At 48.8% G+C, this 70,797-nt stretch overlaps 1 protein-coding gene and 1 long non-coding RNA gene across 4 annotated transcripts; both read right to left on the reverse strand.

Annotated features, from left to right (window-relative positions):
• Positions 1–443: 443 nt before the first annotated feature.
• Positions 444–23,829, reverse strand: SLCO4A1 (solute carrier organic anion transporter family member 4A1). Of its 2 annotated transcripts, none has more exons than XM_060178290.1 (12): positions 23,724–23,829; positions 15,998–16,913; positions 15,417–15,507; positions 13,703–13,824; positions 13,148–13,259; positions 10,085–10,239; positions 8,830–9,025; positions 5,115–5,280; positions 4,840–5,012; positions 4,507–4,571; positions 3,956–4,104; positions 444–1,598 (listed from the first exon to the last, which is right to left on the reverse strand). In XM_060178290.1, the coding sequence occupies exons 2-12, from the start codon at positions 16,809–16,811 to the stop codon at positions 1,455–1,457; spliced, it is 2,187 nt and encodes a 728-aa protein (XP_060034273.1). In that variant the 5' UTR covers positions 16,812–16,913; positions 23,724–23,829; the 3' UTR covers positions 444–1,454. The 2 variants fall into 2 exon arrangements, with proteins under 2 accessions (XP_060034273.1, XP_007520433.2); XM_007520371.3 differs by lacking the exon at positions 23,724–23,829 and adding an exon at positions 17,354–17,475.
• Positions 23,830–26,984: 3,155 nt separating this feature from the next.
• Positions 26,985–39,752, reverse strand: LOC132541788 (uncharacterized). 2 transcript variants are annotated; one of them, XR_009552871.1, is made up of 3 exons: positions 39,642–39,752; positions 28,987–29,047; positions 26,985–27,300 (listed from the first exon to the last, which is right to left on the reverse strand). It is a non-coding gene; the product is annotated as an uncharacterized LOC132541788 (long non-coding RNA). The 2 variants fall into 2 exon arrangements; XR_009552872.1 differs by having other exon boundaries at positions 28,987–29,051; positions 39,642–39,671.
• Between the last annotated feature and the right edge of the window lie 31,045 nt (positions 39,753–70,797).

Consider the following 70,797-nt stretch of genomic DNA (forward strand, 5'->3'; position numbering starts at 1 on the left):
GGTTTGGGTGTTAACAGGAGTGACAGTGCCAGGCCTGCTTTTAGCTATTTATCACACATGTGCACATACACACACATGCACATGCACACGTGCATACACACACACACACACACACACACACACACACACAGCCATGACCAGCCATCTACCCCAAATCCCAGGGTCCTGCAGCAGAGCCCACTTTTCATGGAAGAAGTGAGGGGGGGGGCTATGGTTAAGGACCCAGACCCACCAGGTGCTATGCCTAGAAAAAGCAGACTCCTGGGTGTCATGGGGTCACTACAGGTATGGGGGAGCCCCACTGAAAGGTTTGGGGTCAAGCAAGTGCTCACCCTAGGCAGCTGACAGCTGCTTTTGGGGGAGAGACTCAGAGAGATTCACTTGGAGAATATGCAAGCCCATCCAACTTTTAGATTCATAGCAATTAAACTGACCAGGGTAAATGACTTTAAATATTAAAATATATTTACATATACAACTTTATGGATGCCCATGGAAGCTGTGACCTGCCCAGCCTAGCAGAACCCACGTGACTGCTGAGTCTTTCTGCAGGCTGCATGTAACAGCAGACGCTATAAATAAGTGTCAAGAAAACCCAGGCTGAAAGTGCCAGCTTATCTTCTTTGCCGCTGTCTTCTTCACAGCCCCCGTCCACTCTGCTGTGGGCTCCAAGTCCAGGGCATGCCAGAAGATTTTAGGAAGATGTCAAGCAGCAGGTTCCAGAGCATGGGACCTGGGGCTGCCTCTGACAGCTCCCTTACTAGGATCCACTGGACGTGGGGCCCGAGTGGCAGGCAGGATGCTAAACAGTCATGGGCACTCTGACCCATGCAGGGCTGGCTCTCCACTGCACAGTCTGGGGCACAGCCACCTGCATCCATCGCAGGCTCTGATGGCGCACCTCTAGTCTCCCGGGGGTAGGTGTTCAACTAGCCCAGGCCTCCTTCCCAGCACCTCTGTTTCAAATGAGTGGGAGCAGAATCAAGGCCTTGCCCCAGGCACCTGCGTTCCATTATTACACTGGAGTTCAGGTCTTCTTTAAAAGCATCACTCTGTCTGGCTTCCTAAGCCCCAGCAGAGTATGTTCACCCCCAGTGGTTGGGAATAAATTGTAGAGTGTGGAGGAGGCAGAGAAGGGAGGGGGAGATGGTGGCAGCTTATCTGCTGAATGCCTCTGGGCACCTTTGCTGTCTCCTTCTGAGCCATAAAGATGGCCACCTGCTCCCTTTGGGAAATTCTAGGCTGGGCCAGGAGAGAGGGGAACAGGCTCCTTGAAGTCTTGTTTCTTGCTGCTTTTGAGGCTCTGACAAACACACCCAATGGCTCAGAATCAGCAGGAAGTTTGGGAAAGGGTCATCTGGGCTGGACTCACTCAGTGAGGTCAGCCCTTAGGGGAGCAGTTAACGTCCCAGGGGGACAGGTGCTTGACTCTGCCTCTGGGTGATGGGTAGTCATCAGACGTCACTCTGGGGCTGGAGGTCCATGTTGTTGTCAGAGGATGAGGACTGGCTGGGCAGAGAAGTGTCTAGGCCATTCGAAGATCTCAACGGTCGTTTGTACAGGAAGCAGGCAGCGGCAAAGAAGATGAAGCCCAGGACCTGGAGAGAGAAGGAACTTTCCAGAGTGGCCCACCCAGAGGTCCAAGACTCAAAGCCTGAGCTCCCAGTCAGGCCTGGATGCCCATTTTCTTTTTTTAAAAATTTTTTAAATTATCTTTATTTATTTATTGGATAGAGACAGTCAGAAACTGAGAGGGAACTAGAGAGGGTGAGAGGCAGAGAGACACCTGCAGCACTGTTTCATCATTTGTGAAGCTTTCCCCCTGCAGGTGGGGCTGGGGGCTCGAACCCAGGTCCTTGAACATTGTAACATGTGCGCTCAACTAGGTGCGCCACCACCCGGCCCCCGGATCCCCATTTTCTGCAGTGTCAGTCCTGAGCATGGACCCCAGTATTTTGAGTGAGGAAATGAAAAATGCTATTTGACTGGAAACACAGGTACCAGATGAGGTAGGGAGCTTGTCTTGGACTGAACTGTGCACTCCCACCCCCAAAGAAATGTCTAAGTCCTAACCCCCAAAACCTGTGAGTGGGACCTTGATCTGGAAATAAGGTAATTGCAGATGTAAGTCAGGAACTTGTGATGTGGTCAGTCTAGTTAGGGAGGGTCCCCAAATCAAGCAACCAGGGTGCCTACATAAAAGGGGAGTAATTTGACAGGGATAAGCAGAGGGGAGGCTGAGCCACCAGGAAGAAGGAACCTGCCACGTCTTGACCTAAGACTTCCTACCCCCAAAGTGAGAGAAGACTTCTGTTCTCTCAACCCAGTGTGCGGTCTTTGTTCTGGCTGCACCAGGCTCCTCACTGAGCTGGCCAGTACTGAGGGTCACCATACCCAAGTGGCACTGACCACCTGTGTGGTGGCAGGACTAGGTGCCCACAAAGATGACAGGGAGGAGAAAGGCCCATCTCCGTGCATGTATCTAGACTACTGTGGAGATACTTGTCTGGCAGAAGCACCTGTTTCCTGAGCATCACTGGTGCTATAGGCCTGAGGCCACACCACAAGTCAGGCTGTTTCCATGGTGGCTCCGTGGTCTAGAGAGAGACCAAACAGGAGTCTCCAGAGACTGAGTCTGCTGCCATTTGAAAGGGTGTGGAGCCAGTCCTAACCACTGTGCTGTGCAGTATGTGTGTGTGTGGTGGGAGTAGGGGTAGGGGGTAGGGAGGGGCTTTATCTGGGTGGGCAGATGTCCCTACTCAGCTTCTGGGCATAGACTACACAGAACAAAGAGGAACCCAGGGCCACTTCCAGAACACCTCAGAGTCTTTAATACTGGCTCCCAGAAGCTCCCCCAGAGGATTGTAGATCCCTGCTCTTAGTGGGCTATTTTTTTTAAAGCTAATCCATGGGGAGATAAACTCTGAGACTTTCAGTTCCTTCCTGAAAATCTCCTGCCAGGAGAGTAACCTGTCTTTGCCACCGAGCTGGTATCAAGGGAGGACCAAAGAACAGCCCCAGTATTTTGTTGGCTTTGAAGGTTTTGTGCCTTTTCCTCCAAGGGGGGGGGGTGCGGGTGGGAGATTCTAAATAGAAATATGCGCCTCTTCACAGGGAGCTGATTCTAGGAATAAGCAGGAAATTTCTCTTAGAAGCCCAGAAAAAGGGGGATGGGTGAAAGCACAGAGTAGAACATTAAGTGCCTTGACCCCCCCTCAAACCCACAGACCCTGAAGTGGCTTCTGCCACCATTTTCAGGTCTTTACAATTTAGCTAACCAAGCATGGGGCAAATAGCCAGACTCATGGGAGGACTGGAGGGCAGGGGATGACAGCCACTGCAGGGATGGGGACTGAAGCTGAAAGTCCTCAAGGCCCCATGGTCTACCTTCCACTGTCCCCACTATTGTTCTCACCTTCTCAGAAGCTCTAAGTATGGACTTGGGCTGCAGGAAAGATGCCTATGGCCATGGGGACGCTAAGCAGCTAGAGCTCTCAGTGGGGTGTGTGGACCCCTCACTGGCTGGAGAAGACCTCTGAGTCTCTCATACACAGGGCTTTATTTCTTTTCTTTTCTTTCTTTCTTTCTTTCTTTCTTTCTTTCTTTCTTTCTTTCTTTTTTTGACACCAGTGTTATCACTGGGGCTCGGTGCCTACACAACAAATCCCCTGCTCCCAGCAGCCATTTTTCCTTTTTATTTATTTTTTATTACCATAGAGACAGAAATAGGGCAAGAAAGGGAGGGGGGGAGAGAAAGAGAGACACCTGTATTCTGCTTCACTGCTCATGAGGCTTCACCCCTGTAGGTGGGGGCCAGAGGCTCGAACATGGATCCTTGTGCATTGTAGCTTGTGTGCTTTACCTGTCACATCACTACTCAGCCCCCACCCAGGACCTTTTAAAAGTCTCAGAGCCCTTCCTCCAGTGCAGTTTAAGCAGATGCAGCCCCACTCACCTTGTAGGCCAGCCCAGCCACCAGCATGTATTGGCTCATAGCCGTGTTCTGGTACAGCAGGCAGGAGCCCTGCTGGCCACACTGCACCTGCCAGAGCTGGCATGCCTTGTCGATGATCCAGCCAAAGGCGATAGGTCCAGGGATGGCCCCTGCAGAGAGAAGCACACTCAGACCTCATGTGCCCTCTACAGACAGGGCAGGGAGGAGAGAGAACATCTAGGTTTCCAGAAAGCTGACATTGGCTAGTGTTAATCTCAGAGGGTGCAAAGGAGACTTAACTCTTCTTTACTCTGGGGGAACCTAGCATCAGGCTGGAATTTCCCTTTGAACTCCACTAGGTGGAGCCTCTGTGTTAGTGAGGAAAAGGCACTCTTTGGGCAGATAAGGGACCATGGTTCCTCTAGTGGGTGGCTAGGGGACAGTGCCTTTTCCAAGGGGGATGGGCATGGTGACAGGATGTACTTAAACTGGGAAAGAAGCCCCCTCCCAGGAACACTTGTGCAGTCAACACACTGCACAACTGTACATGACTTCCTCGCACTGCACAGTACCTAGCGTCCTAACCACGATCCACTGGATTCCTAGGGCAAAGGATCTCTGCTGGTCATCGACGCACCTGCAATAGGAAACTGCAGCATTGGTGTTGAGAAGTGTGTCTACTCACCACATCACACCCCCACACCAGTGGCCGAGTCCCAGTCGAGGCCCAGACTGTGCTGCCACTTCTCCCAGGTGGCAAGCACCTGACAGAAGCAGTTATGCCTTTCCTGCCACGGCTTTTCAGAGGGCCCAGCAAGTTCCCCTCAGGGATCCGCAGAGCTCCACCTTAGTGTGCTGTAAGGGAAGTTTCTGGACAAGAGCAAAACCCAGACCCGTTGGCTTACCGTAAAGTGGCTGTGAGTGCAGGAATGCTGCTGAGGAAGGTAAAGATAATTACAACGAATATGAAAACCAGAAGGAGGGGCTTTCTTTGACAAGTTGAAGTGCATTTCCCTGCAGTAGCATGGCCATAACCAGAGGAAAAATTCTGAGTGATACAGCTACAGTTTCGGTACACCTGGGGAGCGCAACAACAGCGCTGATTACAGGAGGAAGGAACAGACACCCCTTCCCAGGCTCCAGGCCAGTGTGGGGTCAGAGCACAGCAGCCCCCACTCACCTTCTGGCTGTCAGAGCCGGTGAACGCTGCCTCCAGGCAGCCCGCATGGCAGGGTGAGAAGTACATGAGGCCGTTGGAGCCGCACACCGGGTTGTAGTGTTCAGGCTGGCAGCCGCAGGCAATGTTGCAAGTAGCCGTCAGCGCCCGCTGGCCCTCAGGCAGAAGGCTGCAGGGGGGAGGGGAGGGGAGCAGGACTGAGGTCAGTGCTGGGAGGAGTGTCTGGTACACAGGAACAGCCTGGGCCTCAGCCTCTCTGGCTCTGCTGTATCTCTGTGGTGCACAAGGGACTGGGCTCCTCTTCTCCCCACGGTTGGGCCCTGTTCAGTGCCCTTAGCTGCTCGTCCTGTACTAAGGCACATCCCCTAATAGCTTGGAGCTTGGAGAGGCCATGCTCTCACTTACAATGTGAAAAATTACAAAAGGGAGACCAGGTACAGAACCTCTGGTGGTGCCAGCTCTATCTATGTGCAGGCCACATATCCACACGCTCCAGTGACCACACCCCTCTCCCCGTTTTGACTGAAATCACACGTACTGAGTGCATGCATGCTTCTGTTGCTTCCCCACCCTATCCACCCCCGCCCCGACCTTTTTGGTGGCCAACACTGAATCTTAAAGATGCCCCCATCTCCTTCCTATTCCCACTCCCAGCAGAAGGCAGAGCCCTTTGCTGAAGCACATTGTGCCACTTAGTGGAGCAACTTAGAAAGCCCCAGCTCAGGTGCTCCCACCTCTGCCCTCTGACTTTGTTGCAGTAGCAGCCTGGAGTGACTCCATCATCCCTGTGAGGGGTTCCTGCTAGAGAAGCCACCAGGATTCCCATGGCAGGTGGCCTGATCTACACTAGACACACCCTGACAGCTGCTTCCCATTTACTGGGTCACACAGAGGCTGGTCCTTGGTCATATAGCACATGTAAAGAAGCTGGGCTGCCATTGTCCTTGTTTTTTTTTTTTTTTTTTTACAAATGAGAAGACTGAGACTCCAAGCTGGACTGAACCAGGAGCTTCTCAACATAGAAATTCTGACAACTATACACCAGGCAAAGGACAATTGCTGTCCTTAAGATACCTTTATTTAACTATCAAGCTAACACTAAAAATCTTGAGGTTGGGAGTCGGTAGTGCAGTGGGTTAAGCGCAGGTGGTGCAAAGTGCAAGGACCGGCATAAGGATCCCGGTTTGAGCCCCCGGCTCCCCACCTGCAGGGGAGTTACTTCACAGGTGGTGAAGCTTGTCTGCAGGTGTTTGTCTTTCTCTGCTCCTCTCTGTCTTCCCCTCCTCTCTCCATTTCTCTCTGTCCTACCTAACAACGATGACATCAATAACAGCAAGAATAAAATGACAAGGGCAACAAAAAGAATAAATAAATATTTTTTAAAAAAATCTTGAGGTTAACATAGACTTTTGATAACTCAACTGTTTCTTTCTTAACTTAAGGCTAGACTCCATAAATACACTAGCTTAGACTTAAGTCCAGCAGAATATGTAATGGCCATCCAGTTATTGTATAATAAATGGCCTTCAAGACCTTAACAATCGGGAGAAAGTTAAAACTTATCAGATAGAGAATGAGAAACTGGATGGTGACAAGAGACAGGCTTACCTAGTCTGGCTGTTTTTGCTAGTGACAAGCCACCTCATCACCTGGAATCCTAGTCATAGATATAGGTCAATATCTACAAGAGATCTCTCTGTCTGCCATCACTGGTCACTTCCATAGGGAGTGTCTCTCTGCCCTATCATGGGCCTCTCAGAACTTTGTCCTCACTGCAAAGTAACATTGGTAATGACTGCCCCACTCTCCGACTGGAGGCTGGGTCATTCTACTCTGTCACATGAGGAAAGATGGCATGCAACTTACAGACATGGCCCCAGCTGTGACCACAGCTTGAACTGACAGCAACCTGCAGGTCATACAGGCTCCTTGTTAAATATCAATAGACATGGACCCCAGGTCAGATTGATTTGGTGTAGTTAATTATATACGTATAAATACATCTTTTATTTCAATATGGGAGCCATTCTCGTGCTCTCTTTGGCAGCACATATACTAAAATTAGAAGCCATTCTCTGCCTTAATCCAGTTCTCAGATCCCACACTCTACTCTAATGCCATCCTCCCAGATAGTTCTCAAGTCTGCCTTTATAGTAACAGCTCAATCAAAGTTTGTTAGAGTCCTACTCCTAGGAATGTTTATACCTAAATAGGCACCCTAGCTTCCTCTCATCCTGAGTTTCTTTCTTTTATTTATTTTTTTAATATTTATTTATTTTCCCTTTTGCTACCCTTGTTGTTTTTTTTTTAACTGTTGTTGTAGTTATTACTGTTGTTCTTATTGATGTCGTCATTGGAAGGGAAGACAGAGGTGGGGAGAGAAAGATAAGACATCTGGGAGTCAGGGGGTGGCGCAGCGGGTTAAGCACACGTGGCACAGTGAGTTAAGTGCACATGGCGCAAAGCGCAAGGACCGGTGGAAGGATCCTGGTTCAAGTCCCTGGCACCCCACCTGTAGGGGAATCGCTTCACAGGTGGTGAAGCAGGTCTGCAGGTGTCTAGCTTTCTCTCCCCCTCTCTGTCTTCCCGTCTTCTCTCCATTTCTCTCTGTCCTATCCAACAGTGACATTAGTAACAACAAGAAATACAACAATAAAACAACAAGGGCAACAAAAGGGAATAAATAAATAAATATTAAAAAAAAAAAAGATAGACCCCTACAGGTGGAGAGCCAGGGGCTTGAACCAGGATCCTTATTCAGGTCCTTGTGCTTCATACCATGTGCACTTAATCTGCTATGCTATCGCCCGACTCCCTATCCTGAGTTTCTTAACTGTCATCAGCTCTAATCCTATACTTTGGCCCTCCATTTATTAAACATTTGCATACTTTGCCACCTTTCAGCCATCAAGTCCCAGATGCTGCCATGACCCCACCCTGACCTCCCTGCACAGATGACCACATGGTGAAGTATCCAGAAACCTCATCTCTCCGGAGCCCTGCCCTACCAGGGAAAGATTAGGGACAGAACAGGTCTGTCTAGGAGTATGAATCGACCAGGCTACAGTCCATGCCTCAGCAGGAAGCAGTTACAGAAGCTCAAAACTTTGTCCTTCAGCACCTCAAAAAGAACTTTAGGTCCATACTTTTAGAGGGGGAAATGTTGAGAGACAGGAAGTAACTGGAGAGGACACAAACAATGCTGCACCACACAGGAACACATATACTCCAGGCACACCTGTGTGCCTGGGGAAAGGAAACTACTGCTCAGGAAATGGGAGTGGTGACAGGTGTGACTTGGAAAGGTGAAGGCGGGGCTTGGGTGTTATAAGCTTGACCTGTGGGCATGGCTTCTCCCTCTGTTTAGGTGAGTGCCCAGTCTAGATGTGAGTAAGAGTTCTGAGGGGTCTCTCTCTCTCTCTCTCTCGCTCTCTCTCTTTCTCTTTTTCTTTCTCTCTCATCCTCTCTCTCTTGGCCTAACACGTGAACGTTCTCAATTTTCTTGAAAAAATTTAAAATTCCTGGAAAAAAAAATTCAACATAGTGTTGTTGATAGTGAACTTTCTGAGGGGTCATCCTCATCAGTGTCTTGATGTTAGGACACCCCCCCCCCCCAGATAGGGACTGCTTCCCTCTCTCCCACAGCTCAGGAACCCAGGGCCCTGATAGCTATGCTGGAGGTCTCTCTCCTTTCCCTCCAGGCACGGCTTGGCCTCACCTTCCACTGTAGCTGGCTGTCACCCCTGCCATGGGCACATTGGGGCAGTGCATGAAGAAGACAAAGGTGGCCAGCAGGCTGGTCAGCGTGCAGAACAGGCAGAACTTGATGATGCCTGAGCCTCGGAGCTTGAACTTGTTCACGAAGAAGCCACCTAGGAGGGTGCCACCACCACCTGCTGGCACCACCAGGTACCCTGTAGGAGAGGAAGTGGTAGGGGTGTTAGGGTTGGGCTCCCCTTTATAGATGGGAAAACTGAGGTACAAGGTCATCAATCCCTGTTCAAATGGCTGCACTGGAATCTGCACTCAATACGCTAGGCTCTGCCAGCTTCTAGCCACTGCACAGGCCGGCAGAGCTCCTTGGGGGAGGCTTCCTGGCCTTCTGGGGCTTAGGAGAACAGAAGAGACAGGGGGCAAGGCCTGACACTTAATGAGAAGCCAGGACTAGCTGGCATGTGGCTCCCAGGCTCTCCCAGAGTAGGAGGCAATAAGAAGGAAATAAGGCTCTGTGGACTCAACCCCAACAATGACTGAAATGGGGATACAGGAGGGGGGGATCTGAGAGGATGTGGCTATCTAGGAGGGGGTGTCAACATGAGGAAAGGGCTGCTGGGGGTAAGTTGCTGGGGGGATATCTGGGCATGTGAGGTTGGCCAAGAGACCAGGCAAAGAGAGGAAACCAGTCAAGAAAGGGAGTGGGCCATGCGGGTGACTCATGTGCTATTCAAGTGCACCCCATTTCCCCTGCCTGGTGCCACCCCTCACAGGCAGGAGCAGCCCCACATCTAGTGACAACCCCCTCCCCCATGATTTGAAGTCACCATGGCTGGCCAGCACAGAGTGACAGGGGACAGTGGCAGGAATAGTCTGAGGTTCCATCTCTCCTCTGGCTACTCTCAGCCTCTGGCTACTACTGCCTCTAGGCTGACTCCGGGGCTCCAGCTTCATGGTCCCCTAAGGCCATGGGACATGGGCTGTCCAGTTCCTGGAGATGGCTAGATCCCCCTAACCAGAGTAGGGTCCTAGCAGGAGGGTGGCCAAGGTTCCTTGGGGTCTGTGGAGTGAGCATTTGCATGTGGCACACACCTCAGTCAGCACAGGCCAGACCCCCAGGTCAAGATTCAATGACAGCCAAGCAGCCTATATACAGTGTGGGGCTGTCTAGGTCTTTCTAGAAGATACTCTCAAACATTGTCACTTGTTGAGTGCTAGCAAAATGTAGGGCACTTGCAAGAGTCAGGGAATTTTCTTACCAAACAAGGTGGCAGCTTTCGAGGCACTCAGGTTGAGTTGTGACTCGAGAAACTTGGGACCAAATGTGGACATTCCTGTGACGAGCGTCGCCTCGGTGGCTCCAGCCAGGCAGAGCAGGATGAATGTGGGGTTCTTCAGGAGGAGCCAGATGGAACTGGATACAGGGAGTGATGGAGCCCAGAGAGAAGACAAAGGGTCTGAGTGAGCCAAGTGGGCCATGAGGAAGCCAAGGATTCTGGGGTCATCTCCCCTTCCACCAGATCAGAGAACCTGGTTTGGGGAGAGGACTGGATGGGGTGCAGGAGCCAAAGGATACATGTAATCCAGAGAGACCAAGAGGAGGTTCAAGGCATGGCTCTGGCAGGCAGAGAGGTGCCAGGGTTCTAAGCCAGAGGCTGGCAAGAAGCCTGCTGAGGTGGGTAAGGAAGAACCTCCTCACCCCATGGCCAGAGCTCTCCCCCTGTGTAGGGAGTGGTCCTGAGTGGTCATGACACAGATGAACCACCTCTGGGGACAGCTGTGAGCATCCACTGAGGCAACTGAGCAGTGGGAAATGGGCTTCTTGGGGTAGATTGTTTCTACCACCCAGAGAGAAGGGGGCAGAAAAACCTACAGGTTTGGATGAGAGGCCTCTCCTAGGAATCTTGGCTGAGCTAGGGTGGCTCCCCAACTTCCCTTAGTGTGCACGTGGAGAGGCCACTGGGGCGTGGTCACCTAAGGGATTACTCCTCCTTCCTCTGGCTTGGCCTACTGTAGGCAGACAGCCTGGGGCTACTGCAAAGGGGAGAAGTCAGCAGCACCAGGTGGGCCAGTCACATGCTCGTCTGCTCTGAATGAGCACAAAGGCTTTAGAGGTTGCAAGATAATGGAACTCTGCACTCTGCTAGGGAGAGAGGGCCAAAAGCAGATGCCCAGGTACACTGCTTAAACATGTAAGATGCCAAACAGCTGTCAAGGTATCACAAGGGGAGCACGACTCACCTTCCTTGCTAATGGGGGGCAGAGCACAGAGCAGGAAGGACACATCATCATAGCGGGGGGGGGGGGGGGGAGGGCTGGAATATGAGATTCACACCCCTCCTGGGGAGACAGGTTCCTATGCTAAGTTTACTTCCCAGGCTGGCTTCTGGGAGCTGCTGCCCTCTGAGAAGAGTAGGCACTGGGGTACCCTATAATTGTGAATGGTGGCAAGTGGCTGCAGATGCTTTTGGAAGTCCTGGTCATACACAAGGGCCAGGCTCCCATGGGTGACAGAGCAAATCCTTGCAAGAACAACCACTATCTCACTATGGCCAGGTCCGGTGTCCTATTCCCATGCACCCTGTCTATAGTCTCAGCTGAGAACACACTGGCTCCAGACCACTCTGTTGGCCTCACCTGTAGCTGGGAGTCCCACACCCTACCCTGATCTCCCAGTACTGGCCTCCCTGAAGCAGACTGGGCCTTTCTCTGTATCCATCAGTGGTACCTCCAATATGACTCTCAAATTTTCTTCATTTTCAGGACACAGACCAAAACCAAATTGGTTCTGGGAAGCAGAATGTATAGCATGGCCCAAATTAGCTATCAGGGTGGACAGGGAGCAGGAGTGGGAAGTCAGCTGAGGGAGGAAACCTAGAAGCATCGAGGCTAGAACCTCATCCTCACTCCCACTGCCTTCAAACCTTACTTTCAGACTGGAGGGTTAGGAAGACTTCATTTTGGCCAACCTGTGGGGCCAGGCCTTGGAGAGAACTCAACTTAGTGGCACCTTGGGATGAGACCCAGAAATTCAGGGCCTCAGTCACACCCAGTATTCTCCTCGGCCAGCTGACCACATGAAGGGGGACACCCCATGTGTGCCTGTACTTCCTGGCCTTGCTCAAATGCCCAGGCTTGGGGACAGTTGACTTGGCTCAGAGGGAACAGCTCTCCACCAGCATGTCTCAATTTCATTTCCTTCCCTGGTCTGTAGACCATTCTCTGGTTGGGTTTACTCAGAGAATTTGTCATGAACTGAAAGTGGATACATGTCCCAGGATTTATTTTATTGCCAGCAATTGGTTTGGGGGAAGTGAGCCTGGGCATACTCCTCCAAGGTGGCCCAGAATGCCCAAGGTCACAGGGGCCAGGCTGTGGGTGTGCTTTATCCCCACATTGTGGAGGACCAGCTGGGGGTCCCTGATGTGGTGTTGGGGATGGGGTGTCCCTGCAGCATGATGTTCCTGCTCCTCTGATCAGTTAGGCCAGTCTTGGGGACCCCTGCTTCTGGGTAGTCTAGTGGGAGTGGGATATGGGAGAACAGAGCCCTGTAGGAAGGCCCCCTTTTTCTGTGGGGGAATCCCTGAGGAAGGCAGCAGTGTTCTCGCTCTTTCCCTAGCAGCCCCTACTTCCCATGTGGCTGGTTTGATGTAGCCATTCATGGGCTCTAGGATGCTGGAGAGGCAGTGGGTGCTTAGTGAAGCTGAGGACACAGGTGGTGGCCAGCTGGAGGCCCCTTTTTCTACCAGCCTCAGGAGGTCCCATGCCAGGTCTGGCAGGGTGGGGAGGGGGCTGTGCTGGGCTGTAGGAGCCCCAGGATGTACTTGATACTCCAGCAGCCCAGTTCTCTGCCCCCATAGTTCATGATAAGCAGTACCATGCCAGGAAAGGGGATGTAGAGGGGCCCAAAAGCCATGAATGTGTCTGAGAAGAGGGGAAGCACAGGGCATCCAGGGAGCTCCCACTCCTCTATGACGTTTGGAGCCCCCGAGGAAGGGCAGAAAGAAACAGCTGGACCCCCTGGGAGCCCCTCATGGGTGCTACTAATGAAAATATCAGTAACAACAGCAAATGGTGGGAAAAGGCTACAGTCCTGGCCTTGAGTTGGGGCTCCATGATTATAGACCCAGGAGACTGTATCTGTTGTTCTCTAAGCTCTGGGCTTAAGTTTTGGGCAGGGCCTGAAGACAGCACTAGGAGGAGGACCAGGAACTGTCACCAACATACGGCCCTGGGAGTCCCATGCACTCTATCTGGGCGTGCAGTGGGCAGCCTCCCCCAGCCCCCCTCATGTCTCCCACCTCTTCCCCTCTGGCTCTTACAGAGGCAGGTCTTTTAAGGTCTTCCCAAAGTCAGGGTTACTGGCTGTCTTGTGACTGTTGTTCTTCAACTGCTGCGTCTCAGACACCCTCATAACCATGTAGCGCTGGGAACCTGTGAGAGCAGTGGTATTGGTGAGAGGCAGGAACTCACGGCTGGCTCCAGAGTCTCCCCCACCATCCCATGCCCTTTCTCACATCCCTGCCCTGGATGGGAAATGGCCCTTGGGAATGCACCATGGTGACCAGTGATTGGTGACCAACTGGCAAGGGACAGGAGGTGGACAGAGCCCTCAGGGAATAGCTGGGGACAAAGGAAGCACAGGCAGTGGAAGGGGCACAGACCTCATCCAAGGGTCCTCAGCAGGGAGTTGTGTCCACAGGGAGATGCATGGCTGGAGGCCTGCAGGAGGGCAGCACCCAGGAAATGGGGGACCATGGAGACATTCCCATGCCTTATGGGGCCCAGAGTGATTGTACCTTCTGCTTCTGGTGTGAAGAGTGAGGTGGGAAATGGGGTGTTCTAACTTGTGTACAGTCAGGAAGAGGAGCACCCACCTGGCAGCTGGCGTGGGTAGCCAAGGATGGGGATGGCGATGAGGAAGGCAGCAGCCCCTGCTCCCAGGAATCCTACCCACCAGGCACCAACCCACATTGGGCTCTCAGTGGTCAGTTCTGTCCTGCAGGAAGAGGCACTCAGATCAGAGTCCAGTTTACATGCACTCAGAGTGCTCATGGGCTCCTTTGCTGTCTGGCTCCTGCCAGCCTCAGGCTACCCATTCTAGCAAGGCCACTTGGGGGCTGGGGGCAGAGGAGGGGGTTCTACTAGAGCATAATGAAGTGCCCACCTCAGAGCATCAGAGGGTGCCCAGCCTTGTGATGATTGAGGGTCTGGGGGCCAACTGGAGCTCCCTCTGACCATAGCCTGCACACAGGTGCACTTCAAATTTAAAAGTAAGTGAGCAGAATTACCAGGTAAAAAGGGTCATGGGGTGCCAGGGTTCAGTGCAGCCCCACAAGGTCGGCAGGGGCTTTTCTGGGCTCAGGAGCTGATGGGTCACACTGGTCTCAGTCCAATTTCCCCTTTGTGCGATGTGGGCCCAGATCCCAGAGCAAGAGGAAGGTGAAGGGTACAAGCCCTGCCTACTTGACACCCATGTTAGCCCACCTGAGTCAGAGGGGTCATTGTTTTCCTTTCTCTTTGACTTGACATGACAGAGAGAAACTGAGAGAGAAGGAGAAGACAGAGGGAGGGAGAGAAACACCTGTAGTACTGCTTTACTACTTTTAAAAGCTTCTTCCCTGAAGATGGGGGTCAGGGGTTTGAACCCAGGTCCCTGTGCATGATGATGATGTGTGTTGTACCACTGCCCAGCCCCTCAAGAGGGGCCATTTCTGTCTGGCCAGACACTAGAGAGAGCAACCAGAGGCAGGTGGTCTGCAGAGCTCCAGAGTATGGGACACAGGCAGGAAGTAGCCCAGATGCAAGTGAAAAACAAGGAAGCCAAGAGCGCACACCTCTATGGAATATCCTTCCTTGTGGTTGCCCTCCTGCCCACCCTCTCCAGCTATCTCCCTCTGTCTCTGAATCTCCCCAGTTCAAATGTATAAAGACTAGCAACACAAAGGAAAGATACCAGGAAATGAAAGAAATGTGACCTAATAAGAAGCTTGTATTTGGTCTCTGGTCTCAGTTCCTGACATTGGGCCCCTAAATCCTTTGGAATTTCCTGAGTGAAAGGAGGATCTGTTGACAGACTCCCAGGTGGGGGCTGGTCACCAGCTGGGATGGCCATGTAGCTACCAGTGAGGTTTCTACCCAACCCTGAGCCCTGAGGAAGCTGTTCATCACCTAATGACCTATGACTGGATCACTGAGCAGGAAGAGTGGGCTCTCTGCCCAGTTGGAAAAAAGTGTGGGTAACTGAGGACCAACTCCCAGGGGAAGGGAGGTGGGGGGGGCAAGGGTTTATGAGTCTGAGCCTCTGAGCTGTAGGGTTTGCATTGCCTCAGCATCAGGGTTGGAGCTGAGCTGATTTTCAGGCACCTAGTCCAGGGAGAGCCACTTGTGACAAACACACATTCTCAAAGCCATCACTGCCCCCCCACACCGGTCATCAGAATAAGACCAGCTTTGGACCTCTGCTGCATCAAGTTGCCTCTGGGCAACCCCTCCTTGGAATACTGTCTGAGACAGGCAGCCCCCTACATGAGCAGCAAAATGTTTTCTCTGTGTGGCAAGTAAGCTGCTTGAAGGACCCAGCTCACTCACCAGTGGCCAATTTCTGTGTAGATGTTCAGCAGGGCTCCTCCCACCAGGTAGCCAGCTGCGGGCCCCAGGATAGCTGCAGTGTAGAAGATACCTGGGAAGCAAGCAGAACCAGTGAGTGACCTGTTGCCCCCTACTGGCTGCTCCAGGCCTATGGGCACCCAACATTCCCCACTTCTCAAGACAGAAAGGGGGCACGTTGTGCTCATGGGATGTGAAACTCACAGAATGTGCTGCTCATGGGATATGTCATCCTTTGATATGTTGGCAGCAAGAAGTATGGATTTACCATTCCCAAACCCCGAGACACATGGGGTCTCAGTGGGCACTGTGTGGGACCTGGTTTTGCTTCACTGTCCAGGTAGGGCTACCCTTTGCCTAGTTATTCCCCCCACTGCAGACCCCATAAGGGGGTACTTATATGACCTGAGGTGTTTCAGGTTTGTTTTTCCTGCTCCCCACCTAGGAGCACACAGGGTCTCACATATCCACTTGTGGACAGAGGGGAAGAGTGCCTCATGGATCTGGCCAAGGCCAGGCTGCATTGTGCCAGCCACCTGCCTTGTGTGAGGGGCTGTACTTACCGATATAGACAGGTGAGTAGCTGGTCTTGACATTCTCATCCAGGTAGGTGACGCCTAGTGTGTAGAGGGGCGTAGCCCCGACGCCGTGTAAGAACTGGCCCAGCATAAAGACCAGCCGGTAGCTGGACAGGCCAGAGGAGCTAGGGGTGCAGGCCGTGCTGTGGTTGGCCTGGCACACCCCGGTGCCCCCGGTGGCCACAGTGTGGTAAGGGCCAGCAGTGAAGTGTGGCAGCGTGAACACCAGTGAGCCAGCTCCCATGACCAGCATCCCCCAGCCCAGCCAGCGTGGCTTGTGGCCGCTGCCCCCAAAGTAGCTGACAAAGGCGAGGCACAGGCAGGCGGCCATGTCATAGGAGCTGGCAATGAGGCCACTCTGGTAGCTGAGCAGCTCGAAGCGTCGTTCGATGGAGGTGATGACAGTGTTTAGGAAACCATTGATTGTCATGCCCTGCAGGAAGGAGGCAGCACACAGGAAGCACAGGAAGCCCTGGGGTGTGTTGAAGACCTGCAGGCATGCAGGGGTGAAGGCACGCCAGCCACACACCAGGCTCTGTGGCTGAGGCTGGGACACATAGCACAGCTCAGGGTCCACATGGCACTTCTCTCTCTCCAGCGGGCACAGCGGCTGGTTGCAGGGGTCCAGGGGGCCACGAGTGGTATGCCGTGGCACATTGGGGCTGGGGGTTGAGCCAAGGGATGCCCTTCTGCTGAGCGGGATGCAAGTACACTCGCTGTCCAAGGCCTCATGTGGACTGGGGAGGGCCAGCTGAGGCATGGAAATGAAAGTCTTGTCCCCCATTCCGTGCTGGGGCATCTCCACCCAGGAAGTGATGGTGACAGTCACCTAGATGCCACGTGGCACTCCAGACAGTGTTTTCAGTGGCCTTAAGGATGGTGTTCCAGTAGTGAGTGTGTTCTGTGGAGAGAACTTCTGGTTAGCAGGTTGGCAGACCCCTGTATCTTACATCTTGGTTGCTACACTTGTTCCCCTGTCCCAGGGGATGGCTGCCTAGTGACCAACCTGGTGAGGCTGGGCTGCTCTGATCAGCACACACCCTGGACCTAGAGCCATATATGGACCCACAACTTTTGCTTCCATTATTCTCACAGGTAAACTAGGCCCTGGGGGCCCAGTCCAGCACCAATTGGATGTGGGTACCAGAGCTCAGGGAGCTTGGTTTGGGTTTGGAAAGAACTGGCAGCTGGGCCTCCCCCCTGCTGTCTCCATGAGCATGGCTCTTCTGTCTTCATGCCCCACCAAACACTGAACCTTCCATTTCCGGCATCACCTTATAAGGCAGTGGGTGGGAGCTGCCATATGCTCTTGTGTACAGTGGGGATGTGGTGCCCTCTTACCCTCTCACCCTCTTGGTACCTGAAGCCCCACCCTGCTGCTCTTTGGCCCCATGAGAGTTGGATGTGGGTAGAGAATGCAACCGGCTTGAAGACTTCCATTCTCAGTCGCTGGCTTCGGCTTCTTCCCTGGGTGTATCTAGGGTACCCACAAGGAAGGAGTCAGGGTTACTCATGGGTCCAATGAGGCCCTGCCGTGAAGTCTGGCACAGGGTTTTAAATGTGCTGACGCAATATTGAAAGCATGTGACCAATCAATCATGTGACATTTACACATGGGCCTGAAGTTGACTTTGGAAACAGGTACTTCTGGGTCCGAGGGTTGTGTGGTGAGGCAGTCAGGGACGGAAGTGCCACCAACCGTTGTGTTCCTGGGCCTGTGCCCAGGTTTTATTGATAGAGGTGGTGTTTGTTTCCAGACATCTGCCAGGCTGAATTATGGGAGGATGTGAGAGAACACTTAAGGAAGGAGTGGCTTTTACATTGCAAGAACAGTGGCAACTCCTGAGAGAATTAGAGAGGGATGGGGCCACATACACACCAGCAAGCAGAGGGTTGTTCATGGGGATACCAGAGAGCACACTCAGTGTCATTGTAGTCCCCGAGGAGGAGTGCAGAAAGGCCACAAGCACAAGTTCCAGACAGGACAATCACCGGCCACACCTGCAGCTTAGAATGGCTATAAATCAGAAACTGTTACTCAGACTCCAGAATCCAAAGGTCACCCTGTGTCAGCATGGTGTTGTGCACTCTTCTAATCTTTTTTTCAGTGCATGTACACCAACACTTTGGTGTGCGTGCTTATCAACCTGTGTGCACACACATGCACACTCACACCAGGCATTGGACCTCATCCTGGGGCTGGGAAATTCCAATGGGATGAAATAGCAGGATGCCCAGAGGGGCTTGACTTATTGGCCTTTGGGGATGGAGGATCAGCCCTGGGCCATGGGAAATGAGACATGGGTGGGCGTTCCCTGGAACAGAAAGGATTGGGATCCTTCCCCAGCTTTGGGTCTGCCCAACCTCAGCCCTCTTACCCTGGCTGCAGGAAAAATACAACCAACTGCTGATGAGAGGCCAGGCCTGAGGCAAGATATGTGGTGGCCACAGAAGCCTAAGCTTCTGTGACCAGGAATGGCCCAAAAGAAAGAGTGATTCCCTATTTAAAAATAAAGCCACAAAGAAGCAAGCACAGTGGGTGGTGGATGGGTCCACAGCTTCACCATCAACTGACATAAGATACATATTCACTAATAGTCAGGTTGAAAACCCTATTTCAGATATTATGTTTTACACCCACTTTCTGGAGGACCACACCTAACAGGAAGTGAGGATGCTGCTCAGATCCAGTGGCCACCTGGGACTCAGAGGCACTGATAGTCCAAGATGTCTATGACAGCAGCCACCCTCTATGATGAACTTTTCACCTGGTGTTCCTGAAAGGTCTCAGAGAAGGACATTTGGCTACCACACCTCAGAAACATCACATGGCCAAGCACCCACTAAATCTTCTGCACATACATTACCTCATTATGGAAGGCAACCTCATCATCAAGTGGGGCACCCTCCCTAAACCTTGGTCTTAATGGCTGCCCCAAGACAAGGTATACCTTGTACTCTGGTCATGTGGCTGAAAACAGCGATGTCCCCCAAGCCAACTGCAGGTCTGTGAGCTCCCACTCTGTCCCCTGTGGCTGACTTGCATGGTTCATTTCTCCCAATTACCCTGATGCCCTTGCTCTTGGAAGAAGGTACAGGATGGAAGAAGCTGTCAGGGAGAGTCACATGGATTTCTCAGCTTGAGAGTGCACCCTGTTCTCTGTGTCAGGACAGAGCAGACCTCCTCCAGTCACACAGAGAACAGAGTATAGCCCAATGCATACAGCCTGCCTGGATTGCATCCACCCTCCTGCTGCCTCTGCTGTGTAAGTGTGTGGGGTGGGGAGGGGTGGGTGTGATGGGGGTAGGGTGGCAGGGCATCAGAGACAAGGGATTAGGAGGCTGATTAAAGGGAGCATAATGTGTGCCCTGGAGCCCCAGCCAGAGATCCACACCTGGGCCTCACTCAGCGGGGGTGAGGAGGATTGTGTGTATTTGCATTCAGACTTTGAGTCCGTTTATGCCCGTGTGTGTGTGTGTGTGTGTGTGTGTGTGTGTGTATGCTTGCACACACCCTGTGTGAACACATGCACAATATTTTAGGAGAAAGTCACAATCCTCTTCTGACTTTCTCATACTATCCTGACCTATCCAGCTGTGCCTGCCAGGAATAAGCTTGTCCTCCACCTTCTCACCCTCCTCTACTGCCTTGCCCTCCTTGCCCTCTCTCCCTCCTTCTTATATACCATCCCCCCCCCCCGCTGCCCATCACCAGCTACACTGTGGGAAGGCAGTGCCCCTTGGGGGACCTCCATAGACTTTCTGTGAGAACTAGGATCCCATTCTCAGGGTAGGGCTGCAGTGACTTTCTGTCCATGGTCCCTTCTGTATCTCCTTCCTTGGGGCTCCCTGGGTGCACCTAGGATCTTTTGGAGGAGCCGCAGAGCAGCCGGTAGGAGGGATGCAGGGTTACCCAGAGGGCTCACTCCTTGCTGCACCAGGACATATGTGGGCATTCCCTGCACAGCACACAGCATTGTGGCCTGTCCTCCCCCAGTTTCTCTACCCACAAGCTGCCCCTCTGTGGGACTCTCAGGCAACTCCAACCTCCTAAACCCTCAAGTCTATCCCACTCTCTCTTCCTCTTGAAGGAGGAAGCTTGAAGCTGTTTACAGAGTAGACACATGGTGACATGATCTGGGGTACACCTCACTTTACATACTTGGTGATCAGGCACAGGTGAATGGGCAGGGAGCTGACTACTTTGCATGGAAAACAATGAAGAATTGAGAGAGCACAAATGACACCCCCAAGATCCTTCTGTCTCATTATAAGTGTTCCCGACCCCACCCTGAGCCCTGGGGGTGGGGCATAGAGGAATTGGAGGAGGCAGGCATATGTTTACTGAACTCTTGACATGGCTCCATGGAGCTGAATACAAAGCTAGCTGCCCTGTGCCACTCCAGAGCAGGCAAGAGTTCAGAGAGGACACAGAGGGGCTATTTTGGAACCAGGCAGGGTGTTCCCATCTTAGGCAGGGCAATAGCTTCTCTGAGCCTCAATTTCCCCACTGTAACAGGATGTCATGGGAAGTGTGCAGGAAGGACTCAGGGCTCTACTCAGAGTGCTTCACACAAGAAAAGTAGAATGACCAGAGGGTTTTGTTCAAGGCCAGTAGGGCTGGGTAGGGCTGTACTGAGCAAGTTCTTTTCAGAAGACAGGCCTGCCAGGCACAGTCTGGGCTGGGCCACTTCCACGTGGCCTCTAAGGTCTGCTGAGAGGCAGGCCCTAATAACAAATACAAGTCCCACAAGAAAGCCTGAGGCAGGAACAGGGTGCTACCTGAGTCTTGATGATCCCAAACCCTTCCTGAAGTTAGAGCCAAAGGGCAAAGCTTCAGATACCTCCCAGCTTGTTAGATGGAAAAACCATTGAGAAAAGACATGGGTGGGTGAGCTCATGAAGGGCTGTGTGAGTGGAGGGAGGGCTGGTGGAGATCCACATCCTGGACTCTGAACACTTTGCTTAGCTGGACTGCCCCATGTGGGGCCCTCTATGGGGCCTCACTTACCACACTGTGATTGGCTGTGGCAAAAGGCGGGTGGCTTGTGAGAAGTCCACTTGCCCCTGGGAAACAAGGTCCAGAGAGGCCAGTTATGCATCATGTTGGTAGGAAGGACCCTACAGTGGGTGGCAAGGAAGGCTGGGAAAAGTGGGGAGACCCCATCCCCATGATAGGAGGAGGAGGAGGAGGGCAGAGCCAGAAACAGTGCAGCAGGAAAATTCCCCAGTACTTGCCCATGAGGAGACACAAACTGGGGTTTACTGCTGGCAGCCAGGGTAGCATACTCCAGCAGGGGCCAGGCTCCCATTATATGAGAGCCATATAATGGGAAGTGTGAGCTAGTGCTGACACAGGTCCCTTTGGACCTGTTTGAGAACCTGCATCTACCACGACCACAAGAGCTGAATATCTAGAATTAGGGCACCTCCAGGATCTGATTTTCAATCCATGTACAAAACAGACAGAGCTTTTTGCCACACCTGAGAACAGAGACAGAGTGGGAACGGTTCCCAGGATGTGTTATTTTGTGGTCTCTATCTATACCTCAGCTAGATGTTACAATGGAGAAGGAAAGAGGGTGACATGGGTAGCCCTTTGGACCTTCTTCTGAACTGTCTTCCCAGGTCCAGATCCCTCCCACCTGTGAGCACAGGGCTTTGGCTACAGAGCTCTGGCTTTCCCCAGGGGAGTCACAGGGGACTCATACTCTTAAGTCCTTATAGCCATGGAAAAGCCTTGTCTATTTGGAAAGTGGGTACAAATCAGAACCTCAAATGCATTCATGAACATGTTGAGCCCTGGTCCAGGTGCCTGAGAGAGCCAGCCCTGAGGCTAGATCACTGAGAATCAGGTACTAGGAAAGAATGCCAACCATAAGACATCTACTTCCAGACCCCTTATCCTGCCAACCCCTGGTTACTACCAGTGCCCAGCATTAGCCATACAGGAGAGAGGCAATCTGGAAAGAGTTTTGCTAGTGGCATCTGCTGGCCCTGCCCCACAGGAAACCAGGACAGTTCTTTTAGTGCAAGGCAGTTAATGCCCTAGGGTCCCACTGGGGGCCCCTCTGCTCTCTCCAGCAACTTATGGAAGGTCATATTATTCAGGTCAGCTCCCTGGTCATGTGAGGCATCCTGCCTATACCCCATAAAGGATCCTGGCCAAATGCTTCTGAACCATAGTTGTGGGCCCACCTTTCGGGACTCTACCCTGTGACTGGAGTGGCTCCCTGGGTTGCCGCCCCTCCAGGAACTGAACTGTAAAGTATTTGGAGTTATAAAAACCTGAACTCAAATAGTCCCATGTATTTGCTGTGTGACAGCATAGGTCACTCAACTACCCAGTGCCTTGGCTCAGTCATCTGTGAAACAAAAAAAGCTCATTATAGGGGCTTCATGAGATTCGCCTAAGCACTCAACACCTAGCAGGCAGGCACATTCCAAGTCCTGATAGGCAGCTCCGGTGGACCTTTCTATTATTACTGCTATTGTTAAATGAGCCTCTGTGAGCAGATTAACATGCGTGGGTTCTCTCCTTTAAATCTGCCTTTGCTCCAGGCTACACAGAATAAAACCTCCCAGCATGACCATGTGCACGGTTCACCAAGTACCAGCTGCCTCCCAGAGTCTGTTTTGGATGAGACAGAGGAAACCCAAGTAGAGGTGTGGCAACTGGAGAGCTGTTATGAGGAACACAATGATTGTGGAAAACTACTGTTCTAACTTCTTAGACAGGAACCCCATTGCCAGGTCCAGTGGTCATTGAGAGAGTGGCTAGAACAAGAATTCTGAGGCCCCGGGAACTGGCAGTGGGACATGAGTGGGAAAACTTCTCTCTCCCCTCGGGGTGCTGACCTGTCAGTGTCTGACCCAGCCTCTCCCTCCGGTCTGCCCAGTTTGCTCTGGGTTCTCTGACCCAGTGGCTCAGTGCATTCACACCTTGTCTCTATCCTCTCCAGTTCTCCAACTGTTCCTCCACTTCTGGTCAGCTGGGAAGGTAGGCCCAGGTCTGGTTGCTTTTGGGATACTGGTGGGGAGATGGGGGGCTGGGGAGACAGGGGTGCAGCTGCTGTCTCCACAAAAGGGTGCACACCCAGCAGAATGCCCCTCTAGGATGACTCTTCCAGGGTGCTCTCTCTCCCTGAGGAGTTTGCAGTGTGGCTGGCTGAACCAAGCCCGGCAGCTCTCAAAGCTTCTGAACCTGACATTTCCTCCTTGACTCAGCATCCCCTGCTAGCGGAGACCCACCACAAGCCTGTGGCTCCACGAGGCACGTCGGGCCCTGGGCAGACCAGAGAGGATTGCACCTGCTTGCACGCCCAGACACCTGCCCTGGCCTCTCCCCTCCTTCCACGCCTGAGTCCCAGTCATCACTCAGACCCTGTCCTCTCTGTGCCCGCTGCAGCGAGGATCCCCTTCCTTTCCGCTGGGGATCCGGAGGTTTCCCGCTTGGGGAGCCGGTAGTGAGGTCCCGGAATCCAGAGCTCTGGTCCGCGCCCAGCTCCAACCCACCCACTGGAGGAGGGGCCCGGGGCGAACAGTGGGGACCCAGGCCGCCTGCCTCGCTGCTACCCCGCCGCATTGGAGCCGGCGCCATCTCAACCGGCGAGCCCCAATCCAAGGTCAGCGGCACCTCGCTCCTGAAGTCAGCAGGCGCACCTGGGCAGGTCCCTCCCGCCCCCACACCCTGGGCCGCTGCCCCACTCACCTTCCGGCGCCCGCCGCGGCCGCGCTCAGAGCTCTGCTGCACTCGCGCTGCCCACTACCGCTTCATTCATTCCTCCCGTCCTCCCGCCTCGGAGAGCAGGCGGGGCCCCGGCAGCCCAGCCCCCTACCATGGCCAATGGCGGCGCGGTGCGGCCAGGGACCCCGCCCCCTGTGCCCCTCCCCGCCCGAGTGACAGCCCGAGCTGCGGGAGGGGCCTCGGATCAGGCGCGGGCGCGGATCTGCAGAGGCCGGGGGAGAGGGTGCAGGCCCGGGGCTGTCCCCTCCCCCGGCTTCAGACCGCGCGTCCCCCGGGGACTAGTCTCCCGGCGCCCCTACGTGGCATCCCCAGCGAAATGGGAAACACAGAGCTGGGGGTGAAGTCTACCGTCGGGGGCCACGAGGCTGTGCAGTTCCTTTTTCTTTTTAAAATGTTAAAATATTTATTTATTTCTCTTCCTTTTGTTGCCCTTGTTTTTTACTGTTGTAGTTAGTATTGTTGTTGTTACTGATGTCATCGTTGTTAGATAGGACAGAGAGAAACGGAGAGAGGAGGGGAAGACAAACAGGGGAGAGAAGGCTGTACAGTTTCTAAGTGATTCCGAGTGAAATGGAACCGGGTGTCTGCGCCATGAGGTCGGGGGTGCCTTCCCCAACTTGGTGAAGAGGGAGGTGCAGCCTCCCTCTTCATCTGCCCAGGGGTCCTGTGACTTCCACCTGTGTTGCCCTAGGTGCGTCCCCTAGGGGTTTTCCTGGAAGATCAGTGCATCCCACTGTTGCCTTTTTTTTTTTTTTTCCCCAGGAGAAAGGGATTCGGTGCTGATGTCAGGAGGGAGGGGATTACCAATTGACGCCAGTGTTCCTGCTATGTAATCTTGAACACATTCCTTTGAACGTCTGTTTTCTCATCTGTAGAATGGGAGTGATACAATCCTCAAGGGGCTGTTGAGACCAAAAGGAAGAAAACAGGCGAATCTGGCACATATAAAATCTGACAAGTGTCGCCAAATTAACATAGTAGCAGCTCCTCACAGCAATACCACCAGTTTTACTTTTTTAGTTCTTGTGAAAGCATGAATTTACTTTAGAAGAAGTCTATAAAACTTATCAGTGTGTGGTTTGAAGGATGACCTCAGGCTGGTGTGTGTGTCTCTGTGTGTGTGTGCGTGTGTGTACAGTGTGTGTGTACAGTGTGTGTGTGTGTGTGTGTGTGTGTGTGTGTGCACTTTTCTTGAAGAGGGTGGGGCAAAAGGGGGAAGTCACATTAGAGAGAAGAAGCTATAATGAGTTATGGGGAATGTCCTGTTTTACTTTTTTTTTTTTAATGCTGTGTTCTTCAGGAGAAGGGGACTGAAATCCCTACCCATGTGCCCAGGGCTACTGGCTCTTTCCACCAGCCTCCACTCCTGGTCAGATGCGAAGGTAGGCCCAGGTCTGGTTGCTCTTGGGATACTGGCCTCCATTCCTGGCACTGCCCTTCAAGGAAAAACCCCCACCAACTGTTGTTTCCTGATGAAGTTTCCTCCAGGAGGAAGAGTAGCTACTGGGAAAACTGGCCTTTCCGTGGAAGAAGATGCTGCCCAGAGGGCATGAGGGTGTGCCCTGCAGGTTCTTCAGTGGGAAGCGACACTTCACAGACCTGGCTTCAGTATTTCCCAGCCAGAGTTGACTAGAGAGATTTTTTTTAAAAAGATCTATCTTTTTAAGAAAACATTCATTTATTTATTCCCTTTTGTTGCCCTTGTTGTTTTATTATTGTAGTTATTATTGTTGTTATTGATGTCATCATTGTTGCATAGGACAGAGAGAAATGGAGAGAGGAGGGGAAGACAGAGGGGGGAGAGAAAGACAGACACCTGCAGACCTGCTTCACCGCCTGTGAAGCAACTCCTCTGCAGGTGGGGAGCCGGGTGCTCGAACCAGGATCCTTACGTGGGTCCTTACGCTTTGCACCACCTGCGCTTAACCTGTTGCCCTACCGCCTGACTCCCAAGAGAGATTTTTGATAGGAGGTGAACTCCCCATTATGGGGAACATGTAAGTAGGTCTAGCTTATTTTCTCATGGTAATGGTATGAAGGTATTTCAAAGGCAAGAAGCTTGTTTCCAAGCTTCATTTTAGGTTTTATCTCCTAGAAATCTTATATAATAATTTTCTTTTTAAAAATATAATTTATAGGAGGCTGGGCGGTAGCACAGCGGGTTAAGTGTAGGTGGTACAAAGTGCAAGGACCAGTGTAGGGATCCCAGTTCAAGCCCTCGGCTCCCTACCTGCAGGAGGGGTTGCTTCACAGGTGGTGAAGCAGGTCTGCAGGTGTCTATCTTTCTCTCCCCCTCTGTCTTCCCCTCTTCTCTCCATTTCTCTCTGTTCTATCCAACAACGACGACATCAATAACAACAACAACAACCACAACAATGATAAAACAATCAGGGCAACACAAGCAAAAAAAAAAAAAAAGTGGCCTTCAGGAGCAGTGGATTCCTAGAGCCCCAGAAATAACCCTGGAGGCAATATATACAATTTATTATTATCATTATCATTATTATTTTGCCTCCAGGGTTACTGCTGGGGCTTGGTGGCTGCACTATGAATCCACTGCTCCTGGAGATTATTTTTTTCCCCATTTTGTTGCCCTTGTTGTTATTATCATTGTTGTTGCTATTACTGCTGTTGTTGTATAGGACAGATAGAAATCAAGAGAGGAGGGAAGACAGAGAGGTGAAGAGAAAGACACCTGAAGACCTGCTTCACAACTTGTGAAGCGACCCCCCTGCAGGTGAGGAGCTGGGGGCTCAAACTGGGATCCTTGCTTAGGTCCTTGTGCTTTGTACTATACATGTTTAGCCCACTGCACTACTGTCTGGCCCCCAGTTTATTATTTTTTTTAATGAGAGATATACAGAGAAAAAGACCAGAGCACTGCTCAGCTCTGGAGTATGGTGGTGGTGGGGAATGAATCTGGGATGTCAGAGTCTCATGTATGAAAGTCTTTTGCATAAACACTATGTTATTCCCCAGCCCTTTATACCACCTATTTCCTTTGAACAATTGATTTTGTTTCACTTAAAGTAAATTTATTTAAGTACTTTATTTATTGTCACCAGGATGATCTCTGAGGATTGGCACCTGCATGATGAATCCAACATTCCCATCAGCCATTTTCCCTTTGTTCTTCCTTTTAATTTGATAGGGCACATGGAAACTGAGAGGTTTTTTTATGTTATTTATTTATAAAAAGGAAACACTAACAACACCATAGGATAAGAAGGGTACAACTCCACACAGTTCCCACCACCGGAACTCTGTGACCCATCCCCTCCCTTGATAGCTTTCCTATTCTTTAACCCTCTGGAAGTATGGACCCAAGGTCATTGTGGGATGCAGAAGGTGGAAGGTCTGGCTTCTGTAATTGCTTCCTCACTGAACATGGGCGTTGACAGGTCGATCCATACTCCCAGGCTGTCTCTCTTTTTCCCTAGTGGGGCAGGGTTCTGGGGAAGTGGAGCTCTAGGACACATTGGTGGGGTTGTCTGTCCAGGAAAGTCTGGTTGGCATCATGCTAGCATCTGGAACCTGGTGGCTGAAAAGAGAGTTGACATATAAAGCCAAACAAGTTGTTGACTAATCATGAACCTAAAGGCTGGAATAGTGCAGATGAAGAGTTGGGGGGGGGGTCTCCTTTTTGTAGATAGCTAGTAGGCATATTTTAGTTATATTCCAAAGGACCTGTGGCTATACTAGCTTTTTTTCTTCCCCTGAGTCTGGGTATAAAATAACAACAACAACAACAACAACAAACTGAGAAGGGAAAGGGAGATAAAGAGGGAAAGATAAAGAGTGACATCTGCAGCACTGCTTCACCTCTTATGAAGCTTCCTTTTTGCAAGTGGGGACAGAAGATTTGAATCCATGTCTGTGAGCTTGGTACATGTATTATCAACCAAGTGTGCTACCACCTGGGCCCAGGAAATTTTTAAAAATATTTTTTGAACTTGTAGTTTTATTTATTTATTTATTCATTATTCTTTATTTTATTTTATATGATAGGACCAGAGAGAAATTGAGAGGGAAGGGGAAGATAGAGAGGAAAAGAGACAGATATCTATAGCACTGATTCATAGCTCGTGAAGCTTTCCTCATGCAGATAGGAACCAGGGGCTTGAACCTGGGTCCTTGCACATGGTAATGTATGAGATCAACTGGATAAGCCACCACTCCACCTCAATAAATTTATTTTTAAATTGGGAAATCTGTCAGTACCATGGAGAGTTTACCATGAAAAAACAGATCAAAAGAAACAAAGTGTGAATAGTTCCTAGCCTGAGCAAGAGGCCTGCTGGGTGCTCTGGACTGCAGAACGGGTCTGCATTTTCCTTGTTTGCAGGACACTGACTCATGTCAGATAGGTGGTACAGCTTTTGGTAGACCTTCTCCTAATGCCACGAACTCCTGGGAGGGGAAGAGAAGAGAAGCTAGCTTGTGTGCTGTGATGCTTAGCTGTTTACTGATTTGTTAGAGGTGCATCACCCCTGGACCATAGAGACCTTATCTGCCTCAGCACACAGCGGCTTCATGGCCCTTCCCATTGGTCCCACCAAACTCATGCTCACTGTAGACAGTCCCCCAATAGGATCCTCCTGCAGGACTTGACCATAGCCATGATTTGAAAGGTAAATTGAGAACAAACATTTCAGGCATATTCATGCAAAACCCAGGCCCTGGACCCTCAGAAGCAAATGCGGATGCCCAGGACTCTGGAAAGGCCCCTGTATGCCCTGAGACCACACCCAGAGCTTCCTGTCTGCCCCTAGGGTCTGTCTTGGGGGAGTAAGAGGATGAAAGATTTGGTTAGACTCCAGGGCAGTGGTACAGAGAGACCAGACTGTGACCTACTTTGGGGCTGTCTCTGGCCTAGTCTAGCTGGTGGTGGCAGGGGAATTAGGAGAGGGGGATAGGTCACCCATAGAGCACAGCAGAACAAGGGCAGCCTGATAAAGTGCCCTGGAACATTCTGAACTCAATACATTCCTTCTGTCCTACGGGGCCTTTTATGGAGAGGAAATAATTAAAAAGAAGAGAAAGAATTCAAGTTTCACTGTCCCCCCTCCCCCGCCCCAGTCCTGTTGGGGATGTGGTGCAGCATGTCAAGGCATCCTTAGAAGACTCAGAAAAGACATTTTACATTTTTATGGTCAATTATTATTCTCTGACATCATCTTTGGAGAATCCCCCCCTCCAGAACTGAAATGTGCAAGTTTATACTTACCATCCAAAAAAGCCTCCCAGGACTCCAGCAGGTACTTTGTAGACTTGGGGAAAGTACATTTCTCCCTAAAATCAGAAAGAAAGTGAAGAGTGACTGAGACTTTTTTTTCCAGGTCATGGACCAGAAATGGGTTCCCATATTTGTTGCATATTCTTAGAGTTTACCTCGGAAATGGGGCAATAAGCTTGTTATCCCAAATTCTTTGAGCTTGCAGGAAATTTTTTACTTAAAGAATGCCTCGAAGTGTGTTAGTATCATGATTTGTTCTTGTTTTTATTCTGGTACATTTTGCATGTGCATTACCTGAATTACATGAAACTGCCAATATTTTTATTTATTTATTTATTTATTTATTTATGAGAACAATAGGAGGAGAGAGAAAGAACCAGACATCACTCTGGCACATGTGCTGCCGAGGATCAAACTCGGGACCTCATGTTTGAGAGTCCAAAGCTTTATCACTGTACTACCACCTGGACCACTTTTTTTTTTTACTTCACTTTCCCCAGTGGCCAATTCAATCTAGTAGTGATAGCTAATTTCAGATACGATGAAAACACTTGGGTGGAGGGCAAAGTGGAGGCTTAGATCATGCAGTAGACATGATGAAGAAAAAATTTTAAATGTCTGAAGTTATGAATTAACTGTTTTTGATGAGAGAGGGTTTTTCTGAATGTTAAGGAGGGCCAAATGAAACACAGGTCTTGCCTTGGTTATGGAGCACAGGTGTGTGAGCCGCTATAATGTATGAGATTCTGTGCTCAGTGAAGGAATTGTTATTACAGTGCAGTCCAGGTGTGGGCTCTGATAAGCTCAGTGGCTTGCCCAAGAAGAGAAGCCCAAAGTCTCTAATAGGTGGAGTTTCCCTGGGGTTAAAACTGTGTATGTTGGGGGAGATCACAGATCTCTGGGAAAGTTGTGGGCTGCAAGAACTGAGGATGGTTAAAAGCATTTTCTGTCCTTCAAGTGACAATGTGGGTGGTGGGTGGGGGTGAGGGCAACTGTGGAACAGGGTGTGGTCTGGGTTTTCAGTTTCTCTGGTCTTCAGTTTCCACTTCTTATAGTGCTAGTTATGAGCTGGATGAGCATAGGTCTGGGGAGCTGTCATCGTCACTGGCAGCCACCCCTATGCACTGCTAACCTGTGGTCTGGATGGAGATGCCATTCTCACTGGAGAGTGTCCCTTACCATCCCTGCACAAGTGCTGTCAACTAGGTTGGGTGACAGCAGCCTTGTGAAATGAAGAGCTGAGTCCAGGCCGCAAACATTGCTCTCTGTGTCTGCAAGCCAAGCAACTATCAGAAGATAGAATTTCTTCCCTTTTTTGTTTGTTTGTTTTGTTTTTGTTCTTCCCAGAGTATCTGCCAGCTTTAAGAGCAGCTGCTGGAAAGTTGTCCATTGTGTGGACATTGGTGCTCCTCTCAAAGGCTGGTAGAAGGAGGCTGACTGTCCCTGGGAACGCCAGAGGCATATACTTACCACTGGGGAGTAACAGGGCTTAAATGTGCAGGTTGCAGTGCGGGAAGCTCTGGGTCTTTCACCTCAGCACTGGGTTCTGCTTCCTGCTGAAGGCATGCTTGAGGCTCCAGCACCAGGACAGGCAGATGGTCTCATATTCTCTTTCTTTCTTTCTTAACTTTTTTTGCTTGTTTTTTTTAAAAAATATTTTATTATCTTTATTTATTGGATAGAGGCAGCCAGAAATTGAGAGGAAGGGGAATGTAGAGAAGATGAGAGACAGTGAGACACCTGCAGCACTGCTTCACCACTTGTGAAGCTTTCCACCTGCAGGTGGGGACCAGGGGCTTGAACCCAGGTCCTTGAACATTGTAGCATGTGTGCTCAACCAGGTGCAGCACCAGGTGGTCCCTCTTTTTTGTTTGTTTGTTTGCTTCTATAACCCTAGTGGGAATAAACATGAATAGAGGAGATAGAGACAGAGAGAGACACCACAGCACTGTTCCGCCACTCATGAAACTTCCTTCCTCTTTATTTATTTAATTTTTTTCACCATTCCCATCACCAAAGATCTGTGTCCCATATCCCCACTCCCATTATAGTTCTACTATATTATTTAGAAGAAAGAAAGAAAAAAAAAGGATCTTGTGTCTTTTTGGGATAAAGTGGATGGAAATGGATATTATGCTCAGTAAAGCAAGTAAGAAGGTGAAGGACAACTACAGAATGGTTTCACTCAAAGGATGAATATGGGATGATCTCACTCTCAGGCAGAGTTGAAAAACAAGATCAGAAAAGAAAACAGAAGTAGAACCTGAAATGGAATTGGCGTATCACACCAAAGTAAAAGACTCTGGGGGGGTGGGTGGGTGGGGAGAATACAGGTCCAGGAAGGATTCAGAGGACCTAGTGGGGGTTGTATTGTTATATGGGAAACTGGGGAATGTTATGCATGTACAAACTATTGTACTTACTGTTGAATGTAAAACATTAATTCCCCAATAAAAAAAAAAAGAATGGCTTCATTCATATGTGTATATAGAGAACTGAACATACTAATGTGAAAAAAACAAAATATCAACCTATTTCTAAGATTGTGGTCTCATATTCTCCTTAGAAGCTGCCAAACACTGGTCACTTTTCAGACAGTCCAGTATCAGAGTTTGGGGTCCCAAAAGATGTAACCTAGACCCTGCTGGTCTGGAAAGATTCAGGCCCTTGGGGCATGATGTGGAGGGTCCCCTGAGTTCCAGAAGGGACATCCTCATGGATTGGGTACTTCTCAACCAGGATGGTAAGAATTCCCTGAGGGACCCACTTGTGTGGTCCTTCTGTACTTACTTCCATCTTTGCCAGCCAGAGGCAACCACAATTACCCAAGTCTGCCAGCTCTTGTCCTGCTGGTCTGGGGGTGGACGTGGGTCAGAGGATTCATTTGGCAGTGGCTTGGCATTCCAGAAACTGAGTTCTCATTAATTCGAGTGATCACATTAACTTCAAATACAACTCCCCACGGTGGCAAACAAGACCTACTGAGGAGGGGCCAGACGGGCCCTGTCAAGCCTCCTGCCCACCTTGTATACCCAGCCACTCACCTGGGGAGTAGAACACCATCTGTAAAGCCTATAATTGCTATGACTAACTGGATTATATTGCCATAAGGACGTTTTTTCGTGTTTAAAGCATTCAATGCAAGCACTCAGATTATCAGCAATTACATGCTGTGCTATTAGGGCATTCCTTCATGCCTTATTTTGTTGGGAAGCCTAGCAAGTGGAGTGGACAAGTTCTTCCAATGCCCTTCTCTGAGAATCTTCACCCCTAGTCTGCTGCCTCCCCAAATACCCCGACCGCTTTGCATGGAAACCATCTGAAGGAGCCTAAGCTCCTGGGGAGGGCTGGAGATGGGAGGGTGGCTTTGCTGCTCTTTCTCAGTGTCTGTATTCTTTGTTCTCTACCGCCTCCTGCTGATTCTGCACCCAGTCCTGCCCTTGCAGAAGCTCTCCATTCTAGCTGAGGTTGTCCTGGAGCCACTCGGCTCTATGCAAGCATGAATTCTCCCTTTTGCTGACCTCAAGCCTGCCTACTCAAAGAAGTCTTTCGTGATCATCTTTCATCTCTTTCACCCCTGACTGCTCAACTGATGGGATTTTAGCTGTTTGAGAGTGGTCATTCAGTGTCCACTGGTCCAGGCCCTATGGGTGGTCAGAAAGTGGTGCACGTCAGTGTTGGTCTCCAGAGGTTTCCCTAGTTTCCTCAGCCCTTGGACGATAACCTGGACATCCACACCTGGCACTGGCCTCCAGAGTCCCTTCTGCTTGAAAAGATCTTTTCATGGTTCCAGAACTACTACCTAAATTGTCTCCTTTTTGCCACTTAGGACACTGGACTGCCTGAGCCAAGGTGGTTAGTGGCCTGAACCATCAGCTCATATTCCTCCATGCTGAACCATCTCTATCTGCAGATAGAGGCAGCTGTGCCCTATGTCTTGGATAACTTGCCCCACCATGGCTGATGGGTAGGCTGGGGTCGTGGAAATGTGGGGAAGAAGGTGGGGAGATAACTGAGAGCTCCTCTCCTGGAGTGCAGTGCAGGCCACCTGTCTTTGAAAATGAGAGTTGATCACCAGCCTGAGAAACTGACCTCCAGGGTTTTCCACTCAGTGAAGAAGCCGAAATAAACAAGATTCTGGAAACGGTGATTCTAAAACTTCCAGCAAGATGGTGGAGGAGAAGCCATGGGGCGCTGCTGTTCTAGGGTCCCTTCCACAAGAGTTTTTGTGGTCAGAAGTTAGTGGGATTTGGCTCTGGTACAGTCAGAGAGGAAAAGCCAGCAACTCCAAGAGTGACCCTGGGTGAGGGGAGGGTGGGTGCCTAGCAGTCCGACACCCAGGAGCCACCTACAATCTCAGAGAACACTGTGGGTGCGGGGTTGGGCTGTGGGTACCAACAGGGTTCAGTCTAAGGAGGGACGTGATTTTCAGGGTCATAGGGCTGGTGGATTCTGGAGGTCAGGGCAGCTTGTCACCCACAGAGAAAAGACTCCAAGGGGACCCACAAGGGGGCTGATCCTCAAGGAGTGAGCTAAGACTTTGGGCTTTTTCCTGAGGGTGTGTATCCCTAAGATTCTGGCTTGGTGCAGAGTGAAGGGGGCTCTGGCTACTGGAAGGACTACTGGGGGTGTCAGGCGAGGGGACTGGGAAGAGGGGGACTTGCTGGTCCCCAAGTCACTTCCTGGGAGAGTTTGCTGTGTGAAGGTCCAGAAGGCCCCCAGGATGCTGGTAAGCATGTGCTGATTTGCTGTGACTCAAAGGTGCCAAGCCCTGGGCCCTGGGGACTCCTGGACACAGCAGAGGTCATCATCTGGCTCACAGCTGTGAGGGCAGCTCCTCTCACATGATCAGGTGGCCAGCAGCCCATACCCTGTGCCCTGCAGAGCAGCTGGCACCCCTAGAGAGAAACTTCACATCCTGATCCAGGGTTGGAAATACAATTTTCTGGCTCACTGAAAGGCCTGAATGTTCTGTCAAACCCAGGAACATGGAGACCCAGAGGGGATTTGAGTTGCCGGTTCAATTTCCGGATCCCAGATGGCTTGTTTTGTCACAGGATATGGGTTAACTTCTGGCCATGGCTGCCTCCTCTGATCCTCAGAGGCCCCCTACCTACCTGGGGGCCTTCCTTGCTGGCCCTGCCTAGGGCAGGGCCCTGTCTGTTGAAACCTTCCCCCACCTTGCAGTACTGAAACGAGTAATCCCTACCTCACCCCAATTCCCTCTCCAGAAGTGCTTCCATAAACTCAAGCAGACCTACTAGGTTACTTCTGAACCTGCACCTTGGTGTCTGTGGCTCAGCTCTCCACATCTCCTTCTCTGAAGACCCTGAACCCCTGAACCTGTCTCCTCCAGGTGCTTCTCCTGTCTGCATCCAGCCCTTAGTCTCCATCCATGAGACTGAATACCCATCCCCAGCCCCTGCCCGACTCCCCCAATTGTTTCTCTAGAGAGGGCATTCCCTTCTTTCTTCCTGGAGAAGCTATAACTTCTTGGGATTTTGGCCCTGCCCTTAAAACATCCTGCTTGTATCTTCTTCCTTCGTCTGTATCTCTTCCCAGGTCTGGTTGCCATGCTGCAGGTAGGAGACACTTCCCAGGGTTCTCTCTACCCTCCATGCTCCTTCCCAACCTACTTCCATTATCATAGAGACTCCTGGTTGACCCCACCCCACCCCACCCCACAGTGTTCCCCCTGGGAAGTGTGTATGTGTGTATCTTCAGTGTTCCTAGACCCTAACCTAGGGAATTCTTAGATCTGACTTGTCCCTTTGATGCTCCCGTCTCACTCAGTGACCCACAGTCCAGAGGCCCTGGTGCCATCTACTTGCTGCAGCCCACACACAGTATGGAGGTTGTGTTTTTGTTATTTCCCCAGTGGCACTGTCTCCCTTCTCCAATATCTTCTGCCACCTCCACCTGTGCTGTCCCACTTGGTTTCCTGGTTTCCAAGGACATGAGGCCTAGGGCATCCTCTCTAGTCAGTGGATCAGAGGCCAGTCAGCTGACACACTACCTTGGGACATATTTTGGAGCTGGCAAAGTGAGGACAAGTTGTGGGTTACCTGCCAGGACCTTTGGCAAAACTTATTAACCCTTCCTGGATTTCAGTCCTGCTGATCTGTCTGTAGCTGGTGCCATTAGCAGGGGTGGTGGGCACATGATGGGAACTCTTATCAGGCACCTGTCACTGTGATGAGGAGAGGAGTCTTCAGAGCTGTCTCAATGCTCCATATTTGTTCCCCTGCAAAAAGGGAAGAATATCAGCTCTCACCTCAAGGTAGGATGTGTGTGTGAGGATTAGAGAGCTTTTTTTAAATTACTTTTTATCAGAGCACTGCTCAGCTTTGGCTTATGGGGATGCAAGGGATTGAACCTGGGACCTTGGAGAATCAGACATGAGAATCTGTTTGCATAACGATTATGCTGTCTTCCCCACCCTGAGAACTACCATTTTGGGGACAACCTCAAGCATGCACGTTGCACATACTCACATATTCCTTTGTCTTAAATTCCTTGGGACGTAGCTAAAATAGTCTTCCTAGCTTCATACCACTCTAAAATACCTATTCTTACCTGCTCTATTCCTACCTTCTGGTTCCTATTTATTAAACATTTTGTCCTGCTTAGTTGCTTAACTGCCTTCCAGACACCAAATTGCAGATGCTACTATGGTTTCATCCTGAACTCCCTGAAATTTCTCACCATTTGACCTGGAACCTTACCTCTCCAGGGTCCTGTCCCACTAGGGACAGATAGAAATAGGCTGGGGGTATGGATCCATCTGTTAATGTCCATGTGCAGCAGAGAAGCAATTACAGAAGCCAGAATTCCCACCTTCTGCACCTCATAAAGCACTTTGGTCTACAAATTAGTTTGGCAATCTAGCAAAAAAGCCCAAAGAAGACTGACTTCAAAAACTCAATTCTGGCTGGGTACAACAAATGATACTCAACACTTGAACAACTGGGAGAAAGTCTAAGGTCACAGATAAAGAAAGGACTATAAAAGCTGGATAAAGGCAAGAGACTGGATCACTTAATAATGGCCTTTGTGGTCAATATCATACAACCCCATCATCTGGAGCCCTAGTTGGGGAATCCTTAATTCCCACACAAATATGATGGACCTAAACTTCTAATGGATCCCTCCCTCCACCATCACTAGTCAGTTCCACCAGGAACATCATCATAAGCCCTCTGGTAGGCCTTCCCAGGACCTTGCCTTCACCCTAAAGCATCAATAGTAGGGACTGGCCCTCCCAGTCCCTAGGAGGCTGGGTCATCCTGTCCTGCCACTTGAGGAAGACTGGCCCAGAAATGAGTGCAGCCTGCAATGTCCCCAGCTGTGGCCATGAACTGTGACCTCAGACCAACAGAGACTCAGAGGTTATACAGGCTCCTGTACTAAATATGAATATATATGGACCCTGGGTCAGGCAGATGGGGTAAAGTTATTTTACTCATAGATTTTTTTTCAAGATTGGGAGCTACTCTCTGCTCTGATCCAACTTCTAGTCTTTTTCTCTACTCCGGCACCATCTTTTAAGAGAAGAGGAAAAACAGAGGGACATTTGGATGTAGTAGTAGGTATATTTGTAACTTGGAAAGGAAGAGAAGATGAGAACATAGGGGGTAAAAAGGGAAAATTTATACAAATATAGATAGATAGTTGTAGAAATAATAGTTAACTTCTATCTACAACCATAGAGAACTGCTGGGATGTGAGGGCAATCTGGCTGCAACATCTGTCACCCCATTGATCCCCAGGGTTGATTTGGCTGGGTGGGTGTCCCCTTCCTCCCTCACCACTCCATGTGCCTCCCTCCCGGAGCTGTGTGCTAGGTTGAAGAAAACATGTGCTCCCACTTTCCTGCATGCTTCTCTCAATTCATATCAAATAATATTGCATCCGCCGATAGCAACCTAATCAACACAAAGAGTACCACCCCAGCATGCTTCACTTCAGACTGTGTCCAGAGACTTCAGGCGTGGAATGACAACCCTTCAGCTTCATTACTCGGGTGAGACCTCTCCTTTCATAGTATTCTCTAATTCCATTCCAGGTGGTTCACTTCCTAACAAAGTCCCAAAACTTAGATATAGACCAGGTCCCCTGAGATAGAGCATATGTTCACACATAAACTAGGGCAAAATATATACCTGAAAGCAGAAGTACACAACAGTCTGCAGTGAGTACCCCCCAACACTTCATCTGCACTATTCCAGCCTTCAGGTCCATAATGATTCAACAATTTGTTTAGCTTTGTATGTTAACTCTCTTTTCAGCCACCAGGTTCCAGATGCTGACCAGATTTCCCTGGACCGACGACCTCACCAGTGTGTCCTGGAGTTCTGCTTCCCCAGAGCCCCCACCCTACTAGGGAAAGAGAGAGGCAGACTGGGAATATGGACCGACCAGTCAACGTCCATGTTCAGCGGGGAAGCAATTACAGAAGCCAGACCTTCCACCTTCTGCAACCCACAGTGACCTTGGGTCCATACTCCCAGAGCGATATAGAATGGGAAAGCTATCAGGGGAGGGGATGGGATATAGAGATCTGGTGGTGGGAATTGTATGGAGTTGTACCCCTCCTATCCTATGGTTTCGTTAATGTCTCCTTTTTTAAATAAAACATGCGCTCCCCTGCTAGAACCTCCAAACAAGCTCATAAGAGAACTGCTGTAGCTTACAATAGAGGAATTGGGGATTCAGAACTATGGTGGTGGGAATGGTGTGGATTTGTACCCCTGTTATCTTATATTTTTGTAATCAGTATTAAGTCATTAATAATAATTTTAAAGATTCCATCCATATTTTCAGAGTGGGAGGAATGTTAGGGAAAAATGACTAGAGGGCTCTGAAAGCCAGTTCCACCAGGACCCAGAGAGATAAGAGGTAAAAAGGAAAGAAATTCAGAAGTAGTAATAAGTATAGGTGTGACTTAGAAAGGAAGAGAAGGCAGGGCCATAGGAAAAATGGGCAAATAGATAGATAGATAGATAGATAGATAGATAGATAGATAGATATAGAAATAATAGTCAATCCATATCTGTGGCCTCGGGAGAACCACTGTAGTTTCTGATGAAAGGAATAGAGACAGAACTTTGGTGGTGTGAATGATGTGGAATTTTCCCTGTTATCTTGTAATTGTTAAACCAATATTAAATCACGAATAAAAAAATCTCATGGACACTCTGCTACACTGATGGTGGGAATGCAAATTGGTACAGCCTCTTTGGTGACTGTCTGTAGAGTCATTAAACAAATAAAAATAGAATTACCTTATGATCCAGCAATACCACTCTTGAGCATTTATCCAAAGGACACCCAAACACTAATTTCAAAGGGACATATGCACCACTATGTTCATAGATGTATTATTCACAATAACCAAAGAGCAAAAGCTGCCTTAACACCCATCAACAGATGACTGGCTAAAGAAGTTATGAAATACATACTCCTACTACTCTGCAGTTAAAAAAGATATTGTGTTCTTTGGGACAAAAAAGATGGAACTGGAGGTGATTATGCTTAGCAAAGTAAGAAAGAGATAAAAGACAACGCCAGACAGCTTCATTCATATGTGGAACCTAGAGAACTGATACACATGAACTTGCAAAAACAAAGAAACAACAAAACAGAAGCAAGTAAAATGTTTCTAAGACTTGTGAGAACTATGGTAATTATCTGTGGAAGGTGAGAGGGTGGGGACAGAACTTCCGTGGTGAGTCTGGAGTGAAACTATACATTATAATTTTATAATTTTGTAACCCACTATTAATTACACACAGAGAGAGAGAGACTGAGAGAGAGAGAGAGAGAAGAGGAGAGGAGAGGAGAGAGAGAGAGAGAAGTAAGAGATGTCTCTTGGGGAGTTGGTGGAGATAGTTCACCTAGTACTTTATCAAGCACAAGGACCTGGCAGTACATGGGACCACCATACATAGCAGCAAGGGGAAACTCCAGGAAAGGTGGGACAATGCTATGATGTCTCTTCTCTCTCTATTTTAGTCTCTTTCTGAAATCAATGGGAAAATAAAAGTCCATCTTGAATCCCAGAAGTGATTTTAAAAATAAAAGTACAGGGAGTCGGGTGGTAACGCAGCGGGTTTAGCGTAGGTGGTGCAAAGTGCAAGGAGGGGTGTAAGGATCCCAGTTTGAGCCCCTAGCTCCCCACCTGCAAGTCTGCAGGTGTCTATATTTCTCTCTCCCTCTCTGTCTTCCCCTCCTCTCCATTTCTCTCTGTCCTATCTAACAATAACAACAATAATAACTACAACAATAAAAAATAACAAGGGCAACAAAAGGGAAAAATAATAAAAAAATAAAAGTACAAAGGAAAAAAGCCCTAGGTGATGCAGAGCTTATGCTCACTGGGGGGTCCAGGCATCCCAGAAGCAGAGCACCTCCTAATTGTATAATAGCTGTCCTAAAGCAACCGGAGGTGGCTGGGAGAAGTATCAGAAGAGTTAAGCACACTGTGCATTTGGTTCTAGCCAGGACCCCAACTTCTGAAGAAGCAAAGATATTTTTTGTCTGGGATACTTCCCTGGGCTTGCTTCCTGGTGGTCCCTGCCAATCTGCCCCTGTGCACTTCTGCACCCCAGGCCAGCAGCTCCCAAGAGTGTTCTCAGTCATCATACCTACTCCTTACAGCCCCATCTCATTTTTCCTGCAGCCCGCCACCTCTTCAAAGGAGTAGCTCTTGCTCTCTTCTGTGCTTCCTGCGCTTCTCAGAATACTGCTTTGTGCTGGCAGGTGGCAGGGAGCTGGCCTATTCTGTGGGCCAGCCCTATTTTTGGGTGGGGTAGGGGATTCAGAGTCAGCCAGGACAGTTTGTTTGTTTTGTTTTAAAGATTGATTTATTATGAGAGAAGGAAAGAAAAAGAGGGAGTAGAGAATTTCTCAGTTCTGTCATAAAGCAACAAAGGGGATTAAGCCTGCAGCCTCTGGGGTTTGGGGCATGCTGGTACTCTTACAGGCTGAGCTACCTTCCTGGTCCCCCAGGGAACTGCTCAACACACACACACACACACACACACACACACACACACACACACACACCCCTCCAGTGCCCTCTGGGAGTTTCTTAGAAGTAAGCCTGCACTGCTGGTAGGGACATGAAATGGTACAGGTGATTTCCCCAAATAGAACTATGATCAGATGACCAACCCTATGTTTGGGGTTAGTTCTCAAAGATTTGAAAGCAGGGACTGGGAATGACAGTCATAGCAGTGGCAGGTACAATCAGCCAGTGTAGAAACAGCTCAGTTCCCATAGCTGCTGGGCTGGCTAATCAGAACATGGATATTCTTACTCTTACTCGGGGGTATTGTCAGCCTTAAAGGGGTCACTTCTTCCTGTTGTGCTGAATGAGATTCTGGACAGAAGGCTTCATGCTTGGCTGAGTGAGGAGGGGGTAGCTGCCCAGTCAGGTTAACTCAACTTCTAGTGCCTAATGACTCACAGCTAGTTGCCTCAGATCAGGGAAATGGAAAAACCCCGGGTGTGTTAATAAATATTTTCCTTATAGCCTTCAGTGCATTTTTATCTCTAATTTGTCTGGGAGGTGCTAATTTCTTTCTTTCTTTCTTTTTTCCAGTCTTCACTTACAGTGTCAGTAGCACTGTCTGGGGATGTTCCTGCTTCCTGGGACCATTTGATTAGTGGGTGGGGCGGCTCCCTTCCTTAGTAGGCAAATGAGCATGATGGTTGGTGGTGGTGGTGATTGGTGAGGGGGATGGTGGTGTGTGGAGGTATCCCTTGTGCCAGCCTTCTTCCCAGCCCATGGCAAAGAACTTAAACATTACCTAGAGAATAATGGTGTGCTTTGACGTGACTCTAAGTGTGTTTCTAGTTGTTGAGGTAGGGAGTTTGACTGGTCAGGGCAGGAGACCTGGATGAACAAGGGATCAGGCAAGTGGTGGCTGAGGCAGGAGGCTGAATGATAGTTTGGAGGCAGGACTCGGGACTTGCTCTTGGGGCACACACGGCAGTAGAAGGACAGGGTCATCAGAGAGATGGGAAGGTGGAGGCAATTATCTTAGCTGAAGTCACAGTCTCCAAATTAGTCAGGGGAGGTTCTGAGGGGCCTGCAGAATGCCCTGAGCTAATGCTTAGCTCTGAGTTAGTTTCAGGTCGTGCTGTTCACTGCACATACTCTCACAGTCCTAACCCACAGCTACCTCCCATCTCTACTCCTCATTCTGAACCCAACACCTAGAGCCACTTCACAGCTGTCCCTCTATATCCTACAACTGGCTCACTTGCTTCATTACACAAAGGCCCAATTAGTTGGGAGCAGGAACAGGGCAGGAGGTGGGCTAGAGTATGACTGCACTCTTGAAGGTGAAGTTTTGTTGGGGGCCCACAGTGGCTCCCTTGCCCTAAGGCTCATCTTTCTCATCTCTCTCAGCTTCTGGCTTCACCACCTGATCCAGTGACTCCGCTGGCCTAGTGTGCAAGCCTTCCTTCCTTGGCATCATTTGACAGCAGAAACCATGCCCTTGGCAGGGTGGAATCCAATGGGAATTGTTGCACAGCCTCATCGTAGGCACTGCACTGGCAGAGGAAGGCAGTCACCCCAGACTGGGCCCTGCAGCTGGGCAGGGAGAGGTGGTCACACAGGACTGCTTTTCACTGTCAGCTTTATGGTTTCTTGATTTGAGAAAACATTGGCTTTTCAGTCAAGAGTGAAACACAGTGGAATTTCATTGTGTGTGATTGTTCAGGATTCCTGGGTTGTGACCATCATGAAAATGCTGGCTGGTCTCAGTCACTACTAACCCAGGACAATGTTCTGGCACCTGTCACCCACAGGCTGGAGGCACTCACAAGACAAAGCCCTCACTCACTCAGCTGGACGTGCAGAGCCCCCAGTCTCCTAACTTCTGCTCTACATGCAGGTACCTACTCACAAATACTAATCTACTTTCTGATGGAAACTAGTTCCTAAAATGGATATTTGCATTAATATTTGTTTTGCCTTCATTTCTGGGAAGGGGGTGGTGCAAAGGCTGGACCTGTAGGTGGATGATTTCAGAAACACATGTTTGGGCCTGCGACGATGACTGTGACCCTTGGTAGCTGTGGGGCCACAAGACAACCTATGTCCTTCTGTGCCTTGTTTCTACATGACCTAATCTTTCCAGGGAGACTGATAGGAGTGTGGTCTGAATGGGCACTTCCCCTTTTTGATAGTGACAGATTTGGCTAATTAGTATTCAAATATAGGTGACTAGCTTAGGGGTAGAATATAGGACTTGCATGCATGAGGCCTCAGGCTCTGTTCCTGGCATTGCATACATAAGAGCCTAATGGTGCTCTGGCCTGTCCCTCTCCCATATGAATAAACACACTCTCTCATGAAATAAACAAATCCACATGCCAGGAAATTGGGGAAGGGGAACTGGGGAGTGATGCCTGAGAGGCAGAGATGATTCTTAGGATGTCACCACAGCTATGGCAAACTGGAGGGTGGCTCCAGGTTCAAGAGCTTGGGGATGCTGCCAGAGACTGAATTCAGTTTTGAGGCCAGGGTAGAGATAATGGCTTCTCAGGATTGCCAGAGACCTGGAGAACTTCCTGTCACTTGCCACATCACCTTCATCCCCTCACTTCCCCACTGAGCATGGGTTCTGAGTAAAACTTGACCTTTTTTGTTTAGTCTGGCTTGGGCTCATTTCAGGACAAATGTAGTGAGTTGTGGTCCTGTGACCTCAGAGCAGAGAGGACCCCCCAAAATAAGCCCCAAGCCTGCATCATTGACATTTCCGTTCTCTGCATATGTTCCACCAAACAGGATGGGGAGTTAGCTGCCTGCTGCCACTTGTGTCCAGAGTCTTGATTCCTTGCCCTTTTGAGGGTTCTTCCCCAGAGTATTCTAGCCTTCCTCAGTGTCACCCACCTGTGTCCAGAGATGCTCATGGTCCAAAAGGCAGGGGGCATACCACCCAGTGCCACCCCAGACTCTAGAAGCAGAGTAGAGGGAGGCGGGTAGCTGCACATCCTGATGTGGCCACCCTCTGGTTGCTGAGTCATATCCCCACCAGTTGTGGGCTGTCGGGACTGCCCGGGCTGCAATGTTTCTGGTTGAGCTGTCCGTGGTGTGGCATGTCCTTCCTGCCTGAAGAGGGATGTTTTGGCTCTGGAAAATTACCAGGCAGGAAGAAAGGAGCTTTCTGTCCCGGGACCGTTTGTGAGAGAAATTTCCCGGGTGGGGTGCTGCTTGCTAGGAGGGAAGTGACTCCTGAAACTGTGTGAGAGTCACATTCCTGAACTCAGAAGCCTTGAAAGACGAGCCCATCAGTGTTCAAAGAGAACTCTGCCCCTGTATACTGGGCAGGCTCTGGCTTCTTCCAAAAAAAAAAAAAGATTTTCACAGAAGCCTGAAATGACCAAGAGCCATAGTACTGACTTGCTTTAAGTAAGCTCCTCCTCCAAGCAGCCAGATATCAGGTAAATGCCAAGCACTCCCTGTCAGTTAATTATTAAAGCAGAAAGTACTATTGCCAGCCAGCCGGGGCTTGGGTGGAAGTCCCCAAGGGCAAGTGCAGAACTCACTGAGCTCCACAACTTGCACAGGTGACAGTATTCATCTCCAAGCTTCATAGGTGACACTTCCCAATTTGCACAGTTAACCCACATACCCCCAACCTGCACAGGTGACCCCCCATTCCCAACCTGTGCAGGTGATGCCATTTGAACCTGTGGATATCACTTATCTGAATGTCACCCCTTTCATTTTTGAAGGGAGACAGAACCTGATTCTGCTCAAGTTTCCTCTGTTATGTGGAGTCTCTGTCAGTTGATGGAGGTGTACCAGCATATAGGTAAACTTTCCATGTCTCTGAGGGACTCCTTGTTGCCCAAGGTAACTATGTGGAATGTTCATACTCTCAGCTCTGGGTGGAGCCATAAAACAGGATGGAAGAACCAAGGGTACTGACCAGTCTGATGGGGCTTCCTGAGTCAGGAAATTCAAGGCCAGGTCTGACATAAGAGAACAAGTCTGAGGATAAAGTACAGAAATAGGTACTGGAGTGGCTCTCTTTAATTGAATCATAGGAAGGTATCCTTGTCTTGACCCTTCTCCTGACCCTGTCCCTACTTCAGTCAAAGCATCACCTGCCAGCACTTCCCTGAGCTCCACTGCACACAGGGCTGTGAAGTCAGTGCTCATGACCCCAGCTTTACTCGACTGTGTGTGAGAGCCACCAGCTGCAGGCAGCTCACAAATAGGCTGTTGGTGCTGCGACAGGCTGACCCTGGGTGCTACCCCACATGAGTCTTAGACTGTGCCATCTTCCTGCCTAAAACCTTCCATACCCTGCCGACTTCTCAGTAAGTGCCTGGACTGCTATCCTGGAGCATAGGATGCCCCAACCTCTGCCACAGATCATGACAAACTCCAGTGCTAAATCCCTACTGGTCTCCAGGGATCCTGGTAGACTGGGGACTCAGCTCCAGCTGTGCATCCTGGGAACCACTTCCTCAACTCTTCTAGCCTCCAGAGGCCCTTTTGTCCTTGACTTCTGGTTCACACGGTCCTTGTCAGCTCATCTCTTCTGACATTCTAGCTCCTTTCTCACATGAGATTAGGCATATTCAGGGTAGCATGGCCATAGACCTAGTTCCCTCCTTTTAGGCCCCTTAATATCATTCCAGGCCACACTCTCTTAGGATCAGCTCTCTGTTCATGCCCCTGTGGTAGGAGAGATGACATGGGCAAAAATTAGGATGTAGGTGACAATGCGGCAACTCTGCCTGCCTGCTTGCCTCTGTCCCCAGTGCTTCCCCAGGCCTGTCACTTCAGAGGAGGATCCACATATACTGGGAGGTCCTTGGGGCAGAGGTAACAGGCCTTCTAGTCTACCACAGATTCTACCCAGAGAACTAGGACTTCCCAGCATGTTCTTGGGCCTCAGCTCCTGCTTGGAACTTTGACCACCCCAACTGACCTGTGAGGGCCCTCTGATATGTGTGCCCACCTCTGTCCAAGGGGAATGGGTCCTGGTCAGCTCCATGGCCCATGTCACCTCCACAGTCCAGGGTGACAGCTGTCATCCTCAGGACCAAGGTCTCAGAACTTTTGCCACATTTTTGTCCACTTATTATTCTTTCCTTTGTATGGTTTCTTGAGCTTTGTATGGCTTCTTGAGCTGGGACCACCCTGGGAGGAAGCAGGACCAAGCCTTTCCCAGGTTGTAACATTATTGGGTGAGAGGCTGAAGGCTGCAGTTCAGCTATAGTCAGAAATTTCAGGTTGAGTTGAGAAAATAGAGTAGTCTGCATAACATGCAAAACACTCTCATGCCTGAGGCTCTGATGTCCCAGGTTCAATCCAGAACCACTGTAAGCTAGAGCTGAGAAGTAATCTGATATATATATTCAAGATGACAAGGAGCCCTGCATTTTCTGTCAGACACATGTCTAGAAGATGAGTAGACCTTGGTGGGTGGGAAGAGTGGACAGCTGTGCAAAGGCCCTGAGGTCAAAAGGACTGGGGATAAGAGATGGCAGTGGACTGGAGACATGGGGCCCATGGCTCCCGAAGGCTGTTGTCCTTGAACAGGGAAAGCCAGAAAGTCTGGCCTGTGTCTTCACGCAGGCCACCAACAGTGTGATCATCAGCTTTGGGGCTGGGAGAGGGGGGCATTGCTTTCATAGTCATTGCCCCAGCAGAGGCAGAGCTGTCCACAAGAGAAGAGAGGCATTTGCAAAACAGGACCTGTGGCTCTTCAGACTCCTAGTTGTCACTGGATTCCCTGGGGAGGACATCTAGGAACATGTAATTAAAAAAAATGTTTGTGGCGGATGCAGGTCCCCCTCTGAAGACCTTTAAACATAATTTTATTATTACTGGTGTGTGTGTGATTTGTAAGGAGCTTCACACATGAACTATTTAACTGATCTTGGGCCAGATTTTTCATTCTTTTTATTTCAGAGGCACAGAGAAGAAAAGGGCTTCACAGCTTCAGCTCTCCTCCAGGTGCCACTGCACTTTCAGGCACTGCTGGAGCCGGAGTTCGGGCCGTGTGCGTGGCATGGCATGTGTGCGAACCACTAAGCTCTCTCCTGGCCCCTTTGGACACCATAGAGACCCTTTCATCCCCATTAATATGGCTTTCTGAGGGTAGACTGCCTGGTGATTCAGCTCAGGGTCTCTGAGTCTCTGCCTTTCCTCACTCACCTGCAGATGTTAACCCAGGCAGACTACCTGTAGGTGACAGCTGATGAAAAGGCAGCAGCCACAGGTGCTCTAGTTCATTTTTTTAAATGTAGTGTTGGAGCTCAAACTCAGGGCCACACCCATATGCTCTATCACTGAGCCACCAGCCCAAGCCAGATAGGGTATTCTGGGTTCCATCTCCAGCACCACATGGGGACATCATGGACAGCATAGAGAACAGAAATGGATATGACCCCATGGATGGCGCAATGGCGCTTTGAAGTCTCTCCCCTTCCTCTTCTGTTTCTCTCACTCTGAAAATGAAGACCCGGCTTGTGTTGGCGGCTGGGTAGGGTATGTGCTCTACCTTCTGAAACACCTGGAGACCCTCTCTAGTTCAACTTAACTTATTTAGAAATGTAGACACATACTCACTTCAGTTCTTGACAACTTTTAAGCATGTTTGGAATAAACGGGGGGAGTGTGTGTTCTTTGGGACCTGTGAATTTTATGAAATTTGAGCACAAATGGGATTACGGATAACAATCTAGTGCCCCAGTTGAGATGAACCTTGGGTGTAGACTGCGTTAGATTTCAAAGACTTAGTGCAAAAAAAAAAAAGAAAAAGAAAAAGAAAGTAAAACACCTTATTAATAATCCCCTCTATTAGCTGCGTGTTGAAATGATATTTTTAGTCTCGTGGAGTAAATTTAAAAATCCAATTGAAATGAATTCTGTGTCTTGTAAAACAACAGACAGTCCCTTGTATTTGTGTGAACTGTGCTGTTGTAGACAGAACTGCACGTTTTAATCACCACCTAGTGGCAACTTTGAGAGGGTAGCTCGGCTACACTCCTCAGTTGTTGAGTGTCTGAGCTGGGGTGAGGGTGGAGAGGGAAAGAGAGAGAGAGAGAGAGACTGACTCTAGCCACCCTGTAAGAAGCAGTGTCCCTGTGGAGCCCCAGAAGTCATTGAACTCCAGAGATAACCCTTGTGGCAAAAAAAAAGTAATCATTATCTTTAAAAATGATTTGTTTGTGGATTGCCAAAATAGCTTACCTTCTTTGCCATGCACAAAACTCAGTTTCAAGTCTGGCCTCCACTGTACTAGGAGAAGTTCTAGTGCTGCGGTATCTTTCCCTCTATCTCTCTCTCTCTTTCTATCTGAAAAAGTTGACTCAGAGTGGTGAAGCCACTGAAATCAAATAAAAATGCAAAGATGTGGGAGTCGGGCGGTAGTGCAGCGGCTTAAGCGCATGTGGCATGAAGTGCAAGGACCAGTGTAAGGATCCCGGTTCTAGTTCCCGGCTTCCCACCTGCAGGGGGTTCGCTTCACAAGCAGTGAAGCAGGTCTGCAGGTGTCTTTCTCTCCCTCTCTCTGTCTTCCCCTCCTCTCTCCATTTCTCTCTGCCCTAACAACGACGACAGCAATAACAACAACAAAAAAAGAAGCAGTGACCCTGCACAGTCTAACAGTACCTCCAGGAGTAGCAGCTGTTTTCCTAGGACTCTGAAGCCAATTCTGGGGAAGCAGTTTGTGCTACTGGGATAGAGTGATGACACCCTTGCTCTCCTCCCAAACTTTGGATATGTGTGTGTGAGGAAGGGGAGCTTAGCTGGTCTCCAGTTGGACTCAGGTATCCTCATCTCAGGGAGTCTGGGGCAGGTGGCTCACTCTTTGGGGAAAGCCTCTAGCTGGGCCTCCCAAAGGTGGAATTTGGGGAGGTCCTGGTGGCCCTAGACTCCTGTGTCAGGGGAGGCTAGATGCCTGGCACAGCTCAGTGGGCATTTCTGTGGGATAGGAAATGCTGGTGGAAGTGCCCAGCTTCATGGTCACTGAAGGCCCTTGTCCATATTACCCTCACATCAAGGCCCTTCCTTGGGTACTGAGATCCCAGAATTACTCAGAACCTGCACCTTCGGACTCAGTAAACCACTGCAGGTCTGGTGGGGCCACTGGGGTTCATAGTGGCATGTTAGGGGCTGGGATGGAAATGGCTGATTTTTGCTTTGGGGACTCCTACTTGGTGTGACTGCAGAGCAGGACAAGGTGCTGGCCTTTACTCTGTGGGCTTCTGCCCTCACTGTTCTGTCTGTGAGGTGCATTCCAGCTCCTTTGGTGACCTGGGTGGTCTCCTGGGCTGATGGCAAAAGAGCTACCATGCTTCCTGGCACTCTGAGGCAGTGCCAACAGGAAGTGTGCTGGGCATCCTATCACCCTGCTGCCCTCTGCAGGCCTGCCCACGGTGGAAAAGTACAGGCTGGGCGGCCCATGGATACTAAGCCTCCCAGCCCACCATGTTGGGTTGAGTCACCTCCCAGAACATGAGGGTGGAAATTTCTGTTGCAGACACATATTTTCTTGTCCTGAGACTATAAGGTGGCCATCTTCTTCTCCCAAGGTTGCCCCCACCTGCTATCCTTCTTTCCATCATGATAACCTTCTTGATGGGGAATGCCAGAGGATGCTTTGCCCCTGACAGAGACTTTTGGGATCACTGGGAGATAGAAAGTGGTGGTATTGCTCTCTCTGGGCCTGCAACCTCCCTCCCAGCATTAGAATGTGGCTCCAGAGCTTGTGTCCCTTGGTTTTCTTTTGTTCTTTGTTTCTCTCCTGCCCCAAACAGGTAGTTACACCCTGGATGTCCCTCAGATTTGCTGATGCACAAGCCATGACAAAGTCACAGAGCAGGCCTAGCCCCAGCCAGGCCAGGATCTGTGAGTCAGGACTGCAGCCACCCTTCTTTCTGTTAAACTGCTCCTACTAGAAAAAATTAAACAGACAAAACTCTGGAGCAGTGATAGGACTAATGTGCCCATAAAGGCATCAACGTTACCCACTAGGCCACCCTCATACCCCCTGCCCTCTCTTCTCCCACATACCCCTGCTCCTGCTCCTCTGCCCTCTGTGTATAAACTTGTCCTGCCATTCCATATAAAAGGCACCAAACAGGGGCTGGGTGGTGGTGCACATGGTTGAGCACACTTGCTACACTGCTCAAGGATCTGTGTTCAAGCCCCCGGTCCCCACCTGTGGGGAAGCTTTGTGAGTGGTGAAGCAGTGTGGCAGGTGTCTCTCTGTCTCTCTCCCTCTGTATTACCCTCTTCCTTCTCAATTTCTGGCTGCCTCTACACAGTAAATAAATAAGGATAATCCAAAAAAAATTTTTTTATTTAAGAAAGGATAAATTAACAAAACCATAGGGTAGGAGGGGTACAACTCCACACAATTCCCACCAACCAATCTCCATATATCCCACCCCCTCCCCTGATAGCTTTCCCATTCTCTGTCCCTCTGGGAGCATGGACCCAGGGTCATTGTGGGTTGCAGAAGGTGGGAGGTCTGGCTTCTGTAATGCTTCCCCACTGAACATGGACGTTGACTGGTCGGTCTATACTCCCAGTCTGCCTCTCTCTTTCCCTAGTAGGGTGGGTCTCTGGGGAAGCCGAGCTCTAGGACACATTGGTGGGGTCTTCAGTCCAGGGAAGCCTGGCCGGCATCCTGATGGCATCTGGAACCTGGTGGCTGAAAAGAGAGTTAACATACAAAGCCAAAAAAATTGTTGAGCAATCATGGACTCAAAGCTTGGAATAGTGGAGAGGAAGTGTTGGGGGGGGTACTCACTGCAAACTCTAGTGTACTTCTGCTTTCAGGTATATATTTTGCAGTAGTTTATGGATACGTGTGAACATATGTTCTCTCTCACCGAAACTAGTGTATATCTAGGTTTTGGGGCTTTGTTAGAAAGTGAACCACCTGGTATGGAATTAGAGAATACTCTGAAAGGAAAGGTCTCACCCGAGTAATGAAGCTGAAGGGTAGTCATTCCACACGTGAAGTCTCTGGACACAGTCTGAGCTGAAGCATGTTGAGGTGGAAATTGTTGTGTTGATTAGGTTGCGATCGGCAGATGCAATATTATTTGATATAGATTGGGAGAGGCATACGGGAAAATGGACCCTATCCAAAGGTTCCAGGACTGAGGGAAGTAGAGGCTCTATAGTGGAGATGTGAGGTTCCTGCTGTCTTAAGGTTCAAAAAGACAATGGATAGTTAATGTCATCATCACATTATTTGGTAATTCGGTTAACTTTGAAAAGTCCTTTTGTTAGGGTTTGCTGTATCTTGTATATAGCTGTGCTATTGGTTGCTTCTGATCTACTTGGTCTAGGCTTTTGAGAGAGTCCACATATCAAATACACAGCCTATATATTAAAAAGACTCAGTCTGTGTTTTAAAAACTTTGAGACATACAATTAATTTTCCCCCTCTCATATTAATTAACTAGTGATTTATATGACTACATTTTACTAGGAGTGTACATAAACACCATTCCCACCACCAAAAGACTGTGACCCATCCCTCTCACCCACTCCCACCCCCCACTGGCCCAGGAAGCTGCATGTAGACCCCTCACCACAGGGTTTTTACTTTGGTGCCCTACTTACAATTTGGTCAGGTCCTGCTTTTAGTTTCCCTTTCAGATCTTCTTCCTCAACTTCTGTTGATGAGTGGGATCAACCCATACTCATCTTTATCTTTCTGACTTAGCTCACTTAACATAATTCCTTCTAGAAGCAGTGTGGCAGGTGTCTCTCTGTCTCTCTCCCTCTGTATTACCCTCTTCCTTCTCAATTTCTGGCTGCCTCTATACAATAAATAAATAAGGATAATCCAAAAAAATTTTTTTAAAAGGCACCAAACTTTGAAGAGGTGACCTGGCTGTTTGACACTCTCAGTTCATGCTGGAGGGTTTTAGCTTCATTCCTCTCTGTGGCAGAATCTCCTGACTGTATGGCGGGCAGGTAGGTGCCAGGTATGGTTCCCTTGACCCCAGGTCATTAAGCATGACCTCACTATCTGACCCATTGATTTTCCAGAACTGCAAAGGCAGGGAGCTTCTTCCTCACACCTTTTCTTTATTTGTAGGTTCTTTCAAAAGAGAACCTGTTCACCAGCCAAGGAGACTGACACGTGATTCTTACTGAGAAGTTACACAAAGCCATCACTCTTACCTATCTAAAAACATAGCAAAAGCAAAAATACCTAGAGTGGGGGAGAAAGCTCAGTGTGTTAGAGCATGGGATTTGCATGCCTGGGGCCCCAGAGGTACAGGTTCAGTGCCCAGCATCACCATAAGCCATAACTGAGTGTTCTCCCTCTTTAAAAATAAATAAATCTAATAAACATCATTTATAAAGGAAGCCTCTAGTTTACTCCTAAGACTTGCCTATAGACCAATTAACTTTCACTCCAGTATGTGGGCAATACCCACCCTGCAGTCATTGTTCTTATTGATGCTCAAGCTGACATCTCTGGCCTCATTTCCCCAACCCTCACTCCCCACCACTGCAAAGGGCTCTGACCTCTAATGCTCATGACAGACCAGCATGGCTCCCTGGGAGCAAAGCCATACCTACTTCAACCCACATGTTCAGGGACATGCTGGATCTGTGGCCAGTGGAGTGAGTCTGCCACAGTTATGCTCAGACCAGGCTGCTCCTGCTGAGGGCTTGGACTTTGCCTACTGGCGCTGCTCCCAAAATCTGTGTTCCCTTCCTCCATCAGTATATCCCTAGTATTAGAACCTTCCTTCTTTTTTTTTTTTTTTCCTCCAGGGTTATTGCTGGGCTCAGTGCCTGCACCATGAACCCACCGCTTCCTAGAGGCCATTTTTCCCCCTTTTGTTGCCCTTGTTGTTGTAGCCTCGTTTTGTTATTATTATTGCCATTGTTGATGTTGTTCGTTGTTGGATAGGACAGAGAGAAATGGAGAGAGGAGGGGAAGCCTGTGAAGTGACTCCCCTGCAGGTGGGGAGCTGGGGGCTCAAACCGGGATCCTTATGCCTGTCCTTGCGCTTTGCGCCACATGCACTTTAACCCACTGCGCCACCGCCCAACCCCCAGAACCTTCCTTCTGCCAACCCTTGTTAAGGACCTAGCTCTTCCTAGCCTCAGCTTCTCCTATTGAAAATAAAGCAGTGAGGACTGCATATATTATCATGCACAAGAACCCAGGTTCAAATCCTTGGTCTCCACTTACAGGGAGTAAACTTTACCAGCGGTGAAGCAATGTTACAGATGTCTTTCTTTCTTTCACTCTCCATTTCTTTCTCTTTTCAAAAAAAAAATTATTATTTATTTCCATTTTGTTGGTATGCTTCTAAATTCTTCTTATAAGACATCTGTTGGGAGTCGGGCTGTAGCGCAGCGGGTTAAGCGCAGGTGGCGCTAAGCACAAGGACCGGCATAAGGATCCCGGTTCGAACCCGGCTCCCCACCTGCAGGGGGTCACTTCACAGGCGGTGAAGCAGGTGTGCAGGTGTCTCTCTCTCTCCTCCTCTCTGTCTTCCCCTCCTCTCTCCATTTCTCTCTGTCCTATCCAACAACGACGACAACAACAACAATAACTACAACAATAAAACAACAAGGGCAACAAAAGGGAATAAATAAATAAAATAAAATATTAAAAAAAAAAAAAGACATCTGTTTTGATCATCACATTAGGTTCACTTGTATTACTTAATGCTGTGGTCTATTTACATAATCATTGTTTTCATTGGTTTAATCCCTACTGGTTCACTTGCTTTTTTCTCCCCACCCCCTATCCTACGTACATCCTCTTCAGACCTGACACTTCTGCCTCAGAAGATATATGAGGACAGGATTGTGATTAGAGACAGCTAGCTTGCACTGCATTCCTCATCAGTAAAGATTGAACTGCGTTCCCAGATGAGCCATGAGTCCCTGGTCGTCTCTCTCTTGCCCGCGAAGCTAGCCCGACACCATTTGTTGCCCTTGCTGTTTTTCATTGTGGTTGTAGTTATTGTTGTTGTTATTGTCATCATTGTTGGGTAGGACAGAGAGAAATGGAGAGAGGAGGGAAAGACAGAGGGGGAGAGAAAGATAGACACCTGCAGACCTGCTTCACTGCTTGTGAGTGATGCCCCTGCAGGTGGGGAGCCAGGGGCTCGAACCGGGATCCTTACATGGGTCCTTGCGCTTTGCGCCACCTGCACTTAACCCACTGCGCTAACACCCGACTCCCTCCCTCTCTATTTCTACCTCTCCTCCTAATTTCTCTCTGTTCTATCAAAAAAGGGGGGAGGGAATGGCTGCCAGGAGCAGTGGTTTGTAATCTAGTCATAGAACCCCAGTGATAACCCTGGTTGCAATTAACACACACACACACACACACACACACACACACTAAAAAAGGTAGAAAAAGTAAAATAATAGTACTGAATTCTAAAAATCTTTCTACCTTTCCAAGTTCCCACTTCTATCAAAATCACACAGGATTTTAGACACAAGGAGAATCCAACAATGTGGGTCTCCCAAATTCATTGTCCCTGAGCCCCTTGGAGCAGGGCCCTGCCTGCCCAGTTGAGGAGAGCCATTTCCAGGCTGAGTCTGGGTGCTGAGAATCAACCAGGAGGAGGGAATAGCATGTCCTTGGGCACCTTCTCCCCAGACACCTTCTCCCCAGGACCTCCCTAAAGCCAGCATCTCCTGGAACGGTGGGAATTTCCAAGGCTATCTGCAGCCCCCATGGCTTCAACTGTACTCCACACTGGAGAGGCAGCATGTGGACTGTTGGATCAGACACCCTAGGCCTTTTTCGTGAAACCTTGCCATCCCTACCAGGCACTAGTCTCACTGTCCTGCTGTTGGCCCCCATGTTGGGCCCTTTCCCTTCTTTCTGACCCTGTTCATGGAAGTCCCTGAGTAGACTGTACTGTGCCAGGTGTCTATCTTTGACCTGATGCTTCTTCTCAGGTCATCTCCAGAGCAGGAAACAAACCACTGAGGTCTATCTGGCAGACAAACCAGGAAGAAGAGGCTTACATCTGACCACTGTGATGGCACTTTGAAGCCCTTCCCAGAAACAGACCAATGTCGAGGGCAGGCCCTTCCCCACCCTGTCCCCACATGTCCCCTCCTCATCCTGCTCTTAAACTCCAGGCAGGCATGGTTGAGAAGAGAGGGGCTCTGTGAGGAGGGAGCAGGTACGAATGCCAAAGGTCCAGGTGTCAGTGCTTAGGGTGAGGGGGGTATACCCATGGGAACCTGGTGAGAAGGCTGTCCAGGCCCTGGGTCTAGCAGCCATAGGTGTGAGCAGTAGGTGTGAGGGTGTGACATGGTAGTAGGTCAGCAAGAAGAGACTGAGCACCGGGTTGGGGTGTGGGTACCTGGACTCCAGGTCAGGGCAGAAACCTCAGGGTATCCGTGGGGCCAGCTGTGCTGAGCTGGCTCAAGCAAGACTGAGGCAACAGAGACAGTTTCTCCAGACAATAGAGTGGAGGGTCCTAGGGAACAACCTTGCTTTGTAACATTGGAAGCATCTGGGTCTGAACCCCAGTTTGGGGATGTTGTAAATAGTGGGACTGTGCACTCATGTTGGTGAACCAATGTGGGCACTTCTGATGGGTATGTGAGGTACAGTGGAGTTGGGGGTCCAGGTGTGTGTGTGTGTGTGTGTGTGTGTGTGTGTGTGTGTATTTTATCAGGATTTTTAGAATCCATTTCCAAATAATATTTCCTTAGAAAGAGAGAGTATCATGTCAAAAGCAATGCTGAGGGACTGGGTGGTACTTTACCTGGTAGAGTGTATATGTTACCATTTGGTAAGGACCTGAGTTCAAACCCCTGGCCCCCACATACAGAGAAAAGCTTCACAGGTAGTGAAGGGCAGGGTTGCAGATATCTCCTCTTGTTTATACTCTGCTCTCTCTCTCTCTCTCTCTCTCTTTCTCTAAGGATTTATTTATTTATTTATTTATTTACTCATGAAGAAGATAGGAGGAGAAAGAAAGAATCAGACATCACTCTGGTACATGTGCTGCCAGGAATTGAACACGGGACCTCATGGTTGAGAATCCAATGCTTTATCCACTGTACAACTTCCCAGACTATATCCCCTCTTTATCTCTCTATGTCTTTTACCTTCTGTCAGAAAGAAAGGAAGAAAGAATAAAAGAAAAGAAGAAAGAGTAAAAGAAATAAAGGAAGGAAGAAAGAAAGAAAGATAGGGAGGAAAGAAGGAAGGAAGGAAGAAAAGGGAAAGAATAGTTTTGGGAATAGTGGAGTCATACAGGCACCAAGCCCCAGCAATAACACCGGTGGCAAAACAAACCAAAATAAAACACTGCATTTCACAGCGGCCCCAAAATAGTTATCAAACAGATAGTGGATCTGACTCCTGGTGAGCTCATTTGTGGAGTAGACACCTAACAGGACAGATCAGAACAAAACTACCAAGTTGACCAGCTTCCCGGGCTTCTACTGCTGACAGGTGAAGAGCCTGAATGCTGAATCAGACAGGTACTGATTCTAGCAGCCTGCACGGTTCTCACCTGAAAGACAGGTGGAAGCAGACTGCATTTCCTGTACCACCTCTTAAACATTCAGCTTTAGGACCTGGGAGATAGCTTAGTGGGTAATGCTTTCCTATTTGTGAGGCCTTTGGTTCAATGTCTGGCACTGCCTCAAGCACCATGGGCAGTACCAAGGGAGTTTCCATGAGTGATGAGAGGTAGCAGTGCCTACCTCTTTCTCTTTCTAAATATATGGAATAAAAAGTTGGACTTATTCTAGCCCCAGAATTAGTACAGTGGGTAGAGTTTAGCAAGTATAGGATCTCAAGCACCATATGTGCCAGTGTTGCTCTGGCTCCTCTCTCTCTCTCTTCTCTTTTTCTTCTTCCTCTCCTTCTCCTCCTCCTCCTCCTCCTTCTCCTTCTTCTCTCCCTCCCCTTCTTTTCTTCCTCCCTCCCTCCCTAGTACATAAATATTTTAAAACACTAAGTTAGGGAGGCTTTCCAGTATATTGTTCATGTGCAACGTCCTAGGTGTACTCCGTAGAACTGCATAAAAATAATTAAGTATGATGGTTCACTTTAGTTTTGAGGAAGGTATTGTGGTAGCTCACTGGTGCCCTGTGGTTTCCTCTGTCATCATAGAACTGCTGGGCACTGGTCTTTGTTGTCCTTTTATGATTAGGACATGATTTGTCATTTTGGCAGAGGATAAAACTACATGCCATGCATGTTTCATTTGCCATGTAAGTACTTATAATGAGTTGGCTGTTACAGAGTAATGAGCGAGGAACCTGTTCAAGCTTGTTGTCCATTTTTCTGTGACTGTGTTTCCCTTTAACAACTGGTTATTGTGCTCTGGGAGGTAGAGTAGTGGGTAAAGTGTTGAACTCTCAAGGTGAGGTCCTGAGTTTGATCCCCAGCATCACATATGCCAGAGTGATACTCTAGTTCTCTCTCCTCCTTTTCTCACTGATAAACAAAAAATATTTTTGTAAAAAGTTGCAGGGGCTAAGTGGTGGTGCATCTGGTTAAGTGAACACATTACAATGTGCAAGGACTGGGGTCCAAGTCCCTGGTCCCAACCTGTAGGGGTGAATCATCACTAATGGGGAAGCAGGGCTGTAGCTGTCTCTGTCTCTCCCTCTCTGTCTCCCCCTCCAGTCTCAATTTCTCTCTGTATCTATCTGATAATAAATAAATAAAAATATTGAAAAAATAAGTTGCCTTTGCCTGCATTATACACTGAGATCCTTCCTCCTGGTTCTTCATTTGCTTGTAATTTTAATTAATGGCATCTTTAACCACACACATTTGCAATTTTCATGTAATCAAATATATCCATCTTTTCCTTTGTGATTTTTGGAATGGCTTCACATTGAGAGTAATAAAATGGTCTATCAGATTGCTGTTGTTTGTGGGATGGGGTATGCAGTGATATAAGGGTCCCAAACTTGACATTAAGGAGCTTATTTGAATAATTAGTAGAGGGTCTCATGTTCATGACCAGAGACTGTAGGTAGAATATAATTATGTGGTTTGAGAATAGGTAGAAGCAGATTTTTCCCATCAATCTAATACAAAGTTGTGTCCAGGGGTCGGGCGGTGGCGCAGTGGGTTAAACGCATGTGGCGCAAAGCGCAGGGACCGGCGTAAGGATCCCGGTTCGAGCCCCCGGCTCCCCACCTGCAGGGGAGTCATTTCACAGGCGGTGAAGCAGGTCTGCAGGTGTCTATCTTTCTCTCCCCTTCTCTGTCTTCCCCTCCTCTCTCCATTTCTCTCTGTCCTATCCAACAAAGAATTGCATCAACAAGGGCAATAATGATAACCACGGCGAAGCTACAACAAGGGCAACAAAAGGGGGGAAAAAAGTGGCCTCCAGGAGCGGTGGATTCATGGTGCAGGCACCGAGCCCAGCAATAACCCTGGAGGAGGAAAAATAAATAAATAAATAAAATAAATAAAACAAAGTTGTGTCCAGTTGATGAAGTGGAGACAGAATTTTCCCATGTTCTGTCATCTTTTAATATATTTGTTTAATACCAGGATTATTACTTGGTCTTGGTGCCTGCACTACTCCACCACTCCTAGTGGTCATTTTTTAATAGAGGGTAAGATTTAGAGAGAGTTAGGAAGACACACACACACACACACACACACACACACACACACCTGCAGCACTGCTCCACTGCTTGTGAAGCTTCCCTTCTCTTAAGAGTGGAAACAGGGGCTTGAACCCAGGTCCTTACATGAGGTAACATGAGTGCTCTACTGGGTGTGCCACTGCCTGGTCGCTTGACCTGTCATCTTTCATTTACTGGGCAGCTATCTCTGAGGTCAAGCCAGAGCACCTGATGACTCCAGTGTGCAATGTGAGGGCTCATAGAGCTGAACATGTGGAGGTGACAGGCCACAGAGTGTCCCCCCCTTTCTAGCACAGCAGTGTGAGCAGTGGGCCCCCATGGGATGTCAGTAGGTGGGATGCGTTAGCTGTGTTTGGAGCTCAGCGTGGTGGGGTGGGGGTGCTGGGGAGGTGGACTTATGCTGCTGCTCACAGTGCCCAGTGAGGGAGGAAAATACAGACTTGTGGAATTTCATAAATCCAGATAATTTTTTTCTAGGGTTGGCAATTGATTAAAGTCTGAGCTATCAAGCATCGTATGGATCTGGGAGCCTTAGCTCCCTCAGCCCTCTCTGCCAGAGCCTCCTCCCACAAGTCAGCAGTTTTCCGGGAAAGCAGTCTCCTGCTCAGCAGATTGTGGTTACAGTAAGGCCACTAGGGCCAGGGGCAGGCAGGCAGGCAGGCAGAGTGGCGGGTGGCACTCTAGGAGTTTCATCTGTGCTGATCCAGTCCCACCTGCTCCTCCTGTCCCTGCCCTGCCCTCCTGGTCATCTCTGCCCTGCCTCATTCCATACTCTCACCCTCCCTCTGTTCCCTCCTGCCTCTCTCTGCACAGCTTCCCCCACCCCTGTCCCGGCACCAGAAAATCTTGCTATCTTGGGAAATCTGTCACCCTCTCACAAATAATCACTCCCTCCTGGGAAAGCTGGGTGTGCCCTCCAAGGTCTACTGGCTGAGTGGCACTGCACACACCCACCCTTCCCATCAGATAACCCAAGGACCTGCCTTTTTCAGGACTTTGGCCCAGTTTGCTGTTGCTGCAACAAAGCCAGCAGAAGGGGGACGGGGGACTTTTGAAATGATTTATTTCCTAGTGAGCATCCCCTGATATAAGGAGTCAGTATCACCAACTCCACTGTGGGGCATTTCTTCTCACCCATGGTGCAACTTCCATTGGTCCTTTCTTTGATATGATGGGGCAGGCATGTACCCCACTCAGGCCCCAGGTAGACCCCAGTTAGACCCCCATCTCTGTGCAGCTGCCAGTCCCACAGCCTTGATAGAGTCTCTGCGTGGGGACCTGGGCTCCATGGGTCAGTGGGATTTGATCCATCGGAGTCCAACCATGTGTGAATTATGGGGTGTATTCTTGCGTTTTTCCATTGCTCAAAAAAAGAGCTGGTGGCTGTGGATCTAGAAGCAAGGCTGAATGGTTGAAACTTCCCCACAACCTGAGAGCGGTGGGTCATCTTAATACGATGGACAATGCCATGATATGGTTGACTGGCCCTGGGATGTCACACAGAAGACAGGCCTGTACAGTGATGGGATGGAAAGCCAGGCATTCACCCCATGCATCTGGTGCCTTCCTCGATACTCCTAGATCTCTCCCATCCTCTCTGTTTCTGTACCCCCATCCTTCTTTCCCCACCTGTCACAGTGACAACCCCCACCCACCCTTTTCCTCCCTGGACCTTCCCACTCCATCAGCCTCTCCTAGCTGCTATCTTTTAAAGCACAAGCTTTAAAATCAGATCACTCAGTCCAGTTTGGCCTGGGAAAGGCTCTCATCAAATCTCAGAAACACACTGACCCACAATGTGTCTTGGAACCTCATCTCTCTAGAGCCCTACCACACTAGGGAAAGATAGAAACAGGCTGGGGGTATGGATCGGCCTGCCAATGCCCATGTCCAGTGGAGAAGCAATTACAGAAGCCAGAACTCCCACCTTCTGCAACCCATAAATAATTTTTGTCCATACTCCCAGAAGGGGAGAAATGTTAGGAAAAGATGACCAGAGGGCTCTGAGCTCCAATTCTATCAGGATCCATAGAGAGAAGAGGAAAACAAAAAAAAAAAAAAAAAAAAAAAAAAAGAAGGACATTTGGAAGTAGCAATAGGTGTAGGTGTGACTTAGAAAGGAAGGTAAGGCAGGACCACAGGAAAAAAAGGGAAAATATGTATAAATATAGATAGCTAGCTATAGAAATAATAGTAGGGGGAGTCGGGCAGTGGCGCAGCGGGTTAAGCGTACGTGGCGCAAATCGCCAGGACCTGCGTAAGGATCCCAGTTCGAGCCCCCGGCTCCCCACCTGCAGGGGAGTCGCTTCACAAGCGGTGAAGCAGGTCTGCAGGTGTCTGTCTTTCTCTCCTCCTCTCTGTCTTCCCCTCCTGTCTCCATTTCTCTCTGTCCTATCCAACAACAACGACATTAATAACCACAACAATGTTAAACAACAAGGGCAACCAAAAAAAACAAACAAACAAAAAAAAAAAAAACAAAACAAAAGAAAGAAATAATAGTAGGGAGTTGGGTGGTAGTGTAGTGGGTTAAGCGCACGTGGCGCAAAGCAAAAGGACTGGCATAAGGATCCCGGTTCGAGCCCCCAGCTCCCCACTTGCAGGGGAGTCGCTTCACAGGCAGTGAAGCAGGTCTGCAGGTGTCTGTCTTTCTCTCCCCCTCTCTCTCTCTTCCCTTCCTCTCTCCATTTATCTCTGTCCTATCCAACAACGATAACATAAATAACTACAACAATAAAAAACAAAAAGGGAATAAATAAATATTTTTTAAAAAGAAATAATAGTTGACCCATATCTGTGACCTTGGGAGAACTACTGCAGTTTCCAATGGAGGAAATAGGGACACAGAACTCTGGTGGTGGGGATGGTGTGGAAGTATACCCCTGCTATCTTGTAAGTTTAATAAATACAATAAATAGAATAAATACAATAACCCCTTACAGGCCTAGCCCTGATCCCCTCCAACCTCAGATCACACTGACTGGGCCTTGATCTGTCTCCGATGATCTCCATCCATCATTCCATTATTAGCTACAAGTAGTGACTCCTCCAGGAAGACCTCTGCTGATCCCTCCACACTGACATTAATGCAGGTGATCCTTGGGCTGAAACCGGTTTCTCTCACTGGAAAATCAGAAGAGGTCCTGGCCCATTTTGCTCATGGAGTCCCCACACCTACTGGCCTGCCCCAGGGTCTGAGCTCTGTGGCGATCTGATGGAGGGACCAGGGGGTCAGCTTCTTGGCTTCCTCTTTTGAGGAAACTGCACTGAAACTCAGTCAGCAGTCCCTCATGGCCAATCAGGTCTTCAGAAACTGCTACAGGGCTGGAAGGAGGTAAAGTCCAGGCAGTTCAGGGATATTATTGGTGCCCTGACCCACCCCTCCCTGGGTTCCTCTGGGCTGGGACATTTTCTTAAATATTCTTTTTTTTCTTTCTTGGGGGGATTAATGGTTTACAGTCAACATTAAAATACAGTAGTTTGTACATATATAACATTTCTCAGTTTTCCACATAACAATTCAACCCCCACTATAGGTCCTCCTCTGCCATCATGTTCCAGGACCTGAACCCTCCCCAACACTCCAGAGTCTTTTACTTTGGTGCAATACACCAAATCTAGTCCAAGTTCTGCTTTGTGTTTTCTAATTTTTCAACTTCTTATTAGTGATTTAGTAATGATTGACAAGATTGTGGGGTAGGAGGGGTACAGTTCCTACCACCAGAGTGCCACATCCCAACCCCTCCATTGGAGGCTTCCCATTTCTTTATCCCTGTGGGAGTATGGACCAACAATCTCTAGGGGCCACAGAAGGTAGGAGTCTGACTTCTGTAATTGCTTCTCCACTGGACATGGGCATTGACAGGCTGATCCATATCCCCAGCTGGTCTTTACCTTTACCTAGTAGGGTAGGGCTCTGTGGTTAAATCTTCCTTTTTGGTGGTCTTGGTGCTTTAGGAGAGCTATCCAGAGGTTTGTAGTGTACTCCTTCATTTGTGTGTCCAAGGCTTATCTCACAATGTGAATGGGTCATATGTCTCCCCAGACACACCACTCCCTCCCCTGCCTGAACCTTCATCTTAAAAATGGGAAGATCTTCATTTGCACTTGGAAGAAAACAATTCAAACTCTGAGCAGAAAGGACATGAGGACTCATGTCTGGAAGTCAGTGTATGCTATTTTCAGGTCAGGCTTGATCAAAGGCTTAAAAGTTAATGTCCAGCTGGGGCCCTATTCAGGGAGTCCTGAGATTCCCAAACAGACATGATGGGCCTAGAACTCGAATAAATCCCTCTCTCCATTGTTACAGGTCATCTCTATCAGAAACAAAAAAATAGACCTTTTTGTGGGCCCCCATAGGACCTTGCTCTCAACTTGGATCAACAATGGCAGACAATGTTCCATCCTCCTAAGGGAGGCTGGACAATATACTCTATGCTACACCTGAGGAAGATGGGTCGATATTGGGACAGCTTGGAATGTTCTTATTCATGACCACAGAATGTGAGCTCAGATCCACAGAGATGCAGAGGTCACATAGGCTCCTAAGCTGAATATGGGCCCCAGATCAGATCAAATCGATGGGGCTTACAATCAATAATATTTATACACCTTTCCCATATTTGGGAGCTACTCTCTTCCCTGATCCAGCTTTCTGGTCCTTTATGCAGCCTTGATATCATCTCCCCAGACAATAACTTGGATCCACCTGCATTTCAGATTTCAGGCTCAGGGGAAAAACCAAAACTCTATAGTATAGCCTCAGGCCCTTTGGAATATAACTAAAATATGCCTACTAGCTATCTATAAAATGGAGACCCCTCCACAACTCTTCATCAGCACTATTCCAGCCTTTAGGTTCATGATTAGTCAACAACTTGTTTGGCTTTATATGTCAACTCTCTTTTCAGCCACCAGGTTCCAGATGCTAGCATGATGCCAACCAGACTTTCCTGGACAGACAACCCTACCAATATCCTGGAGCTCTGCTTCCCCAGAGCCCCACCCCACTAGGGGAAGAGAGAGGCAGGGTGGGAGTATGGATCGATCAGTCAACACCCATGTTCAGCGGGGAAGCAATTACAGAAGCCAGACCTTTCACCTTCTGCATCCCACAATGACCTTGGGTCCATACTCCCAGAGGGATAAAGAATAGGAAGGCTATCGGGGGAGGGAATGGGATACAGAGTTCTGGTGGTGGGAATTGTGTGGAGTTGTGCCCCTCTTATCCTACGGTTTTGTTAATGTCTCCTTTTTTAAAATAAATAAAATAAATTTAAAAAATTAAAAATAAAAAAGAATAGGAAAACTATCAGGGGAGGGGATGGGATACAGAGTTCTGGTGGTGGGAATTGTGTGGAGTTGTAACCCTCTTATCCTATGGTTTTGTCAATGTTTCTTTTTTATAAATAATTTTTAATAAAAATGTCAATGCTAAGACACGAGAACCCTTTGTGTCCATACATGTAGGCTCTGTCCTCATGGGTTGGCCATCTTGTCCCAAGACTCAAGAAGCAGGTTCAATGCCCTTGGAATAGACAAAGCCTGCTCTCCAAATCACCCTTCTTGGAACTGACTCAGACCTCAAGGACTCATCTACCCAACTCTGGACTATGGTCAGTCAGCCTCATCCAACACAAGGACAGGAGCAGAGCTGGTGGATCCCCAAGGCAAACCATGCCAACAACTCCACCAAGAGGGTTCCCACAGAATGACTTCTTTGGAAGGGGAAAAAGAAGGAAAGGCCCAGAGTGAGGGTAGATAGTGTAATGGTTATGCAAAGAGAGTCTCATGCCTGAGATTCCAAAATCCTACTTTCAATCCCCTGGTATGAACAGTGTTGTGGTTAAAAAAAAATTTAAAAATCTGGGGGGGGGATTAAAAATCAAGAAATTAAAGAGAGAGGGACCCAACAGACTCTATCTCCTCACTGAGCCAGGAGTCAACTGAGGGCTGCAGAGGTTAATAATGTCTCTATGAGGCTATGAAGCATATTACTGGCCTGGTCTCAGCTGACCCTATAGTATGAGATGAGGGTCTGAGACTTAGCAAGAACTTTCCAGGAAAAACACATCTAAGTAAAGTGGGGTTTAAATGTGGGCACTGTTGCCTCAATTAGAAGGGGGACCCTGTGCTGGGGAGCTGTGTGACAGAGACTCATGAGTTTAATCTGCAGAATGGACAGAGAGGGCTTTGGCATATGCTATGTGCTATCTGTCAGGCCCCTTATCAGGTGCCTGGCTGAAGGAGTGACAGTGTCAGTTCTCTTGGATGCCATTGAAGGAGGACACCCAGTTGTTCAAAATTTAGTGACTCAAGAGGACACACTGTGGCCCCTTCACCTTCAGGCTTCTACACAAGCAGAGATGTCCAGGTCATGGGTGGACACAGCTGTAGGGGTCACCCCAGTTGTAGTAGTGCCAGAGGGCTTCCAGGACTCCAGTGCTGCCTCTCCAGGTAGAAAGCTGCTTGGGGTCAACAACTGATGTGTAGGGACTTTAGACATTTGAAGCTGTTTTGTTTGAAACTGGCATTTGAAAAGCTATTGCAAATGTTTATGAGACCCTGGCTCATCTCCCTGTCTGGGGCTCTGATTGTCTCTGGAGAAAACCATGGTCAGCTCATGTGTGAGATCTGCTTCTAGCCAGGGTTAGGTGGGGTGCAATCTCCAAGGCCCCCACAGACAAAATGGGGAGGATGCTGTGTGGGAGGTGCCTTCTCACCCTGAGGGACATTGGCTCAGAGTCTCCGACATCCCTCCAGCTGAGGAGGCAGCAGGGCCGAACTGGGACTCTGCCAGCCGCTGAGTAAACTGCTAATGAATGAGTCCAGTTAAAACTGGGCTCACACTCAAGCGGGAGAGTGCTTCGTTGGCCCCCCGCCCAGAGCTTCCCAGCCAGGGCGTTGTGCCGCCTGAGTGTGCAGAAGCCGCATTGCTGTCCCCCTGGAATGCAGTCCATTAGCCTTGCTTCTGCTGGCTATTTTTATGCTCTGTTCTCTGGTCTCCAAGGGATTTGCTCTTGATGGCAAGGGTTTCATCAGCTTCAAGCCTTTCTTTCTTTCTTTCTTTTTTTTTTTTGTTATCTGTCTGTCTATTTCTTTGACCCACTGGTGCCTTATTCTTGTAGAGTTTCAGATGTTTCTTTGTGCATTAAGATCAAAATGACTTCACCATTACAGTTTAATAAAGGTGCTTCCTGTTATTTATGAAATGACCACATTGAGAATGAGCCTTTATATAATACACTACTGATGTTTTATAATGTCCACTTAATTAACACCAATAGATATTTTGTAAAGCTGCTCAGACACGGTGAGAAGAACCTTCATCTGGCGGAGGAAGATTTCACTGTAAATCCTGAATGTGGGAAAATTTGCATTTTCCTGGGGGAGGGGCAGACCAGTTATCAGTCAAGCCATAGGTAACAATAGAAAAGAAAAATTCATACTAAAATCAGGATGTCACCCACCATGGCCACCTGGTCTCCACTGGGTTCATTCTCACACCATGGACCACTTGCACCTGCAACCAAGAGATGAGGAGACAACCTGCAGGTGGCGCTGCTGAGTGCAGCCTACCAATCCGTGAGGACGAGGACAGACCTGCTGGGCTATCCTCCTGCCACTGTCCCACCAACCTGGAAATGCAGGCTTGACTGTCTCCCAGGATGCTGGGGGAGGGAACATTGGATCCAAATGGAGGTGATGAGATCCTAGGTCTCCACATTCAGGGCCCCACCACCTGCTCTGCCTCTGCTCCTCACTGGTCACTCCCTGCAGCCCCCACCCCTCAGGATGTCCCAACTCCAAGGGTCTCAGAACGGCACCATTGAGACATTACCTGTGGTTGACTGTGTTTGAGAAGTGGCACACATGGACCCCACAATCACAGGTCCTGGTGGTCCAGGATCTCCCCAGGGGCTTGACTGCACAGCCTTCCCATGCTAAACTGCTTTAGGAGCTATTGTCTTCTGGGGAAGAATTGACCAGATCAGTGTGCGAAGTGACAGGCACCTGGTACATGTGAGAACAGCTCTTTGCAGATTTAGGGGAATCTGTTTTGTCACATGGGGTCACACAGGCCTGAGATCACATCATTGCATCAGATATCTTCATCATACTCCATAACCAGGGGGGCTTGTGTCTGAAGGACCTGAGTGTAGATCTTGATGCCCTCTCCCCACTGCCCCAAGTCTTCAGTTTCTGCTGTGGGTCCTGGGAGGGTCCTTCAAGGGAGGTGGGCATCAGACCTGTGCCCTTTGTATACCCTCCTCCTGGCTGTCCACCATCCTCTGAGGGCAAGTCATGGGTTGTCACCTGATGTGGGACCAAGTGGGATGAGCTGGTAGTTGAGGGACAGAGGTCAAGGGGTGCTGTCTCTGCTCAGAGACTCTCCCAGAACTATTCTCCCAAGATACCAGCCAAAGCCATTAAGCTGCCACAGCCCATATATGCCCTGTCTCCTTCCGGCTCGTCCTGATTCTGGATAGCTTCACGATCATGCTCTCCATTGAGTCATTGCCATTCTGAGCTCATCAACTCTGGGAGCTGGGCAGTCAGACTCTGACAAGGACTCAGCAGCCTGCAGAGGTTGGTTCTGGCCCTGTGTCTTCACATGAGGGCAGCTTTAGTAGATCCCCAGTCACCATGAGTTTTCAGGGTGGTCCTGAACACATCAGCTCAGACCAGAGGCAGCCCAGCTCTGCTCTCCCAGGACTGTCAGTGGACAGGCAGTTTTGTCAGTTGTTGCCTGGGCCAGAGAATATCCATCCATCCATCGTTCATGCAGGAAAAGAAGATGGGAGTCAACACCCTGACCAGCTTCTCCCCCCAACACAGAGTGACTCCAGCTAGTTCTCACACAAAGGGGTACCCACCATGGCTCTGAAGCACTCACCAGGCACCAGCACACAACCAGGTACCCAAGCTTATTACCTGCAAGGCTCATAAAGGCTCTGCTTAAGGATTTCTGTCAGGAAACCCCAGCAAGGGGGCATTGTGGGGACCCTGCCATCTCACAGACCATCCAGATGCCTTAGCAGGTATTAGAACCACGCTCTGTAAGGGAACATACAGAGGTTACATGGAGGTTACATCTTATACAAACTATACTCTCCCTATTGGGGCCTGACATTGGCTCTGGTCATGACTAAAATCTGCACAAAATGCAAATGAGAGCCACTGAGGACTTGGAAGGTAGCAGATAATAGAGATGTCTGATACATGTAGAGAAATTGACCCAGATTCCTGGCTTTCTTTCTGGCTCTGGTCCTGTGTTAGACCACAAAGCAGCTTGAGAGACTGGCACTGAAAGCAAGCTCATCCTTATAACCAGAGGGACTAGGAAAGAAGCCTCTGGGGAAGTGAGCAGACAGAGGATCTCAGATCCTGTGTGAACCTACATTGTGGGCACATAGGGAAAGTCTGAAGCCAGTTCAATAGCCGAAGAATCATAACTCACAGAGTGGGGTCATAAGATACAACTACAAGTGTCTCCAAAGATAGTAGGACTAGAGTCTCCATATATAGCAGATACAGTCTCTCAGTGTGAGGTGGTATTACTCAACAGATACAAAAGTGGGAAAAAACCTGAGACCATGACCAGACAATGGCAACCATCCCACAGATAGTCCAGATGCCTTAGCAAGTATTAGAACCATGCTCTATAAGGGAACACACACACACCTGAGTGATGGAAATAGATAATGAATAGCAATTTTCAGCTGTGTGTAGGAAAGAGAAGAAATAAGGATTTTACAACAAGGGCAACAAAAGTGGGGAAAATAGCCTCCAGGAGCAGCGCGTTTGTGGTGCAGGCACTGAGCCCCAGAGATAACCCTGGAGGCAAAAAAAAAAAAAAAGGATTTTAGAGCAGAAAAAGATACTGCTGAAATAAAAAGCTCAAGAATGGGGTCAATAGCCAGATGGAGATAAAAGAGAAAGCCAGTGAAGATAAATACAAAATACTCAATTTAGATAATACAGGTATTTAAAAAAAAAAAACAGGCACAAGGTGTAGGGACAATACAAGTACCCAAGGCACACTTTGGAGACCCAGAGGGAGGATGGGTAGAAATATTACTTGGTGTGGTCTGGCAGGTGGCGCAGTGGATAAAGCATCAGACTCTCAAGCATGAGGTCCTGAGTTCAATCCCTGGTAGCACATGTACCAGAGTGATGTCTGGTTCTTTCTCTCCTCCTATCTTTCTCATGAATAAATAAACAAAATCTTACAAAAATATATTACTTGGTGACCATGGAAATAGCTCAAGCTAGTAGGGTGCCAAACTTGCAAGGCATAAAATTCTTTGTTCAGTTCATGGCACTATGGTGCTACAGTTTCTCTTTCATGTGAAGTAAATACATCTTTCAAAAAAAATAATAATAACCAAATTGCTGAAACAAACAAACAAACAAAAAAAACCAGTCTAGAAGCAGCTTGAGATAAATAACTTGTTATACCCACAAACACCAACATTCTGATACTGGGACATCAGAAGAAGCCATGGAGTCTGGAGGCAGTTGGTCATCTCTTAAGATGTGGGAAGAGAGAGTGGGTGGTTGTCAGGGTCTCTGGCGGGGTGATCTTCAGGGGAAAGGTAACGGACCTGTTCTTTCTCGAGTAAAGACACCGGGGAAACTGCAGCGTCCCCAGAACTCATTTATTAGCAGGTGGACATGAGTTAAATAGAAAACCAAACAAAGGGAATTATTATTGAAATATGTCAGAAATTACAGGTTTCTTAAAGGTCGGCTTGCCCCTATGGTAGGAGGCTGGTATGACAAGAATTGATGCAGATACATAAAGGTCAAGATAATTAGTCTCCAGATGCAGGCATTTAATTACCCAAAGGCATTTGAGGGGAGCAGAGGGGTTGAACCAGTTAAGGCAAGATAGAGAGAAGATAAGCAAGGTTTGATGCAAATTGAGGACATCAAAGGGCACTGCTAGGAGTGTGTGATAAGGTGTGTTCTCCTCTGTGAACTTTGAGTAAGTGAATCTTAAGGTAGGCGGCCATGTGGCCTGCAGTTAATGGAGGGAAGTATTGGGGTTTCTGTGGGCTTGAGAGACTAACAAGGCAAGCTTAGTCTGGGAGACTTTTTCCCTCTTGGCTCACCTCTATGAGACTTACCAGCGGGGTGTCTATCCAGACCTCCATCCAAGGATGGGAGAGCTCCCCTATGCTCTACCAAGCTATCACATAGTCCCAACAGGTGGTAGTGCAACGGGCTAGGTGCACATGGCACGAAGCACAAGGACTAGCATAAGTTCGAGCCCCTGGCTCCCCACCTGCAGGGGAATGCTTCACAAGTGGTGAAGCAGGTCTGCAGGTGTCTATCTTTCTCTCCCCCCTCTTCCCCCCTCTCTCCATTTCTCTCTGTCCTATCCAACAATGATGACGACAACAATAATAATTAAAACAACAATGAAAAACAACAAGGGCAATAAAAGGGAAAATTAAAAAAAAAGATGTGGGAAGAAAATTCTTTCTGCTGTAAATCATTAATCTCCCAATAAAGAAATTAAAAAAAAAAAAAAAAACTTCCTGCTTGGAATTCTGTCTCCAGTGAGTTTTGTCTTTTTTTTTTTTTTTTAAATAGTCACCAGGGTTATCATTAGGGCTTGGTGCCTATACAACAAATCCAGAAATCCCAGTAAATATTTTCCCTTTTTTTTATTAGATAGGACACAAAGAAATTGAGGTGAGAGAGGTGACAAAGAAAAAGAGATAGCTTCAGACCTGCTTCACCACTTGTGAAGCTCCCACCCTGCAGGTGGGGAGCAGGGAGGGCCTAGAATCCAGGTCCTCATTTATGTGCTTGGTTCAATCCAGTGTGCCATCACCCTCCCCCTTTCATGTCTTTCTTAAAATATTTTTTATTGGGAGTCGGGTGGTAGCGCAGCTGGGTAAGCACATGTGGCACAAAGCACAAGGACCAGCGTAAGAATCCCGGTTCGAGACCTCGGCTCCCCACCTGCAGGGGAGTCGCTTCACAAGCGGTGAAGCAGGTCTGCAGGTGTCTATCTTTCTCTCCCCCTCTCTGTCTTCCCTCCTCTCTCCATTTATTTCTGTCCTATCCAACAACAATGGCATTAATAACAACAATAACAGTATTAATAACAAGAGCAAAAAAGGCAACAAAAGTGGGGGAAAAAATAGACTCCAGGAGCAGTGGATTCGCAGTGCCCGCACCGAGTCCTAGCAATAACCCTGGGGCCAAAAAACTTATATATATATATAATTTATTTTAATGAAAGAGAGAAAAATACACACAGAGAGAAAGAGAAAACGAGAGAGAGAGAGAAAGAGGAGGCCTAAAACACTGCTCAACTCTGGCTTATGATGGTGCTAGGGATTGAACCTGGGACCTCAGAGCTTCAGGCTTGACAGCATCATGATAACCATTATGCTGTCTCCACAGCTCCCCTCTATGTCTTTTTAAATGATGCATTTTCTTTCTTGTACTTTTTAATGTTTCCTACATCTTTTTTTCTCTATTTTTCTCATCTTCCTTACCATATATGATACTTTGAATTTCTTTGATTTGGTGTTTATTTTTGAAATCTTGTACATATTTTTGTCCTACTTTACAGAGTTCTACCAGTACCATTTATTATTTTCACCTTCCTTTCTTTCAATTTTTTTTTTAAATTTTTACCAGAACACTGCTCAGCTCTGGCTTATAGTGGTACAGGGGATTGAACCTGGGGCTTTGGAGCCTCAGGCATGAGAGTCTCTGCATAACCATTGTGCTATCTACCCCTACCCTTCGCCTTCCTTTTGGCTAACAACGCCTTCTAGGTATTTGCCTTATCAATTGCTTTAGCATCCATATTTTTACTTGTTACGTTATTTTATGGGTTAAAATTCATTTTGCGTATTGTGTATTATATTTCATCTACTTAGCAGCATTGTTTTTTCTAGTTAATTTTATTCACTTATATGATTTTTGCTATTTTTTTCTTATAATACATTGTATCTTACCTGGAAAAATGTAATAGAATAACCAAAAGTGGTCAATAAAAATTTTTCTTTTTTTTATTGTACTATTTTTTTATTGGGGAATTAATGTTTTACATTCAACAGTAAGTACAATAGTTTGTATATGCATAACATTCCCCAGATTCCCATAATAAAATTTTTTCTTATCCCTTTTTTTCTTATCCT

Source organism: Erinaceus europaeus, chromosome 1 (genome assembly GCF_950295315.1).
Source record: "Erinaceus europaeus chromosome 1, mEriEur2.1, whole genome shotgun sequence".
Classification (NCBI taxonomy): Eukaryota; Metazoa; Chordata; class Mammalia; order Eulipotyphla; family Erinaceidae; genus Erinaceus; species Erinaceus europaeus.

Coding starts and splice junctions, on each gene's coding strand:
- SLCO4A1 (XM_060178290.1), bottom strand. CDS start 16,811: ATGCCCCAGCACGGAATGGGGGACAAGACTTTCATTTCCATGCCTCAG. Junction 10,240..13,147: donor ACCTTAAAAGACCTGCCTCT/GTAAGAGCCAGA, acceptor CCCTGTATCCAG/TTCCATCTGGCTCCTCCTGA. Junction 5,281..8,829: donor ACAGCCAGCTACAGTGGAAG/GTGAGGCCAAGC, acceptor TCCCCCCTGCAG/CCTTCTGCCTGAGGGCCAGC.